Source organism: Xenopus laevis, chromosome 2S (assembly GCF_017654675.1).
Source record: "Xenopus laevis strain J_2021 chromosome 2S, Xenopus_laevis_v10.1, whole genome shotgun sequence".
In the NCBI taxonomy this organism is placed as follows: Eukaryota; Metazoa; Chordata; class Amphibia; order Anura; family Pipidae; genus Xenopus; species Xenopus laevis.
In genome coordinates, this window is record NC_054374.1 from 36,333,195 (window position 1) to 36,405,283 (window position 72,089).

General features: G+C 39.2%; 1 protein-coding gene across 1 annotated transcript; it reads left to right on the forward strand.

The window, feature by feature from the left end:
• The first annotated feature begins 3,382 nt into the window (after positions 1 to 3,382).
• Positions 3,383 to 43,653, forward strand: LOC108709341 (phosphatidylinositol transfer protein alpha isoform). The gene is made up of 12 exons (XM_018249090.2): positions 3,383 to 3,536; positions 7,405 to 7,435; positions 25,993 to 26,138; positions 27,080 to 27,171; positions 30,050 to 30,057; positions 32,203 to 32,277; positions 32,740 to 32,823; positions 33,999 to 34,076; positions 35,873 to 35,983; positions 37,440 to 37,562; positions 40,794 to 40,860; positions 42,723 to 43,653. The coding sequence occupies exons 1-11, from the start codon at positions 3,517 to 3,519 to the stop codon at positions 40,839 to 40,841; spliced, it is 816 nt and encodes a 271-aa protein (XP_018104579.1). The 5' UTR covers positions 3,383 to 3,516; the 3' UTR covers positions 40,842 to 40,860; positions 42,723 to 43,653.
• The last annotated feature ends 28,436 nt before the right edge of the window (positions 43,654 to 72,089 follow it).

Sequence of the window (72,089 nt, forward strand, 5' to 3'; positions counted from 1 at the left end):
AATCAGACATGTCTTTTAGACTGGACTTGCACTGGGCAGAGTATATATTAGCCCTAAAGCACCCCTGTATGTGAAACAGTAACCCAAAGTAACCCCCATAGAAAATAGTTTTGACTGGTCTAGTGCAAGTTACAGTAACAATAACTGAACACTATTGTACTTTTGTAAGTAAACGGGTCAGTTACCAAGTAGGAAGTTATTGCCTCCACTATATATCCCTAGTGCCCCAAATCAAATGCCAGTGTATTTGATGTTACTTTTCATTTAAACAGTAATTGCCACATATAGAAGACAGACAGGGTTGTGTATGTGTGATGGCTAAATAGTGCATTTCTGTGGATTTAAATGATTCCACTTACTTTGCCTAAGAATTGCTTCCTACATATGAGCAGGGCAGATATAGGGGATGGGATGCAGTACAGTTCTGAGGGACCCCACCATTACCAAAATTAGAAATTAAGTATCTTCTAGTAAAGCACAGGGGGCCCAAAATGTTATTCTAATATGGAGCCAAAGTGAAAAAGTGTATTTCTGATGGGGGCCCAACATAACTGCCGTCGACTAAGCCTGCATCTCCCATCCAGGAATAATTTTATCTCCAAAGTCCGTTTTAGAGCAATATTCTCCAAATTAGCTAAATCTTCCAGAGTAGTAACATCCACTAGTCTCAGGGGGGAAATTGTATAAAATTAACTGATTTGGAGGGTGAATTCTATTCAATTATTTTGCACCAATACTTCTATACATAGAAGCATAAATAATTTAAAAAGGTGTAATTTAAAACCAGTTTATGTTTAAATATAGAGATTTTATTTACCCTTAAAAGATTCTAAATCCATTATTAATCAAGTAACACCTGGCTGGCCAGGACCCAAAATTCACTCAGTACAAGGGTCGAATATTGAATTCATGTAAATTTTTTAAAACTCCCATAAACTTGAAATTCGACCAATCGAAATTTATTAATAAAGTCTAATTTTCTCAGCTTGGACTAACTGAATTGACCCTAAAACTCGAATCAAATTCAATATGAATTAGAAAAACTCAATTTGAATTTAAAAACCTCGATCAGAAAGGCTGCAAACATCACCAAATTGATCCCTGGACCTCTCCCATTGACTTATATAGTAATTCGGCAGGTTTTAGGTGGCGAATAGTCGAATCCGAGTTCTTAAAGGGCTAGAATATAAAAATCGCAAAATTCGAATTAAAACTCGAATGGGTTTGGATAATTCACAATTAGAATTTGAGAATTTTGACCAAAAAAACTTTGACCCTTAAAGGAGAACTATACCCCCAAACTAATGAAAACCCCTACCCCTATTGGGTACTAATATGGTTAATATGGTTAATTCAACAAGACACATTTGAAAGATAACACAAATGTTTTATACATTGTATTCTTTTGTATTTTGTATAGAGGCCACTGTTGTGGGGCCTATTTAAGGAAGTGACACAAATGTTTCTGTTAGCCTATGATTAAGGTAGTTGCTCCCGAAACGCGTCAGGTGATGTCAGTCTGTGACCTGTTGCAATAAACCACCTTTTTCTTTTTAATCTGAGTCTCGCCTTGCAATTTTTTGCAAGTCTAATCAAATTAAAACTGAACATATGTTTTGCAGAAGAGAATATTTCTCAGTTACACAACTTGAAATGTCTTCATGCTATTTCCAATTAAATACAGGGTTTAAATAATCTGCAAATCATCCCATATTCCGTTTATTTACATTTCACACAGAATTCCAACTTTTCTCAAAACAGAGTTGTAGCTAGGGATGCACCGAATTTAGGATTCGGTTCGGGATTTGGCCTTTTTCAGCAGGATTTGGTCGTATCCTTCTGCCCAGCAGAACCGAATCCTAATTTGTATATGCAAATTAGGGTTGAGAAGGGAAGTAGCATGATTTTTTGTCACAAAACAAGGAAGTAAAAAATGTGTTTCCCTTCTGACACCTAGGGGCACATTTACTAAGGGTTGAAGTTAAAATTACAATGAAAAAACTTCGAATTTCGAAGTAATTTTTGGCTACTTCGACCATCGAATAGGCCAAAATTCGATTTGAATAGAAAAAACTTCGAAAATTTGATAACCAAAGTACTGTTTCTTTGAAAAACTTCGACTTCGACCAGGGCCAGACCAGCCAGGCACCCCAGGCACTGGCGGCCTGGTCGCCCCCTCCACTGAGTAGGCAGTGTGCTGGCAGTTGCGTCACAGCACACACCACCCTCCCCTAACTTAGGTGCACGCATGCGAAAAAAGAACAGGACTACAGACTGGACAAGGGTAGGCAGCAGTTGAAGGTACGTGCCGGACGCCCCCCCAAGCCTTGCGCCCTAGGCACGTGCCTACTCTGCCTACCCCTAGTTCCGGCCCTGACTTCGACCCTTCGCCACCTTAAACCTGCCGAATTGCTGTTTAGCCTATGGGGGACCTCCTATAACCTATATGAGTCTTTGGCTAAGATTTGAGAAGTTTTTTTCTTGTAAAATCGTTTGAGTCGTTCGAATCGAAGGATTTAATCATAGGATCGATTGATTTTAATTCGATCGAAAACGGCCATATTCCATCGGGAAAAAAAAGGTCAATTATCGTACTGCTAAAATTTGTTGCTCGATTTTCACTTCGAAATTCGACCCTTAATAAACGTGCCCCTTAATTTGCATATGCAAATCAGGGTTCGGTATTAGGCCAAATCTTTCGCGAAGGATTCAGGGGTTGGCTGAATCCTAAATAGTGGATTTGGTGCATCCCAAGTTGTAGTTGAGACAGAATTAATAAATGCATACCTCCCAACTGTCCCTTTTTCGGAGGGACAGTCCCTCTTTTGACAGCTCAACCTGCAGTCCCTCGTTTGTACTGGAAAGTCCCTATTTTCTCTGTACTGAACAGTCAGAAAAAGAAACAAAGTTTCTCACTTAATTGGCTTTTAGCAGAGAGCCCAGAACAGCTAACAGGTTTAAATAAGATACTTTTTGAGACACAAAAAAAAACAGTTTAGATAAGGAGAAATATTTTGAAACTTTGTAAAATGAACATGGTAATTGGGGGGTGTGGCCACAAAAGGGGCGTCTTCACTACGTGCGAAAACAATTTTTGTCCGTCTTTTTACTTCCAAAATGTTGGGAGGTATGTACAAATGGCCTGCTTCATGTTGTCACGTGTATAACTGCTTGTATGTGTATATAGCACAGGAAATATTTACTTCAGACACTTCCCTGTGACACTGCCTCAACCTCTCTCTATCGGGAACACAATTAGGTGACTGAGGGCGCAGTAACATCAAGAAGGAGCACAGCCTTCCCGTCATAATCCAGATGTTTGTGCTAGTGGGCGGGAACTCTCTCAGCAGCCCCACCTGACCTCACCACGCACACTTATTTACGAAACTATAGTGACGTATCCGTTGCCGCAGCAACGCTCCGCCCCCCCCGCGGTGCGGACTAGGAAGTCACCGGTAACCTTCAGTCAGGGCCGGGAGCAGAGCAAGAGAGGAGCTGACGGCGTAAGGAGCGGCCATGGTGCTGATCAAAGAGTTGTAAGAGCCGGGCAGGGGCTGAATGGTTTAGGGCTGCGGGAACTGACTGGGGGAGGAAGGGAGGGCGCTGTGAGGAGGAATGAGATCTGGCAGCTGTTGGGTGGAATGATGTCGGGCAGCCGCTCTGGGTCATTACAGGGGATGTTGCTGAGGAGAGTACGAGCCATATAGTGGATGTGCTGTCATTTAGCAGAATGATCTCGTGCTGTGCAATTGGATCACCGCTCTGTGACTTGAGTGTAGAGTCACAGAGATCCGTGTATCCAGCAGCTGCTCTACAGTGTTTGTTAGCGCTAATATTCTCCGCGATGTGGCAGTGGGGGAATCTCAGGCTCGCGACGCAAGGTAGGCGCAATGTGCGCTTGGGGGCAATAGGGGACCCTGGGCGGCGTGTGGGGCAGGAAAGCAGAACTGGGACCAACAAACGCACCGATTGCCTCTGTCTGGCGCCACTTTCTTAGCTGTGTTTGTCTGATCAGCGCAGGGTGACAGTCGCTTACGACAGCTGCCAAGTCGCAGTGAAATGCTAAACGGCCTTTTACTATGTGTGTGTGTGTGGAGATGATACAGACTCTACATGTTCTTGGGACTCTATTCAGATTCACTAAAGCACAAGTGGCAAATGCTGCTGACAAATCGCCAGCGTTACCACCTGCAGGGACATCGTAGATTTAATCATTTCGGGCGCAGGCGAAAGAGACAGACGCTAGCGCTCATTCGCACTCTATCACCAGGCGACAATTCACTCTGGTGAATGGACGTTACTCCACAAATTCACTTAAATGTGGATTTTACTGAACGTTACCTCTTTCTCCAGACTTGCCTTCCCCAGCTCAGACCAGTCGAAGTGCAATGGAGTGCATAGATCTTCCTCAGTCACTTGTATAATATTTTTAGTGGAAAAAGCATCAAAGTTCAAAAACGCTGGCGTCTTTTCTTTTTAGCCTGCAAAAGTCCTTAAATTTTTTTTTGGGTAACTGGTTTCCCCCATACATATTCTAATCTATGGAACTTAAACTATACAGTGGGCTCATGTGTAGGACATTATAACAACTCTGTCTTCATTAAGGTTCCCTGGACATGTGTAATTAACAAGTGGAAATGTAATATATTAGATGCAACATTTAACATAAAGATGTCCATTCAACTTTAAATTTCCCACCATATGCAAATGAACCTGAACGCAAGACCTCTAGCGAATTTGTGATACGCAGAAATGAACGCTAGCGCATCTTCACTTTGAATTTCTCGCATTGCCGAAGTAACACTAGTGAAAAGTTGCCAGCTTTTGCCATCCTTGACGAAACTCTGCAGTTTAGTGAATTAGCGTTGTCTGAGCGAATTTTAGTGATGGGTGCGAATTGGTCGCTGGTGACTTTTCGCAGTTTAGTAAATCTGCCCCTATAGGTCAGCCATGAGCAGTCTGTGGCCCCCATGATAATGCCAGTGCTTGGGGAATCGACACATACACCCTTGAACCTGAGTGGCATCTGACTACCTGGTGTGGCTACCCTAGGGATCTGCATCACTTAACAATCTCCCAGGCAATTTTGTGCAATAAAAGTTAGTGATCCATCCCTGTCCTGCATGGTAGTTTGCAAAGCAGTCAGTCTGCCAAAGCAGCAAAGTGTTTGGGTAATGTTGTATATAATTATAATTATTTGTCTGTAGTCAGATTTTTATAAAGCATTTTAACAGACTTCTTTATATAATGGTATGTTTGCAGTAATTATTGAATATTTATGTGAAAGTTGAGCTCTTCAGGGTATTGCCACATATTATTAACTGGTCTGCAGCAATTCTTTGAATCTTTTTGTTAAGCCTTTTCTTGAGAAATTGCCACATATCTTTAACCTTAGGGTACTGTTTCTTAACCTTCGTTCCTTTAGATGCTGCTGGACTACAACTCACAACTACAACTCTCTTCAACATATAATCAAGATTAAAGAATGCTACGACTTGTAGTCCAGGAACATCTGGGCACCTTGAGAACAGGGCCTTCTAAAAACTAAATCCTAAATATTGCAACATTGCTCCTGCACATGCCCTGTAGGTACTTTTCTACTTTCCTGTAAAGAATAACTAAATGTAGTATCAACCAGCAGTTCTTAACCACTACTTATCTGCCTGTAAAATGGGACAGTAGGATGCAGAGCATTTGTTTAAGAGTTGATTGTAGTGTGAGCAGCAGATCAGTGTTTGTGATATAAATGAAAGGACTGGATCCTGGTCTGGGTTAAGCCTAGAGTTAGAGGCATTTGCATATCGTGAAGTGGGTGATTGCGTGGGTGATCCACTGGAAAGGGGAGACTGGCAAGTGCTTAGAGTTGGAATGAACCCATGAGCAACAGATGACAAAATTAAATTATGTGCTGTTTGTTCCCTGTAATTTAAGGAACAGTTTGGTTCTACATGTAGAATTTCTCCCCTCGTATGACAGCCTGATGCATTGCTTGCTAATTCATTTATGGTTTTGACAGTAATTGATATTATTGTTTGGCATCACAAAGGGCACTTTGAAAAACACTTTGGCCAACATATTTCCTGTAATTTCTATAGTACAAACACATTTTCTGCAGCACTTTACAAATTATCCATCAACACAGTACATACTAAGGAAAAGTTTATCCCGATCCTGTAACCGATTCGATTTTTGTGTCTATTGTTTGAACAGTCAGGACTAGCAAAACTATCTGCTCATTGGATTTTGTGGGCTATTGTTGCCTATTTTAGGGTATACATCCCCCCCTTTACAACCTGACACCCCATGTCTATGAATTTCATTGCTTGGTAGAAGCAGCTGTTATCTAATTCTTCTGAAATGAAATCTCTCTGGTCACAGATAGCAGAAGCTTATTTCCCGTTGTCCGTATGTGTTCTGGAAGCTTGTCATCTGATGCATGGCTTGTCTTGGGCTAAGAGGGAGTTAGAAGTTTTAAGGTTTACTCTGCTTTATATTTTATTTTCAAAATGGTTAAACGTTCACTATTCTGCCCAAATAGTGCATCATTGCCTAAACTTCATTCTGGCACAAAAACTTTCCCTTATGTTTTTTTATTATGTTAACATACCAACAATGAAATTATCTTCCCATCTTTACAAAAAGTCATAATGTTAGTGCCCCAGTGTACTTCCTGCAGTACTATGATCCAAACCCTCCTACAGCTACATATGCAAATATAAATTGCAGTCCAGTCGCAGGTTCTCTCCTTTGACAAATCAAGAGTCACATTGTGTCTGTAGTTACCTTTTGTGCTTTGAATGAAATTTAATTTGAGAAGAGTACAAAGCACCTGTTCAATACCTGTGCAGATTAGGACAAACACATTGTAGTACCCATAACTGAATGTCATCGTGCCAGGTCTACATTCTAAAAATATGTAAAAAAAAACTCGAATGATAATCGGGAATTACTGCTGTAAACCAGATGGGATGCTAGGTACACACTGGTTATAAAGTCACTTTGACAGAGCAAACATTAGAATAAGGGGCATGCCAAGACAACTGACAATAGATGGCTTGATGAAGATTTGCTTTGGTTATTAATGTAGATTAATGGGTATAATATAAAACCTGATGTATGTGAGGTTGAATGCAAAGTATACTCTTTGAAATGATCATATTACAGGACCATTGTTACTTATGTACCGGGGAGGTCATAGATCCAGTTGCATGCAATGTATCATACATCTCCTCCTAGTGAGTTCTGTTCTAGCAAGGAGATGTAGCATTTTAAAGATAAGTTACAGTTATGTTTTTCATTGAATTCCATTCTAGAACAAGGTTAGAGTGTGTATTAAATTTCATTCATGATGGGTTTATTATTAATTGTCATGTGACTCCTAATTTCCTTTTCCTTCTTTTATAGCCGTGTTATTTTGCCTGTATCTGTGGAGGAGGTAAGATGTTACACTTTCTTTTTCTTTAAAACGTCCCAGATGTCTAAAGGTTTGTGACATGATTCCCTGGCTAGTAATTATTAATAGCTCAGGGTGGAACTTGCACTGCTTGTTCTGGTCTTTATTGTGTGCTAAGTGATTCATTTCTTACATGGCAGACTGAAATCACGCCATGTTATATACCTTGTTCTTCAAGGTGTTGACAATTCAAATGCTGCAACATAAGGAGTGATTTTACCATTCCTTTCAGTGTAGCAATGCTTCTATTAGGCCCTAATGGGACCTCACTTAAAGGAACAGGAACACCAAAAAATGAAAGTGTTTTAAAGGAATGACAATATAACGTGATGTCATGCTACATTGGAAAAACTGGTCTATTTGTTTCAGAAACTCTACTATAGTATATATAAAGAAGTTGCTGTGCAGCCATGGGGGCAGCCATTCATGCACAAGATACACTGTAGATAAGAGATAAGTTCTGAAGAATCTCATTGCATACTACCGAGCTTATCTGTTATCTGCTGTGTAGCCTTTTCTCCCTTTTTCCAGCTTGAATGGCTGCCCTAATGGATACACAGCAGCTTGTTTATTCAAACTATTGTAGTTTTTCTAAAGTAAACACACCAGTTTTATCAGCGCAGGGCAATAGTAAATTACAGTCATTCCTTTCATTTATTGGTGTTACTGTTCCGTTAAGTATAGGATTCACATGTTATTCTGAACTGTATAAAATATAGCTTTTCAGCTACTTAATTATATATATATATATATATATATATATATATATATATATATATATATATATATATATATATATATATATATATATATATATATATATATATATAAAAAGCTTGCACTCACAGGTCTTATCAAATAATATAAAGCACTCTGGCCTTTCTCAAAGTGCAAAAACAAACAAGCACCAACCTTTTAAGCCCCCAGTGGTGGGAAAATAAAATTAGTGATGTCACTGGGGGCTTAAAAGGTTGGTTTGTTTTTGCAGAAAGGCTAGCCGAAACGTTAGTCGTTTTTGTCTTCAAATAAACACCTTTATATTATTTGATAAGACCTGTGAGTGCAATTTTTTTTTGCAAAACACACATGCCTGCCTGGCTCATGAATGGTTTAGGTTTAGCCCTCCAGTACCATACATCCTGAGCTAACATTCTATATTAAGGATTTTCACAATTTTCTATACTCAGAATTCTCACAGCATACCCAGACGGGAAGTAGGGAACTGGTGGGCCAGAGCTCAGACATGCAAACAGCCATACTGGTCAAATCCCCAGACAGCAGATTAAACCACACTTTGTTCCCAGCTAGATCATAGGTCCTCAGATGTGTTCGAACATTAAAATCACAGAGTTTGCTCTGTGACATGTTTTTTTTCTTTGGTATTTAATGTTTAAACAGTGATGTTTAACAGAAGGCGATCATGCAGAGGGCAGGCCTCACAAGATATATATCAAAAGATTGTTTGACATACCATAAGTAAACTCAGAATATCTTCCTAGATTAGCATTGTGCATAAACTTGTAATACTACGTCCAAATTTTTTAATTTTTTTTATCTGCTTGAATAAGGGGTTACACACTAGCAAACAATTCAAGTATTGTCTTACATTTATCTATACAGGTATAGGACGTGTTATCCTTAATGCTCGAAACCTGGGGGTTTTCTGGATAGCGAATCTTTCCGTAATTTGGATCTTAATCATTTTTATAAATTTGGAGTCTATGGGAGACAGCCATTCCATAATTCATAACTTTCTGGATAACGGTTTTTCAGATAACGAATTCTATACCTTTACTTTCTAACTCTGACTGACACTTATTCTGGATGTGTGGTTAAAAACACTGTTTAAAAACACCTCTGTTTAATGATTGTCCAGATTTAACCTGGTCTTATTACTGTGATATATTTAATGAGTATTCGAACCCCTATGTTAAACAGAGCTAATACATGAAATACAGTATATTTCAAAACTATGCCTTTAATAACGCCAGTAATTGAGTTAAAGGGACAGTAGCACTGTGCACTTGCGTTCATAAGGGACATATAATTGAGCATGCATTGACAGTGTACATGCATGCTCCTTTGCAAAATGAGCCAAGCACCGAAGAGTCCCTTTAGGCTGCTCTGATTAAATACAAGTGAATGCATTGTTGGAAGAGAACTTTGGAATTATTGTCAGCCAGGACATAGCAGTAATTCCAGGTGCTCTTAGTGGTTTGTGCCAACAACTGAAAGTGCCTAGCACCAATGGAATCAGGTGGTAAATGAACACAAATTTGCATTCATATCGGTCTATTGTGTGCAAAATGCAATAGTTGCAACATAGCACATTCTGGATCTGGATATCTAAGCTAAAATGCTGTATTGTGGTTTAAAACACATTGTAATTTGCACATTGCACTACAGTTATCATCAATTCTTACCGTCAGGATTATATCATAATTTACACACGGCCCTTCATTTTTGCACGGCCCTAGAAACTCTCTCCAGTTGATGCATAGTGCAGAAACTCTCTGTCTTGCCTTCTGATGTCCGGCCCTATCAGTGGAATTTGAAACTAAAGTCACAGGCATCACTTGACTGTATTTCGGAAGCATGGTGTGCCAGACAAGCATACTTAAAGGGACAATATCATAAGTATATTTGTGCACTGTATTTGAAACTACTATATATTCTATAACTAGGATTTAAGTTTTCTTTATGTTTAGAAGAGAGCATCTTCTAAACAGATCTTCTGACTTCCAGTTGTTTGAGAACTTAAACCTTGTGAAAATGAAAAAGGCAAGTGGTTGAGATATGAAAGCTAAGGCAACAAGAAATAAGAATGAAACTTGCATCTCTAAATTAAATAAGTTCCTTTCAATTTCTGGGGCCCACCAGCCACTTTGGCACAGCTGCTGGGTGACAGTTCGGTTTGGCTCAGTGTGGATCTCAACATGTATGGCCAGTTTAATTGTGATTAAAATTGTTTATCCTCTTATTTCACTTTGCTTTCTTTTGCACAGTTTTATAAAAGTTTCTAATGCTGTCCCTCCAGTCCATCCCAATGACCCTCGTGCCGAATATTTAGCAAAATATCTTCTAGGTATCTATTGGGCAGGTTAGGATTGCATTACACTCTGATGCAGCCTTCTTCTAACAGGTCTGCTTTGCCCCCATTATGATGCAATTGTTTGTTTTGGAGTTAAATGGTCAGACCCTACCAGTTTGGACCTGCCCAAATCTGGTAAAGTTAGCTTAACGTTCCATTAATCGGAAACATTCTTCAAATAAAATGAATTAAAGTAATACAAAAAGAAAAGTGTCTCAAATCACACTTGGTAAAATTTCTCCTAGTCCATTCATTTTATTTTAAAAAATCATATCCTTAATTGTTTAAAAGATAATTAATTCACCATGATTGTATCACAAAAGGCAATTAATTCATAGTATAATACATCAATTCAAACTTTAGGCACAATTCATTTAACAATAAATTGACGAAAAATAGTTTTATATCATTTTATCAACGTTAAGTTCATCTTGTGGCAAAATTAATGCATCAATTCATGTGGCTAAAATGTGTAATCTCATTAATTGTATTCCGTAATTGGATGGTTATTGACTGTTAAAATTGCTGGAGGCTGTTATATCTGCGTTGTATTGTGGTAGTACTTACCAGTTACCCCTTAACGGGCTTAAAATTAGATCCGTCAATCCAAATATCAACTGGTACTTGTGTTTTATAGGTGTCCACAGCCCTCTTTTTAATGTGGTTATAGTAAAGGAGCAGCCCCAATTTTATATGTCATAATTTTTATTCTGCCTTAAAATTATTCACCAAGTATTCCGTAGGCAGTGTTATTTCCAGACCATCACTGCCATAATTCACACCTGTAGGCAGGACCGCCATCAGAAATCGCAGGGCCCCATACGACAAAATTTCCTGGGCCCCCTGGGTTGCGCCCACCGCATGCCCCACCCCACAGGTCCGCCCCCCACCACACAGTAAAAAAACAAAAATATTGGTTGCATAGGGTTCCCACATGTTAATAAAAAATAAAAAGATATTGGTGGTCAGGGCCCCCCATAAAAAAAAAATTTGTGGCCAGGTCCTCCCCATTAGAAAATATTGGTGGCTAGGACCCCCACATGATAAAAAAAAAATTGGTGGCCAAAATTGGTGGCCAGGGCCCCCTCCTCCCCCACATTATAAGAAAATTGGTGGCCAGAGCCCCTTAAACGCCCATGCCTTCCCGAAGTCAGCAGCTCTCAGAAAGATGGGGGGCCCGGCTAATCAAGTAAGTGTGGCGTGGCCAGGCCCCCCTTATTATTATTATTATTAATATGTATTTATATAGCACCAACATATTGCGTAGCTTACCCTCAGGGCCCCCTACAACTCTCCCCCCTGTCCCCCCCTGATGGCGGCCCTGCCTGTAGGGCACTGATAAGAAAAAGCATTTAAAGTGACACTGACACAATTATTTCAAAATATTAATCTACATTAAAAGTTACCTATAGGTCATGTTGATCATGTTAAGCTGATAGTTCTGCTTTTGTAAGTAATTGTTTAAGTTCTTAAACCTGACTGTCCCTTCTCAACTTGTCAGTTTGGCACTGATATGGCAGCCCCCTCATAGGGAAACAATGGGTTAAGAAAGGTAATGTAAAAGCATCAGGCAGACACTGTTATGGCAAAATAATTAATAGCATTCAAAGGAAATGTTATGATAGATATTAAAAAAGTTTATTTTCTGGTGTCAGTATCTCTTTAATGCGACAATTACACTTTTTGAATATGTGCGTTCAATGTTCCGTTTTGTGGGCGTGCAGTAGTCTACCACGCTAAATGATTATGTGCTGTGCAAGGCGTGAGTTTAAATTACCTCCCCATATACATTGCAAATCCTTTGGACGCATTGAGTAACAGTATGTTTTCAATCTGCTATCAGCACAGGAAACACAGATTGCTCTCTTTTCCGCTCAGATAGTTGTTGTGGTCACCATGCGGAAACGACTTCACGCTACTCCTCCAGACACTGTGTGGTTTGGTGGCGGTACATGCCTGTTTGTGGTTCATGCAGATCTTGGATGTTCTGTTACTGGTACAATGTTACTATTCATAGGCCCTATAGAGTAGATAAATAATCTCAGCCTTCTATAAAGGAACAGGTGTTACCTAGACCATTTTACTAAAACTTATCTGGGAGAATAATGTAAGGTAGGTCTATATTGCTGGCTAAATACAAGCAAAGATGCTGAGGTCATTGCCTCTTGCTCCCAGAGTACATAGGAGTTTAAGTTGTCACTTTTGATAGAAACATTTCTCAATCCCTTATTTAAATGAACTAAGAAGCTCATGATGGAAACTGCAAGATCAAGCTGAGGAACAAGCGCATGGTGTTCAGCAGCTGTAGAATTGCAAGGAAAGCTTGTTTGGGAAGTAAAACTGCTTTAATCAGTGGTTAAGCTGTTCACTGAGCTGGTATTAAAATGTTGGGGCGTTGTTGGGTGTGGTTTTTCCCACACAGAAAAAAGGAACAGAGGTTTTTTTTTATTTCCGTATTTATATTTATTATTCATATAGCTGTACACTAAGGGGCACATTTACTAAGGGTCGAATATCGAGGGTTAATTAACCCTCGATATTCGACCAGGAACTAAAATCGTTCGACTTCGAATATCGAAGTCGAGCGATTTAGCGCTAATACTTCGATCGAACGTTCGATCGAACGAATATCCTTCGATCCAAAAAACATAGGCAAGCCTATGGGGACCTTCCCCATAGGCTAACATTGAGTTCGGTAGCTTTTAGCTGCCGAACTAGGGGGTCGAAGTTTTTCTTAAAGAGACAGTACTTCAATTATCGAACGATCGAATAGACGAACGATTTTTAGTTCGAATCGTTCGATTCGAAGTCGTAGACGAAGGTCGAACTAGCCCATTCGATGGTCGAAGTAGCCAAAAAAACACTTCGAAATTCGAAGTTTTTTTTTATTCGAATCCTTCACTCGAGCTTTGTAAATGTGCCTGTCGCTAGTGTTCCCGATTTTGGCAGCACTTTACAGTGTTTCATTCTAAGACACAAACCTCTCTGGGGATCCTGACAAATTGTCCTACATTGCACCCTTCCACGCGAGGATCTAAAGCTCAGTGTTTGCACTCTTGGTTTTACCATTGAACTTTTATTGTACGCCTTGCTTTGTGCCATTGCTAAACAGAGAAACCATTGCACTATATCAAAATGTTACTGCCTCCTTATGTGAAAGGAAGATAATTTGAGTTTAGTCTACTATGAGGAAAGAGTCTGGGTCTGGGTCAGTAATTTACCCATAGTGCAACATGGACATTTATGAAGTTGAGGAAGAAGGTGTTTTGTGTAGTTAAGGGCTGGAGAGAGCTAAACCATTATTTAGTTTCTCCCCTGTTTTTAATTGCAGTTACCAGCACATCTGACTGTGTAAAGGGGATGTAAAGCCAAAAGTGAAATTTTGCCTACTGAGAGAAAATGCAGTCTAATTTCAATTAAATTGCAATTAAACACGCTTCTCCCTTTCTGCACTGCACATTCTGGAAGTGTAGGAGCCATCACCCTATTGCTTTACATGCTTATTGGCAGTACAGTAGTCAGAACAAGCAGTGCAGAGAATATCAAGGGACAGATAGATACTACTTTCAGTAGATTACTCTGATGTGTAATCAAAGGCATATACAGGTCATTTTCACAGGATTACTCTCTATTTGAATTCAGACAGAGGGGAAGGTATTTATGTTTGAAAAGACACCAGCAAATATAGTTCAATAGCAACTTGGTTATACTTTGTATTGCTGTCAATTTTATTTTAATACACACTGCCTTTGTAGATTCTTTTAGGGATTTATCACTCCAGTAAGCTTTGTTCTTGTTAGAAGCCATGACTTTGCTCCTAAAATACAGCTGGCATATTGAACAACTGGAATTTCCAAAATTATGGCAACCTTAATAATATCTTTATGGCTTTAATTTGGCCAGGGACATTTACAAATCTATCTCTATATATGAGTGTGTATTTTTATATCAGTAAGTAGTGCTTTTTCAGCAATATGTACAGTCCAATAACCATTTTATATATCTCCCTAGCATGTTCATAATGCCATTCAGCCTACTTAGCATATTGGTCAGGATCCTTTTCCCTGCACTAAGCTCAACCTTGGCCTGGTAGAGAGTTTTCATGCACAAAGAAAAATTAAATGGTGGGAGATTAATATCACAGCATTTGTAAGTTAAAAACACGACGCAAGCTCATATATTTGTATACAGGTATAATACACAAAAGCCATGAATATCTTGTAAATTATATCCTTATAAACGGTGAGTAGTGATGTCATCAGTTATAAACGGTGAGTAGTGATGTAATTTCTGTCACATGACTCACTAAAATTTGTGTATTATAATTAATAAAGTACCCCCAGTTGTAAAATATGAGGATATTAGAAGTTACCTCGGAGTTCCATGACCTGTATAAAAACACTCGGCCTTCGGCCTCGTGTTTTTATATGGTCATGAAACTCCTCGGTAACTTATAATATCCTTATATTTTACAAGAGGGGGTACTTTATTCACTATATATTACCTTGGGTTTTCTGGAAAAAGGCTATTTCCATAATTTGGATCTCCATGCCTTAAGTCTGCTAAAAAAAACATGTAAACATTAAGCCCAATAGAATTGTCTTGCCTGTATTGCATTAAGGATTAATTATATCTTGGCTGGGAACAAGTACAATGTACTGTTTTATTATTACTGAGAAAAAGGAAATAATTTAAAAAAAATCAGAATTATTTCATTAAAATTGAGCCTGCAGGAGATAGCCTTCCTGTAATTCAGAGCTTTCTGGATAATGAATTCCATACCTGTAATAGGTTTTTGGAGCTCTCTAAGATTTTGTCATTAAAATAGTATCATTGCTAGGAAGAAAATCAAGGTTGCAACTTAAACAAGATCTCTGACACTTTCCTTCCCAGAAAAAGTTATGAGAGTTGGTGTTGGGACTGTGGACAAACAAATGCATTACTTGTAGGCTTTTCCTAATAAATCTGTCATATAATTTAATGAATATCTAAATCAGTGCTGTCTAACTGGCTGCTCATAAGTTGCATCTGTTTCAAGGTCATTTTTTATCATTATTCAAGCATTCCTGCTGCCAGTAACAGTCTAGCAAACAGTTGTTTCCTGCTATACTAGTTCACTGCATCTGTTAGCAAGGCACCATGGATTGCCAGCAGCAAAAAAAAAAATTATGGTTAATGGCAGACTAGTTATATTCTACCCTGGTGTAAAGTTTGTCATTGGCACAGTGATTCACAATTAACTTGTTTGCAAGTAAGTGTTGCCTGGGAAATGTGTATAGCAACATTCAATGCCTTGGCACTAAATGTATTTTTTTCCAAGGCTATCCTATGTGAATATATGTTGTGAGCATGTGGCCTACAACAGTTTTGTATAATATAATCCTTCTGTAAGTGCCTGCATTCTTATATGAGTACACTCAAAACTAAGTCTGCAAGTGATGGCTGTGGAACCTGCATTCCCTACACGTGTTTCTTTATACAGTACATTATGCAGATGATGGTCCAAACATTAAAGATGGCCATACATTGTTTCAATTATGATATTTCCTGCGACTATAGGTTTGTTTTCACTACAAATGTTAAGAGCTAAATAGATCGATATGCAGGTATAAACCTTAGAATTCTACATCTGTCTGACAATTCAGCAGCAACTCTTTGACTGATGTTCAGACACCTTCAAAGGCGACCAATACATTTTTTTCGTCTTGGCCGATCAATGAGACGACCAATAAACAAGGCTTTTGCCAATATCTGTTGTCTCCCACTGTCCACTCACAGATATATGTTTTGTACAATAATATCTGTGTGTCTATGGCCACCGTACATTAAGACCTTTACTCAAGGATGACAAAAGGGGTTTTCACTTGGCAGCCATCTTCCGGGTCTTCGGTAATCTGAGAATGAGACCAGCGGAGCGGCACATGCGCAATTGGAGCAATTTCTCGGTTTGAGACAACTGTGCATGCGCCGAAAATGGATGGAAATTGCGGGAAAAAGACATGAAGACCCAAGAGATGACTGCTGTGAATTTTGATCCCTGAATCTGCACCAAGGGTTAAGTAAAAAGTTAGGGGCATATCCCCATTTTAGCAGCTAGGCTGGGGGAGAAGAGTGGGGGTCTGTGTGGGGTAGGGTTTTTTTAATAAGGGGTTTGTTTCTCTTTGAAGCAATATAGAATCTATGTTCAATCAGCCCCTTTGTGCCACAAATATAAGTGTGTAGGTTCTTATTCCATATGTATTTTGGCTGCTAGAGTCCATAACCTTTGTCTGTAAAAAAAACAACCAGTGGTGTAACATTTATGGACTGCTGACACCCCCCATCCATCCGTTTGAAATCATGGGTTTCCCGCGGGCACACAGAAAAATTGTGGGTGAATGGCCAGTCACCTTTGACCCCCCCCCCACAGGCCCCAATACAGAAAGCAGAACTGGCACCTTAGTGCATACTTTGAAGCAATGTTGCTCTTCAATAGCCTTCATGAGCAACTTGTCTTGCATTTGTTTTTAAAGCATCCAGGGTTTTTTTGTCTAGTCTCATGTAACATCCATAGCAACAAAGGGGACAATGCATTTCTGTGAATAGCAGTGTTATACACACTTCACATCAGAAAGAGAGCTAACATGTTGCCAGAATACAGTGGGATATTTTTCTACAAATTACAAACATATATGTTCTGACCATTGAGAAGTTTTTTTTAATTTGAAATCACTCCGTTTCACCTTCACAGCAGTTAATAGATTAAGATAATTAATTAAAGATAACCATTTAGGATAACGTTGACTAAAGCTGGCCATAGATGTTGGGATCTTTAAAAGATCCGATCCTCATCGTGAGACCACGATTTTCTCTGAACGATCATACGATCGTACGAATTGACCATCAACTAAAAAGACCAATTTGCCAGGAAAATAAAGAGGAGCTGCTTGCTTGGCCCTGCAAACATAGATAGATTGTACTGGGGCCGACAAAGATTTTTTGACCTGGCTGATCAATTTCCTGAGAGATGTCGGCCAAAAAATCGTAAGATATACAATCGTTCGAATCCCATTAACCGCACGATAATTTCGAAGGCTTGGTCGGACTTTTCTAAAATCAGTCGTTCGGCAAGAAGAATCGTCGCATCTATGGGGAGCTTAAACTTCATTTCATTTACCTTTTTCAATAAGTGGCAGCGAGAGTTTGCAAATAATTAATTCATTCTGCCTAATATATTCGTCCACCGGTGTGGGACTGGCACACCGGGATACCTGTAAAACTCCCGGTGGGCCCATGTATCAGTGGGCCTCTTGCTTCTAACAGTTTGGCCTATTTCATGGTCATTCCCTATTTCTTTATGGGAACAAAGAGGTTTAATAATGGAAGAATAGAGTATAGTATGTAGAGAAAAGAGACTAGGAGAATAAAGAGGGTGAGTACAGAGACAAGGTAGATAGTTTGGAAAGTGGGCCCTCAAGCCTAAGGTTTTCTGGTGGGCCCCTGGCATCCCAGTCCAACACTGTTGCCCTCCATTATGGTGCTCATACAAACTTAGCACCTTAAGATTCTCTTGCCTGAAGACGTGGTTGGGACTGGGTGCCATATCATTTTCTGATGCCTATAGATCTATGTAAATCCATGGCAGTACTTTAAGTTGTATCCATTTTATTGTCACTGAGAAACTACTTTGTAGAGTCTTTTCAGTGTCCTTTAAAAATTATTGCTTGGTAAACCCTAGCAAGCAGTCTGCCGTTTTCACATACAGTAAGTCTATACAAGAATGGAATTTTGATTATGGCAGTAAACAGTGTTGTAACGTAAAAGAGTTTTTATTACAGTCACCTGTATATTTTGGTGAATATTTGTAAGTGTAAACTCTAATTGAAGGAAAAACTTATTTTTACTTTATTTATTACTGATAAACTGCCTGTCATACGGAGGGGCAGAATTATATGTGGTGAGCTCTAATCATGATTCCCAAACGTTACACTTTCACCTTGCTCTGTGTCTGTTTGCCTATTTAGAAGCTTGGTGACTGCCATTAAATGACCTGGAATAGCTGCAAACTTAAACTCTCCTACCTTGAATTGCTCGTCTGTCTATTTGTCACTATCCATGCTTATGAGAAAAGCTGCATGTTTGTCTGGGGTGGAACTACTTAGTACTGCAAAATACAGAAAGTATAGATTGTACAAAACTCCTTTTTGCCACTTAATTTGCACTATTTTTAAGGGTCAGTACCACCAGGAATGAATGTTACTTATTCTGACCTTTCAGTAAGTCCTCACCTTTTCCTTTTAATTAATAGTGTTATTGTTTTATTTAAAAAAGTGTTGTTTGTGCGATAGGGCTTGTATATAGAGTTAGTCGTTTATTGTGTTATTTGAACATCAACCGGTCAACTGATGTCTGTCCTGGGATCAGCCAGAATATTGGCCATATTTGAAAATCCCATAACAAGGATTGCTGTGGGTCTATACTACATGGGAGGGTGAATTGAGCAAAAATCTGTTAAATGTTAAATTCTCATGCTGCTGCTGGAACAAGGTGTTGTTTGGAGTGTTTTTCCTCTGGTGAAAATATTACTTGTTTGTCAAGTAGGGCTCTTCTAGGGCAGCACTTATATATAATATTTCTACAGGGCTATAGAATTCACTGTATCAGTCAGTACAAACATCCTCCCCTAGGTCATTTTTTATTCAGAATCTGAATCTAAGCCATTCACAATGGATAGTTATTTACCAACTATATCCTCTTGGTCACATATTAATTAGGGGAAAACTTCACAAGCTCCTCCTATTAATGACATAATTTTAATTGTGATGGACAAATCTAACATGTTTCCCTTGGCAAAAAAATTGCTAAATGGCCAAAATGTGGCCAAATGCATTGTATTCTACAGAATCAGCCTCGCCAGTCCTTTTCCCTTACAGACACAGAACATGTTCCTGTTTATCTAAAGCTGGCCCTGGCCATATCTGCCATTTTCTCAGATTAAAACAACAACATGTCTTCTATCATCTCTACTTGGCAACAGACAGGCAACTGTTTATATACTGTATGTGTTAAAGTGTCACACAGAGAGAGAGGGTTTTTTTTGCAGTAGAGATTAAAATATATGAATTAATAAAGTCTTTTATTTTATAAAACTTTATTATTTCTCTCCATAATATGTTATGCTTTGTGGTTCTGATATATTGGGTACAATTTAGGGACATGGAAACCTGCCTTTATGCAAAAATATTCAAAGGTTGACTACATGCTGTGCTGGATTGATTCAAGTTAGAAAGATCTGGCTGCTGTATGCATTGCCTGTTTATATGGTACATCACTGAAACACAGGATGGCGCTTAAGGGTCAGGGCACACAGGCAGATTCGGGGAGATTAGTCACCCGGCAACAAATCTCCTCCTCTTCGGGGCAACTAATCTCCCCGAACTGCCTTCCCGCTGGCTAAAATGAAAATCAGCACTCGAAGCGATTCCCTTTCCAAAGTCGCCCAAAGTTTCCTCATGTGGCAATTTCTGGCGACTTCAGAAAACAAATTCCTCAGAGTACCATCCTGCCGGCGATTTCGGAGATTAATCCCCCCGAAGAAGAGGAGATTTGTCGTCGTGCGACTAATCTCCCCGAGTCTGCCTGTATGCCCTGACCCTAAATATGTTCTTCTGTATCCAAAAGATTTAGCCTCCAGAAGACGACTTTGTCTACAGGCATTGCATGTGTCATACTGATGAATATGCCTCATTTGAGGTCCATTCAGGCAGCATTCACTTCCAAGGGGAAGCAGTTTTCGATGATTTTATTTCCAATTTTACTGTTTTAGGATTTACTCAGGAAGGAAACAAATTTAAGTGACTTAATTTCAAGTGAACATGTTCTTTCCAGAAAAGGCATTTTCAAGCATTATAGTACACTACTCTGCTCATTATTACCCAAGACATTAAGCTCTGCTTTTTTTTCTTGCTGCTCTTGTTTCTTAAGTTGAGCAGTCTGTATATTTGAGAACAGCTAAAAGGAGCATCATGGCATAGTATATTGCTACAATACAATATTTATGTTATGTGAATGGCAGAAAGATGTGACTTTTATATACTGATGTTGTGGCAGATTATAGACCTTTTGCAGCTGCACTATTTGTTGTGCTCCATGCAAAAAATGCTTTGCAGCTCATATTCAGAATTTGAATTGTACTTGATCTAGCAGGCTGGGGTCTACAGTTAGGGTTGCCACCTGCCCGGTATTTTACCGGCCTGGCTGGTAAAAATGATGGCTGATCCCAATGTTATTTATAAGGAAAAAGATAAATATATAGGAAGGCCGGTATTTTTTTCCAGAAAAGGTGGCAATCATATCTACAGTCAATATCAAAATATTGATAACACATTTATTTACATTTCTTTTTGTTTAATATTTAAGGTAATAGGGGACATTAAGATTGATATCCTTTTAAAACTCTTTTAAAACCTGCTGGTGTAAGGTTAATAATTAGAAATTAATTTTGATGCATACAGCATTACTGCATAGAAGCTACTGTGCCACTATACTTAAAGGCAGTTTTAGGAGTTTTTCCACCAGCTGAAGTATACTAGTAGAGAAACTGCCCGTGTGCCACTAGTCTGTGAATCTTTATATACATATTATTTTAATTATAATTTCTAATGCAATAATAATAATAATGCAATCAACATATAATAACTCATTTACATTATGTTGTATATTATTGTAAACTATATCGAAGCACACAACGGTACCAGTGAAGCGTAGCAGTACATCATATTTATATGCTACCAACCCTAAAGTTTTGTTAGTGCTACTGGTCCTAGTTAATAGATTATTCTATATTATTAACACAATATTTAAATATTTTAAAAACACTTCACTTGGGTATATAATAAAGGCTGAATGCTTCATTCAGACGCTAAATATTAATTAGCTCGGTAGACCACAAGAAGTTCATAACCCAGATACACTGTAATATAGATAAAGTGGTGCTGATATTTTCCATAAATCTTTATGGAATACAACCAATAAATACATTAGAGAAGATAACCCAGACAAGTAAAGATAAGATAAAGGTAATCTGTCTCAGTCTGATACAATTCCAGTAGAGAGCCATGATATTTAGCCCCTTACAGCCAGGGCACAGATTTTGTCGGCTAAGGAATAAACTAGTAATGTTTATCCATTCCTATAACAGGGTTTATAATGAGGTAGACTTTGGGGATAGAGGTGTGTGGGTATGGAAGATCAGATTATCTAGGGTAGAGTGGGAAAAGGATGTTGATTGGATCAGGAGTTGTGGTGAATGGAAAGGTTGGTTAGGTAACGGTGTCTGGGAAAGGAGCTGCAAGAGTTAGTACAAGAAAGGGTCAAGGGCAGTGGTGGGGTTTGTATGTAGATCTGGCAAGGGGCAGTGAGGAAGGAAATGTGAAAGGGGGGGCAAAATGCATACGAGGAAAAAGCTATGGTCAGTGGGTAGTCAGATTGGTAAGTGAGCTGTGAAGGCACTGTGATCAGAGGATGCGGGCTTTATGGACATTGTGACTGAATGTCAAAGCTGAGGGGCACAAGGGATTGGGGGTATGAGCTGTGAAGGTATGGTGATAATAATGAGGAACCCATGGAGAACTCTGTAATTGAGCTGTCAGGGCATGGTGACCAGTGAGCTGATTGAGGGTGCTATACAGAGACTGGAGAAGCTACGTCGGTAAGAATTCCTTGTCATGTCACATAGTAGTCAATTTAGACCCAAACAGAACTGCTGTTGCTATTGGACATGACCTGGGCAGAGCTAATTCCTTTAGTCATTATACACTGTATAAATGGTAATCTAGTGTCCTTGGCAGAGCCTTAAGAATAAGCATTTTAACACGTTTTTTTTTCATATTGTATTTTTTTCCTGCGTTCTTTTGACAGCCAATGTTAAGTCCTTGATCCTTCTTTCAATGCCACCATGTGCTGCAAGTGTTTCTGCGTGTGAGGCACATCAGCAACTTTAGTTTAGTGAAAATAATTTTCTCTTTAATCTAAAAACTCTGGAGATTTTGTGTTGACAAGTGCCTTTTCTGTGATTTTCACTGACACCAACATGGAGAGGGAATATCATTTGGATAGTTTAAAGGTTCCTAAAGCAGCCAAGCAAGTTCTTCATGAGGACTTTCTAAAGGAGCAGTTCATTATAAACATAAAAGCTGGGTAAATGGCTGTGCAAAATAAAAAATGTTTCTAATGTATTTATAAAGGCTGGAGTGACTGGATGTCTAACAGAACACTACTTCCTGCTTTTTAGCTCTCTAACTCTGAGTTAGTCAGCGACTGTAAGGGGGGCGACATGGGACATAAATGTTCAGTGAGTTTGCAATTGATCCTTAGCATTCAGCTCAGATTCAAAAGCATCAGTTATGACCCCCTCCCTCAAGTCACTGATTGGTTACTGCCTGGTAACCAATCAGTGGAAACCAAGAGAGCTGCAAATGAAATAGTGTTCTGACTATTATGTTAGACATCCAGTCACTCCAGCCTTCATACATTACATTTTTGTCAACTATTTTGAAAACATTTTTTATTTTGCAGAGCCTATCTACCCAGTTTTTATTTTTATACTTAACAATTCCTTTAAGACCTTTAATCCTTTATTGGTATAAACACCGGAACCCTCAGGGACAGGAAAAATGTACAGTATAAAGTAGGATGCTCCTCCACAAAAATAAGAGTGCTAAAAATGATATAATATAAACTTTTTGCAGAATTTGATTTAAATGGAAAATCCAGTGTAGTTTTGTGTGTGTATCCCTCTTCTAATTTTTTTAATAGTTTTTGTTTCTTATGTCTCCTCCTTAGTGCACTTTCCCCTACCCACTGTCCCTTTCTTCTGGTTTATTGAAGAGCAGAACAAATCTAATTTTAAAAACACTGTTCAATTTGTACATGTGCCTGTGAAAATTATTTACAGGGGGACTTAAGTACATCAAGTGTAAAACATAAAGTTAGTGTTGAAGTTGTTTGACTCCTACTTGGATTATTGCTACGTTTTCTAAATGGCACAATGCAGAATAATGCTGGCTTTGCTGGCTGATTGTCCACCCATAACAGGATGGGGTCTGTTTCTGCTCCCTTAGTCATGCCAGACAGCTGGATAGTTCTGTAATGTTGACATTTTCTAAATCTGTCAGCTAATGGAATGCCAGAGATCCGACAATGTCCTAGACTTTTCTCGCAATATTATATCTTTTGCCCCAAATCTCTCCATATTTAGAAAAAAAAAAAAAATCAAAATAAGATTAAAGGATCAGAAATAACAGGAAGGATTAGAGTGGTGATGCGAACAATGCTGGCACCCACTGATCCTCTTAAAACGTGCCCTGTGACCTGTATTACTGAGATCTGCAAATGAAGAAGGAGCAGAAACAAAGACATTAAGGACTGTGGCATATGATGCAGACTGGAGTGCAGAGAGATATTACTCACAGTGAACTGCATTATAATCAAAGGGAGCAGAGCGCTTTTGTTTTGCATTTTTTGCTTTCTTCCCTTTTCTCTTTCATTTTAAATTGAAGTTTAAAGCTTCTATCCTTGCCCATATTCACTTGCCTCAGGGGACTGTCAGTAACTGCCACTGACATTGAAGTCAAACTCTGAAACTAAATTACACTGCTTCACTTCAAGAAACCTGCAAGGAATCTGCTGTAGGGTATCTGACAGTTTACATTATTACATCCCATTACAGAAATATTAAGCATTGATAAAGAACTTTTAAAGGGGAACAAAACCTGTTTATGAAACAATTTTCACAATCCTTGGAATGTGACCACAACACAGAATAGAGCAAATTAAACCAGTCCATCATAACCTGCAATTTAGTAGATTATGCAGATTTCTGTTTTGGTCCTGATAAGTAAAACCTCTATAGGATGATCCCACGGATAATACAATTCATAGGTTTGTGCTGCCAACATAAAGCCTCTGACTTTTTAATCTTATTCCTAATTTGCTTGTTATAGGATATGTAATGGTTCCAGAAGAGACATGAAGAGACATGTCATTAAAATATGTCTGCTAGTTCTTGTCTTAGTAATTGCCTTTTTAGTTTGCTCTTAAAGGAGAAACAAACCCTAAAAAAACACTACCCTACAAAGACCCCCCTCCCTCCCCCAGCCTAGCTGCCCCCCTTGGCAAATGCCCCTAACTCTTTATTTACCCCTCTGTGCAGATTCTGTCCAGCAGAGTTCACGGTAGTCATCTTCTTCTCTTCGGTAATCTCCGTAATGAGACCAGCGAAGTGAAAATTGCCGAATCGCCGGTCTCATTACGAAGATCACTGAAGCGGCGAAGATGGTGCCCATGAACTCTGCTGGACAGAATCTACACAGAGAGGTAAGTAAAGAGTTGGGGGCATTTGCCTGGGGGGGCAGCTAGGCTGGGGGGGGAGGAGGGAGGGATGTCTATGTAGGGTAGGGGGTAGGGCTTTTTTTGTTAAGGGTTTGTTTTTCCTTTAAGTCTCATTTTTATATAGGTGGGCCTTAAAGATGCCAGAGCAGAAAGTAAAGGTCCCCATACAAGAGCAGATATAAGCAGTGTATGGGGGCCCTTTGAAGGCCTTCCCTGATTGTTACCTGGCCGAAAGTAGGCTAGATGTCAATCTGGCAGGTTTAAAAATCCCATCGGATCGAGGACTGCATCGGTTCACCCTAGGGCCCACGATGATATCGCCCACCTCAAGGTGAGCATTTCGGGGAGAGATCCACTGGTTTGGTGACCTCACCAAATAAGCGGCTCTCCATATGTATGGCCAGCTTTAATTGTAAATGACACACACGGCTACTAGTAGCAGCTACTTGTCATAGACAGTAGTGATACTTCTCTCTGCTAAGACACTATGTGTGTTTCAGCAGAAGCAATTCTCTCCATTATCTATGATAGGGTATTTTTTTGGAATTTTGTAGCCGCTACTAGTAGCGATGTGTGTCAATGTCCTAAAGGTAAAATGGGAGCTGTACCTTTAGTTGTACAGGACTACTGTACAGATTAAAGCGGTCCTGTAACAAACCTATAAAGACTGAGGTTTTTCTAGAGCTTTACTTATCCTTTAACTCCTTAACCATCATAAATGTAGAGCTGCACATGGTTCTTAGAAGCATTTCCCAATTTCTATGGATACATTTTTGTTAAGTATAAAGATTAAAAATGCTTTCCATTATAATAGTGTGTCAACTGACTTTTCAGCTCAGCATTGTATCCGATGTCAGCAACTCTGTATAGTTTAAATATTCCAGGAGCACAGTTGAAAGGTGTATTCTTTCTGTATGACAGATTGATTCTGCAGTCCTGTATATGTTATCATTTGCTTCTGCCGCAAAGCATTCTAGGGCTACTTTCTCTAATCAATCTTTTGTGACCCTTGGTAGTGCTCCTGGAAGCCTTAAACCATCATTATTTAATGGACACACACTTTTGTGATGTTTTTCAGTACCAAGTGGGGCAATTGTATTCTGTGGCTGAAGCCAGCAAGAATGAAACTGGAGGAGGAGAGGGTGTGGAAGTGCTTGTGAATGAACCCTATGAAAAAGATGGCGAAAAGGGCCAGTACACACACAAAATCTACCACTTGCAGAGGTAAGCTGTCTCCCTTTATTTTTTTTTAAATTTATGTACATTGTCCTATTTATGTTCCCATTTTTATACATACCATGTTACAAAATACATTTTTTTTGGGCTACAGCAGTGATTACATGCACCTGCAAGCCCCTTGAAGTTGGGGTAACTGGTGTGTTTTTCATGGTTCCAAGAAATCCTAGGTTATATTGTTTTACTATACCTGTACCTATTTTGAACTAGGGGTTATCTTGACTAAAGAACTGACCTTCAAAAACAGGGCCTGGTCAAAACATTTTAACTTTAACTGGGGCTTGAACCAAAAACATTTTGGTATGTTTTCTTGGCTTTTACATATATAAAACAATGGCTGCCTGTTCTGATACGTAGCAGTGTTAACTAGGGATGCACCAAATCCACTATTTTGCATTCGGCCCACCCCCCGAATCCTTTCTGAAATATTCAGTCGAATACTGAATCTGAATCCTAATTTGCATATGCAAATTGAGTATGGTAAGGGGAAAACATTTTTTACTTCCTTGTTTTGTGACAAAAAGTCAAGCGATTTACCTCCCCGCCCCTAATTTGCATATGCAAATTTGGAGTTGGTTTGGCTGGGCAGAAGGATTCGGCCGAATCCTGATGAAAAAGGCCGAATCCTGGCTGAATCCCGAACCGAATCCTGGAATTGAAGTTATAAGTAGCTTTCAAAGGCAATATTATGATAGGTGTAAAAAAATGTTTAATTTCTGGTGTCAGTATCTCTTTAAGATCTACTGTTTGATTGCCATGTACCTTTTGGCCTAGCGTATTTAATATAATGAAAGCCAGCATTGAACTGATTCATATGTAAAGCCTCAAGTATTTATGAATGTGTGTAATGCAGTAAAATGATTAGTAGTCTGAGATAGTCCCAGCTAAACTCTCATGCTTATTTGTCCCATGTAATATTTCATTTGCAGCAAAGTACCGGTGTTTGTTAGGATGTTGGCGCCCGAGGGGGCTCTGAATATGCATGAAAAGGCCTGGAATGCCTACCCCTACTGTCGAACCAGTGAGTATTAAGGAGCCTCTATGAAAGGAGAGAGATGAATAGTGCCATTGTTTCATGTAGCACTAACAAAATGATTGTGTACCAGACACAATCCCTTACATGCTGGCAGTCTGACTAGGAACTGTTAACCATAAGAGTGTTCATTAATCTAGTTGTGAGTTTGTTACCTGATCTGATGGGCCTTCTCACTTGCACTGCTCTTTGCTCTAAATAATTTAGGCCTTTTTGACAGGCTTCTCGTTACCTGTGGTAGGAGAAGCTCTAAAGTTCAGAACGTGCAGGTACCAGTTTTCATCCCTTGGCTTCTTTGTATGACAAAAAAGATGCTACTGTTTGAACCGAATAAGGAGCCAGAGCCTTATTCTACGTATTTGGTTTAAAGGTGGTAAAGGGTAATAGAGATCTTGTACTTCAGTCTTCAGTAATGAAAGCAATGTATTAAATTGTCTTAATATTTTTCAAGTATATATTAGTACACATACACTATATGGAAATAGATCCTCTGTTCTCACCCATATCAGTTAACAGGATAATCTGGTCCCTACCAACTAGATAGCTGCTGAAATTCCAGTCGAGAGCTGCTTAAGAAAAAAACAAAATAATTTAAAAAAAACACAAATAAAAAATGAAGACCAATTGCAAATTATTTGAGGTTAACAATTCTTTTTAGTAAACACAGAGATCACCTTGCAGATGTTGGGTCTGGTTGGTGTTTGTTTATAGAGGTGCAGTGGCCACATTCATTTTGTACCTCTCATTATTCCCTTAGTTAAGGGGTGCCTGTACTTTATCATTAGAGCGTCTACTTTAAACAATGTTCTCCCATCAAGATCTGCCGCTTCAAGATCGTTTTCTGGGTTTTGTTGCTGTACTCTGGAAAATGCAACTTTATAATGTTCTACTATGACAAGATCAACAATGGCCATTCCTCAAGTAGTTTTTATTTTCCTGAATGATAGATGGAACTAGGAGGATATTCTAATGCTAGATCTACTTGCTTCAGCTAAGGATCAACAGGTAGTTCGTGATTTACCTATTTTGTACAAAATTTTATTATGATAGGTGCCCTTTAATATAAGGATATGGGATCAGAGGATGTGTTTTAGTTCGAGTTATGAGGTAACACTCTTATTGCAGCCCTGCTTTAAAAATGCTTGGTGACAAATACTACACCACTGAAGAGATTCCACATTGGCACTGCAATCTCAGACAGTTGCTTGAAATGCGGAGAAGTGAGAGCAGATATGATACACTGTTTATGGTCATGCCCACTGATACAAAAATTCTGGGAGGAAATCGCCAGTTACTGGAAAGACTTGTCTGGGAAAACAATGAATATCAACGCTACATGGGCCGTATTTAGTAAACTGTCACACACATCTCTAAACCAGAAAAAGCTTTAGCAGAACGACTAGCAGCATCAGCTAGGAAAGCCATCTTACACACATAGTTATCCCAATCTCCCCCACCTCTATCTCTAGTAAAACAAAAACTATAATACATTTTTCATCTATATTGGGTGGAAACCTTGACAAACAAAGAAAAAAACACAGAAACATTCTTTGATACCTGGCTAACATACATAAACACTCTTCCACCAACTACAACATTGCTAACTATACAAATCTTCCAAAACACCACTTGGCATGAAACAGAACTACTGAGAGGAACCGATCTTGTCCGAGAAGCAGAACAACTATTAATGAGTGCAGAAAATTTCCAACAACAAATCACAACGGAACCCCTGGGGAGTCATTACCTCAAGCCCTTTATTATAATCATGAAACACTGGTAACTTATCCCACTGCCTACAGGAAGCAAACTAATAAAGTGGTTCACATACTCAAAAGATAGAGGTATACCTGATCTGTTCTGATGGTCACCTTGGTAAGATCAAAAATTGTTAATTACCAACTCTGCTTTTGCAACATATAATTTTGTACTTGACACTTAAATTGTTATTGTATTTTACTTTTATTTTACTTTATTATTTGTTATATTTCATTTCACTTGTATAGTGTATAGCACAAGAAAATAAATAAAAACATTTTTTGAAAAACTTGGTGGTAAGCACAGCTTTTGTGTTGCTTTATCTATATACACATGTACATAAATATAGCTTATCGTGGTCATACACAGGCCAATAAAAGTTGCCATCTCGGTTCTTCTGGACCAAATGATCAGACCAGTCCGCTATTTCATAGGCCCACTATTATTCAGCTTTAGGTGGCCATATTGGGGAAACGTCCACTCATTTATCAACCTCACCAAATGAGCGGATCTTCAGGAGTATGGGCATCTTTAGTCTTCAGGCAGGGACTGATGTGAATGATCTATTATTTATTCAGACTATTTTTGCACTATATAAATAAAGTATAAAATAATATCCTACAAGTACCCTTGTCTTAAAAATAATACAGAAAAACAGGCAATTATCTGTCTAATAATCGTTCTCAACTTCAGTTTGAAAACTGTGCACCACTGGCTTTAGTGAATGTTGTTGCTAACCATAGCCAAAAAAACTGATCAAAATAACAAAGCATTATAATGGGTATCAGTTCCCTGTAGTTTAATGTTTTATGCGTATGTCTGCACAATGACCTTCACTGTTGTCCTAAAGACAAGAAGGTTTTGCTTCGAATAATTTATCTTTCCACTACAAGCAAGTAGTGTGAAATGCCATTTGCTGCTGTTTAAAACCTGAGAAAAAATATCACATCTTTAACTTTAATATAAAATACTGCCAAACACACCTAAGTGTAAATCTGCTGAAACTGTTGAACTTGTGCATTTATGTAATGCATTAAGCTGTTTGAATTAATCTTGCCGATATTAATCACATTTTTCTTTCTTTCTCCTTTTCATTATCTGCAATCAGTAATTACAGTAAGTATCTAATGTTTTTATTAATTACAGACGATACATATTAGAGATGTGCTGAACTGATAATTTTGCATTGGACCTAATGCTGAATCCTTCATAAAATATTTGGTTAAATAGCAAACCATTTCTGAAACCTATTTGGCGTATTTTTATATTTAAAAAAAAAAAAAAGCTGCCATATATAGAAACAAAAGTCATCGCCTTCATTTGGTCTGCAGATTACAATCACATGATTAGTAAGGAATTAGAATCAATTTGATGGAAAATTGCTGATGGCATTTGTGTTCAACTTGAACAAAGTGCTGCATTTGGTGCATTTTCAGAACATGCTGTTATTTCCTGAACTGTTGTACATTTCCCCTTTAATCCAAATTAAATAAGGGAAACGTTGTCTCCCCCCTAGGGATGTAGCGAACTGCCGATTTGGTGTTCGCGAACTTCGAACACCCGCTAAAATCGTTCGAAGGATTTTAATCGTTTTTTTTCATTCGAATCGAACGATCGTTCGTTTTTTTTTTCATTCGAATTGAACGATCGAAGCATTCGATCGAATGCTTTTCATTCGATCGAATGCTTACAATCGTTCGAACGAATGGAAATCGTTCGATTTTTAGCTGTCGAAGGAATTCGAATGGTCGAATGGTCGAACGATTTGTATTCGAATCAACGCGAACTCAAAATGTGAACGTCGCGCGACGTTCGCGAACATTCGGCGGACGCGAACGGTCGAAGTTCGCGCGAACAAGTTCGCCGGCGAACAGTTCGCTACATCCCTACTCCCCCCCTCATACTTGCACAAAGTAGAAAGATCTGTAGTCCCAGTGGGAACTTTGCTGAAGGCTGTTTGGTGAATGTAACGATTATTTATAGACTTGTACTCTCTGAGTGCCAGTTAATATAAGTACTGCTGGATTCTTCAAACTGAATATTTCTCCTGAGATCTTGAACCTCCAAATAAAAAGGAACTGAGCTCTTTTAAGAAACCGCAGTTCATCTCCATTAGCTATCATGCTATTCATTTTAACATTAGCGCTCCTGAGGGTTTACTACTAGTTTTTCCATTCAGGGTTTAAAAGCATCATATGCAACAATATTCTGCTATTAAATTTCTTATGAAATGATTTAAGTAATAGCGTTCAGGAAGGTGTATAGGATAGTTTTAACAATTACTGCCATGCCACAGCTACTTATTAGCAATGAGCAATCAATCTCTGCTTGATTAGGAAGTTGAGTTTATTTCTACCGTAAGCTTAGAATTTTACCACCAAAAAGACATTATTTTTATTACATAAATGTACTGCTATGAAAGTGTCCGTATTCCTTTAAAGGGGGCTTGCTGGCAGAGGTCATTGTTCTAGGTCCAACTTTTTTGGTTTCCCCAAAACAGCAATTGACTGCACTGAGGCTTCCATCGGAGGGGGGGGGGGGGCTTTACTACTAAGTTAGCAGGGATCTCCCTCACTGAGTGCACCAATTCTGTACCCATTAGCTTTGCTCCTAGGTGGAAGGCCCTGCGAACAAGTACAATGGGGCCCCAATGATTAAAATGGCCCTCAAACACACCCATTAGGCTGAGGACAGCCGGAGCAGGCTGAGAGAAGCAGATCTACTCCCCAGGCAAAATGACTACATCTCTGGTGTTCTCTGGTTGATCCTCACTCTGCTTGCTTCATGTAGCCAACTCTCCATGTGCCCTTAGCCTTATTAAAAAGAAATGTCCATACTATAACAAATTTCACCCCCTTTGTGATCCACAAATCTCACTTTTACATCTTTTGGGCCACCTCTACTATTGGCCCCTAAATACAGTACCCCTGTGCTCCCCTGATGGACTTTTAACAATGTGATTGTGTGTGCAGTAGGGCGGAGCACAATGTACTCAAATTTATGGATATTGTTAGTGTTTCACAGTAGGAAATTAGTATGTATTGTCATACACCTTCTGAACATGCTTTCTGCCCATGCATTCTCATTGGACAGTTCATAAGGACTGCCATAACATGCAGCCTGCAGCTGTGCTTAGAAACTGGTAGTTCAAAAAAAGTTGGAGAGCTACAGACTGACTTATTGAGCCCTGCCAGGAAAACCCTACATTAAAATCGTAAATGCATTTCACAAATGAATTATGATCCATATATTCTATTGCAGAATGAATACATGAAAGATGACTTTTTGATTAAGATTGAAACATGGCACAAGCCAGATCTAGGAACGCAGGAAAATGTAAGTGTTGGGTCCCTGTTTTTTGGTTTTGTTTTATTTAAATCTTTTTTTTTTTATTGCTTTTAATACAAACCATAACAAGAATAAAAGAAAACAAACAATATAAAGAAAAGAATAGGTGGATATGCGTGGTTGATTGCTCTCTCTTTTTTTTTTTTACACGTTTAAATCAATAAAAGGTACAATGAATAATAGCATTGCAGTGGTATATAACAGTAAAATATTGGTCTAAGTGTGGGGTGTCCTCCAGGCTTAAGGAGTCCAGCCAGCCTTGCCAAACCTGCTCAGATTTATCAGGTATACCCCATTGTATGTATACCAAGCGTGCCAGGGTGAGATGCTCTCCCTGTTTAGAAAAAAAATGCAACAATAAATTGCATTCCAGAACTTCAGAACAGACCTGCAATGCACCGTACCTACTAGGAGAGGGACTGTCTAAAGCTTGTTTTCATTTCTCTCTAGGTGCACAAGCTAGAGCCAGAGGTCTGGAAGAACGTGGAGGTGGTTCATATTGATATTGCTGACCGAAACCAGGTTCTTACTAAGGTTGGTTTAAAGGAATAATGATGTAATGTAGTTTTTAAGAAGGCAATAAAGAATCATTTGTCTTTATCATTTCCATTATATCACTCTGTTCGGAAACAGCAGTGTCTATATTGGCCAACTTCTTAATTAAAGGGCACTACATTTTATTACTTAATTGTACTTAATACATAGAAATGGCAATTCTCTGAATAGACCTTGAAGTTCCATAAGGCCATTCCTCCTCTCATCTCCCTTATTTGGTTTTCCCAGTGATGAATGGATCATGGCGCCGGTTTAGAAACAGATCATGTGCAGCCAGTTCACAGACAACATGTTCCCTGCAACAAAGTACTATGTATTTGAGTTGTTTGTGTCATGTTACTCATTTCTGCTTGCTTTCTGCTCATAATAGATATACTATGTATTATACTAGTACATTAATGGTTGGTAATGTATTTGAATATGGGGGATCATAATCTGTGTGGACTTATTCACGTGGAAGCTGCTTTCCACATCCTCCCCCAATGCTGTCCCCTTGTTACCAGTTTCTTCATGATGGCTGCGATGTTCAAGGCTTGAACGCTACACAAAGAACATACAATTAGTACTACTATGCAATGCTAGTTAACTCTATCAGAGAAAATAGCGATGAGCAAATCTGATGAGCGACAAAATTGCAAAACTCATTGAAGTCAATAGGCAGAAACATTTGTTTACGCACAACAATTTTTTACGCACTCAACAATTTTCTCACTCCAAATGCATCAAAGTCAATGTGTGTTTTTTCTTGTGGTGACAATTTTGTCACTGTGACTTTTTTTGTCTTTGTGAAAATTTTGCTGCAAAAAAATTGACAGTTGCCGCGAATTCATGCTTGGAAAAAAAAATTTGCTCATCACTAGGAGCAACCAGACAGAGGGAAGGGGATGTCCAGTTTGTCTGTACATGCTCTTTCAGTTACCCCTATTGTGCACCCTGCTCTCTTAACTATTATTATTGAGCCTTATAGTGGTCCAAATACTTGACCACTTTACAATTCCTAATATTTTGAATATTCAGATAAAGAGTGACTATAAAGCTCCACATGGGAATTCATAATGTTATTTAATTACCGTTATGTAGAGAAGCATTTCTATGTCTATACATTATACTTTGGTTAATATCAGTTTTGACACAAGTTTTCTGCTTTTTTTCAGGATTATAAACCAGAGGAGGACCCAGCAAAATTTAAGTCTGTCAAGACTGGTCGTGGACCATTATGCCCTGATTGGAAGGTCATTATTTTTATTTTTTTATAAATTTGCTTGCTTTCTCAGATGCCCAAGACACACAAATTATTATTTTTAATACTACTATTTCCTCCAGCAGTTACAGTTAGGTCCATAAATCTTTGGACAGAGACCACTTTTTTCTAATTTCGGTTCCGTACATAATTACCACAATGAATTTTAAATGAAACAACTCCGATGCAGTTGAACTGCAGACTTTCAGCTTTAATTCAGTGGGTTGAACAAAAAGATTGCATAAAATGTGATCAATTAAAGCCTTTTATTAACACAGTCACTTTATTTCAGGGGCTCAAAAGCAAATTAAAAAACTGAAAATAAAATGTTAATTTCTAATACTTGGTTGAAAACACTTTGCTGGCAATGACAGCCTGAAGTCTTGAACTCATGGACATCACCAAATTCTGGGTTTCCTCCCTTTTAATGCTCTGCCAGGCCTTTACTGCAGCGGCTTTCAGTTGCTGTTTGTTTGTGGGCCTTTCTGTCCGAAGTTTAGTCTTCAACAAGTGAAATGCAGCTCAATTGGGTTCTGATGACTGACTGCCATTCAAGACTATTCCACTTCTTTGCTTTTATAAACTCCTGGGTTGCTTTGGCTGTATGTTTTGGGTCATTACGAAACTCTTCCCAATCAATTTGACTGCATTTAGCTGGATTTGAGCAGACAGTGTCTCTGAACACCTCAGAAGTCATTTGGCTGCTTCTGTCCTGTGTCACATCATGGATAAACACTAGTGTCCCAGTGCCACTGGCAGCCATGCATGCCCAAGCCATCACACTGCCTCCGCCATGTTTTATAGAGATGTGGTATGCTTTGGCTCATGAGCTGTTCCACGCCATCTCCATATTTTTTTCTTGCCATCATTCTGGTAAAGGTTGATCTTTATTACATCTGTCCAAAGAATGTTTTTCCAGAACTGTGCTGGCTTTTTTTTAGCCAAGTCCAATCTAGCATTTCTATTCTTGATGCTTATGAGTGACTTGCATCTTGCAGTGCACCCTCTGTATTTACTTTCATGCAGTCTTCTCTTTATGGTAGACTTGGATATCGATACACCTGCCTCCTGGAGAGTGTTGTTCACTTGTTTTGCTGTTCTCTTCACCATGGAAATTATTCTGTGATCATCCACCACTGTTGTCTTCCGTGGACGTCCAGGTCTTTTTGCATTGCTGAGTTCACCAATGCTTTCTTTCTTTCTCGGGATGTACCAAACTGTAGATTTTGCCACTCCTAATATTGTACCAATTTCTCAGATGGGTTTTTTCTGTTTTTGCAGCTTAATTATGGCTTGTTTCACCTGCATGGAGAGCTCCTTTGACCACATGTTGTCTGTTCACAGCAAAATCATCGACATACATGCAGCCCCCTCACATCAACTCCAGGGCTTTTATCTGCTTAATTAATAATAATATAATGAAGGAATTGCCCACACCTGCCCATGAAATAGCATTTGAGTCAATTGTCCAATTGCTTTTGAGCCCCTGAAATGAAGTGATTCGTGTTAAAAAAAAAAAGGCTTTAGTTCCTCACATATTTATGCAATCTTTTTGTTCAACCCACTGAATTAAAGCTGAAAGTCTGCAGTTCAACTGCATCTGAGTCGTTTCATTTAAAATTCATTGTGGTAATGTACAGAACCAAAATTAGAAAAAAAGTTGTCTCTGTCCAAAGATTTATGGACCGAACTGTATCTTTAAAAAGACAGCTTACAGGATTTTTCAAATCCCGAATGTATATTTTCATAATTTGTATTGAGAAACTTCACTGATCTTTTTTCTTATAGAAAACGTTGGGGCAGCAAAAGGACTGTCCTCACATGTGCGCTTACAAGCTGGTCACAGTCAAGTTCAAATGGTGGGGCCTCCAGAACAAAATTGAGAGCTTCATACAAAAGGTTAGTGTGGAACAACAAATTCTTTCTATAACAGGGTTCCTTCTGTAAGGTGGTATTTTAGTCACTATGACTAATTATACTAGAAAATCAAGTAAACCTTAGGCTGGTTATGCTTCCAATAAGGATTAATTATTTTATAAATATAGGATTAAGTATCTTAGTTGGGATCAAGTACAAGGTACTGTTTTATTATTACAGAGAAAAGGGGAATACTTTTTTAAAATGTGGATTATTTGAATAAAATGGATCTATGGGAGATTGCTTTTCTGTAATTCAGAGCTTTCTGGATAATGAGTTTCCGGATAAAGGATCCCATACCTGTAGTAGGATTCCAATGGAAACAGCCGCATAGTCAGAATCAACCAAATCAACTTTGTTTCATTTTCATGGTTCCCTTTGCTAGTCATGGGGTGATTTTAGCTGTGGGCTATTAAAAGGAATCAAATGCTTTTTATAAGTACAGGGTGAGGAGCAGCAGTGAGATAGCCAGTGGACCATAAAAAATTTACATTTTTATTGATTTTCTAAAATAGTACAAATAAACAATGGATAACAGGCAGAGTATGGTCGCGGGTCAGGTGTGGCCAGTGACTGCCAGTTGGACAGCTCTGCACTATGCCATAGTAGCATTTAAATGGTATTTTAACTATTCTAGTGAAATTTAGACAAATGCAAAACAGAATCAAATCTTAATTGGATGCAGGAGATTATTGGACCAAGGTGCATAACTACCAATATGTAAATATAAGTACATAGAGAAAATTGTGTGTATTAGTTTGTAAAAGGAGACATATCCTATTTTAAAGTGTTGGTTACATGTTTATCAGCATGATTTATCAAATATATATTACATTTGGGAGGTTGTTTATCAAAGTTTGCATTTATCTCAATATTTTCTGCTGCAAACTCTGATCAAATCAACTCAGTTTTTTGCGCTTATTACTAAATTTTCCCGAAAATTTGCTTTGCGGGAAATAAAAAAAATAAAAGTTTCAAGTTTTTTTCAGGATTTTTCATCCGATTTTCAGGAGTTTTTCGGAGTTTTCACCTGAAAACTCGGAATTTTGCCCGAAAACTGGAGTATTGCCAAAAACCCAGCAAACATCAAAAAATCATTGGGACTTCTCCCATTGACTTATATGCAACCTCATTCAGACTTTTCCATTCTCTGGGTTTAATAAATTCCGAAAAAATTTTGATTTTTTTTAAGTCCAATTTTATAGAAAATAAAATCACGAATTTTTCATGATTTTTGCATTCGGAGTTTAGTAAATAACCCCCTTGGTGTTTCAATTAAAATATGTCTACATTTTTTAAATTTTGGTGTATTCGTGGACAACCTCCCAAGATAATGCATGCATGCAAATGCTTTAGAATCCCTAGAAGAATAATATAGTATCCGAACTTAAAGTACAGATTATTTTTAACTGGTAGCCTATTTCTTTGTTGCTGTCAGCAAGAGAAGAGGCTGTTTACAAATTTCCATCGTCAGCTTTTCTGTTGGCTGGATAGATGGGTGGAACTAACAATGGATGATATTCGCAGAATGGAAGATGAGACAAAGAAACAGCTTGATGAGGTTGGTGAAATTTCCTGATTTCTCTTCTGTTTTTTCTTTTTCCATGCTGCATTGGGAATATAAAGAAAACAGGTCTTTTAATGTTTGATTTTACTAAAATCCCAGTGTGCATTCCTACTCTTGAGGACTTGTATACAAATGGCAAGGATTTGCACCTAGGTCTGAAATACATTTCTGTATATATATATATATATACAAGGCTCATCATTGAAAAAGGTCCCAACAGGGACCGAAACATTGGATAATGATGCAACAATAAAAGATTATTTGTTTTACATCAAAGGGAGTGCTGGTCTAAAAAACATTGGCGTATACAAGATTTACCATGTACCCCTGCCTTTATTAAGATTGATTTCGGAGTGCAGATACTCATCTGCATGAGCTCCCTCAGGAAATCTTCTCTCCTGTGGGTGATATAGCTCGCAGAATACCTACCCTGCACATTCATTTAACATCTCTGTATGTAAAACACTTTATACATGTGTTGATACCTGGTTATTGGCCAAAAATGTGGAAGGAGGCATTTTACATGCAGTGATTAAAATGAATGTGGAGGGGCAGGTATTTTCAGGGACTTTATCACCTGCAGGAGAGATTTCATGTGGACATAAAGGGGCAGATTCACTAAGGGTCAAATTTCGAAGTAAAAAATACTTCGAAATTCGACCCTCGAATTGAAATCCTTCGACTTCGAATATCGAAGTCGAAGGATTTAGCGCTAATCCTTCGATCGATCGATCGAAGGATTTTTCGTTCGATCGAACGATTAAATCCTTCGAATCGAACGATTCGAAGGATTTGAATCCAACGATCGAACGAAAATCCTTCGATCAAAAAAAGGTTAGCAAGCCTATGGGGACCTTCCCCATAGGCTAACATTGACTTCGGTAGGTTTTACCTGCCGAAGTAGGGGGTCGAAGTTTTTTTTAAAGGGCAAGTACTTTGACTATCGAATGGTCGAATAGTCGAACGATTTTTCGTTCGATTCGTTCGATTTCGTTCGAATTCGAACGAATTTAACCAATTCGATGGTCGAAGTACCAAAAAAATACTTCGAAATTCGAAGTATTTTTCATTCGAATCCTTCACTCGAGCTTAGTGAATCTGCCCCAAAGTGTCTGTTATAACCCTTAGTCCGAAGGCACATTGGGCGCAGAGTCTAAAAATGCAGTGCCCATAGACAGGGCCGAACTGGGAGTAAAAAGCAGCCCACATATAAATTTGCAGCATTGCACCCCTCCCCACAAGTTTAAAAAAAACATTGGTGGTCAGGCCCCCCCCCAATATATTGAGGGAAAATTGGTGGCCAGTGTTCCCCATTAAGGTAACAAAAAATATTAAAGTAACAAAAAAAAAAAACCTTGGTAGTCAGCCCCTCCAAGTTAAAAAAAACAAAAAAACCCAAAACATTGATAGGCAGAGTCCCTTTTATTAAGGTAACAAAAAAAATACATTGGTGGCCTGGTTCCCCTATTAAAGTAAAAAAAAAAAATAGCATTGATAGCCAGCCAGTTAATAAAAATACAAAAACATTGGTGGCCAGGGTTCCCCATTAAAGGGGCTGTGATAGTTCACCAGAAATAAAGACTTTTCCCCTTTACTTTATGTTTTCTATTTGTGACTGTTTTTCTAATATTGAATTGTAAAGATTAACTTTTCACCTTTTAAAGCAGCTCTGGGAGGGGGGTCACCAACTTTAACTGTTCTAAATTGATACATTTAGTTGATACATTTCTTATCGTTGTCCCTGCTGAGCAGAATTTCTGAACTACATTAAAGGCAGCTGTTAGAATTGATACAGTAGTTGCTAATATTCCACAAATATTGCTGAGAAATGAATTGTATCAACTAAATGTAGCAAATTGTAACAGTTCAAGTGCTCCTGGATCACTGAGCTGCCAGACTGAGACACCAAAGACTGGAACTTTAAACTTACATTTTGGGAGAACAGTAAAAAAAATAAAAGTAAATGAAAAAAGTCTGTTTATGGTGAACAATCTGAAAACAACTGAACTGAAAAAAGTGTTTAGAAGGTTGAACTACCCCTGTAAAGTAACAAAAAAATAAATACATTAGTGGCCAGCCCCTCCAAGTTAAAAAAAACATTGGTGGCCAGGACTCTACCCCTATAAAAAAAAACAAAAAATAAAACACCAGGGATTAAAAAAACAAAAAAAAACAACAACTATTTTCTTCGTTCTCAATGGCCCCTGTTGGCTTTTGCTCCACTTCCCTGGCCCAATATTTGAGCATCCCACCAGGCATTTGCACCAATGTCCCGATGGCGAGTCATAGACATAGACTTGTCAAGTAATAGAACTCTGAAACCACATATGGATGCTCTTTTATCCTACTAACGCTAAGGCACTGACACGATCACTTGTGCTGCATTTTCCAGCTACTAAAAAAAGTAGCCTCATGAGACGATAGAATAAGTATGCTGCCATAGCTTTATGGTATATCAATTTGCAAGTTATGAAAAACCTAGGGCATTCTTCCTCTGGTCAGCTGACCACAACACCAATTAAGTCATACCATACTCCTTGGATTGTTTGGTCCTGCCCCCTTCGGACTTTCGGATTTTAAACACAGCTGAAGCCCAGAGAGAGGTTATAAGCAAATCAAGACATGAAATGGATATTAATGCAAAGCTAACACTTATATATGAGTTATTAATACGTTCACAGAGGTTTGGGATAAAAATATATTTATATATTGAATATAAAAATATATTTAAAAAGTAAAAATATATTTTATATATATATATATATATATATATATATATATATATATATATATATATATATATATAAATGTAAAATTATATATAAATTAAATAAATTATATATATATATATATTTATATATATATATATATATATATATATATAAAATTTAAATATTAGGGAATTTAAAAATGATGGTACAGTTGCTTTAAAATAGATGGCCTGACTGGTCTTGGTGCATGGTACACCTGATGTCGGTTACATGCATTGACGGTAAATGACAGGTTTCTTATTTACATAAACCTGCCAACAACAGTTTGCAGGAATCCTGTGCAGACTTTGCGTGTGATTTCTTCTGCAACATGTCCTAAAAATGGTAAATACAGTGCTTGTTGAAAACCACCTGAACCAAGCCTGGAGTAATTTAATTTGAGCCAAACATACACTTGCATGCAATTTTATCTGTAAGATTTTCTGAAACAACAAAATATGTTTTCCACCTGCAGATGCGAGAGAAGGATCCAGTGAAAGGAATGATGGCTGCAGATGATTAATACTGGGGTAGTGAAGTCTGTAAGTACAGCTTAATATTTTTTCACAATATTAATGTTTATTTAATGTTTTGTACAATATTATTACCGTATTTGATTTCATGGAAAAAATATATTCCATTTTAAAAAAACAAAATAAGACCAAAAGAAAACGGTGGACTAGGACTCCCAGACCTCCGAGTATATTCCCAAGCTATAACATTGACCAGGATATTAGATTGGCAACATCATAAAGATAATAAAGACTGGTACAGGTCGAGCAATCTTCAGCTAAACACGGAATACCCTAAGACATTGGGACCAAATAACAAGACAACATGGTGAGATCATAAATTCTGCAGGCCCATCCATGGCAATAACTGGAAACCCCCAGTTTTTACCGGGTATGACAACTGGAGGCTTCCTAAATGGGTTGGAAGGGAAGTGCATAAGAGCCATGAAGTGATAAATGAAGAAGGACTGATAACATATGGGGGCACATTTACTAAGCTCGAGTGAGGGATTCGAATGTAAAAAAACGTTCGATTCTAAGGATTTAATCGTTCGATCGAACAATTTTTCCTTCGATCGTTCGATCAAAGTATTTGCGGTAAATCCTTCGACTTCGATATTAGAAGTCGAAGGATTTTACTTCGATGGTCGAATATCGAGGGTTAATTAACCCTCAATATTCGACCCTTAGTAAATGTGCCCCTAAATGAAATAATTACACTATCAGAGCAGAAACCAAAACACAGTTTCCAGTATGCCCTACTGACACATTGGTACAAAGGAGGGCTAAGAAAAGATAACAAATTCGATAATATCACGCCCTTTGAGAAGCTGATACAAACAAAAATATTGCCAATACACACTGTATCACTAGGAGTTAAAATTATAAATGAAATTAAGTTCAAAAAGCGACCAACATATACTACAAATTGGGAAAAAGAAATTGGACGCGTTTTGGCAGCGATTGGCAGCGATTTGCAGAAAGCTCTCACACGAGATGAGTATAGCAGCAATGCTGGAGAAAAGTGTAACTTTTATATGTTGTAAATTCTTCTGTAAAATGAAAAATAAAGCATATAAAAAAACAAACAAACAAAATAGTTCTCCTTTAAAAAAGAAAACAAAATAGTTCTCTTTTAAAAAGGGATGTAAAAACAAGAACCAATATTGGGAGCTGCTGTGAACAGCTTTTGAATCATTATGGTTACAGGGCTGCTGAACCTCCGTGCCTTTACAGTTGGTTTAGTATATAAAATACATATCTAGCCGTGTGGGGTTTTTTGGGCTTTAGATCTCCTTTAATTGTAGTGATGTTTAAAGGAACAGTTCAGTGTAAAAAATAAAAACTGGGTAAATAGATAGGCTGTGCAAAGTAAAAAAATGTTTTTAATATAGTTTGTTAGCTAAATATTTAATCTGTACAGGCTGGAGTGAGAGGATGTCTAACATAATAGCCAGAACACAACTTCTTGCTTTGCAGCTCTCTAACTCTGAACAGTTATATCCCATGTGGCCCCCCTTGAAGTTACTAACTCAGTGAGTTTGAAATTGATCCTCCGCATTCAGCTCAGATTCAAAAGCATCAAAAAAAGTTATGACCCATGTCTCCCCCCCAAGTCTCTGATTGGTTACCAGGCAGTAACCAATCAGTGGAAACCAAGAGAGCTGAAAAGCAGGAAGTAGTGTTCTGGCTATTATGTTGCACATCCAGTCCTAACTAACTATATTAGAAACATTTTTTATTTTGCACAGCCTATCTATTTACCCAGTTTTTATTTTTACACTGAACAATTCCTTTAACATATACCTACTGCATTTTTATAGCTTGTTGGAAATGCATGTTTATACATTATAAAATATTAACAATGTATATCATTTTGTTTTCTCTTTCAGTTGAAGTTTTGACCAATTGGACAACTCCATGCTCCAGTCCTGATAGATAACTAACTTGTGGATCAAGCCCCATTTCCTCTTTTGGCAGACGATTTTAACCCCTTTGTAGTTAATTCTAGGCACCTCTCAATATCATGAGCCAATAGTGCTGCCATTCTTGGCACTGCGTGAGGAAAGAGCTCACTCCTCAGGTGCATAGTGTATACTTGTATTAATACAGCCCTTTCCTCTTATATTTTCCATTTCTGAAGATTTTCCTTTGGGTTCCTGTTTAATTTGTCACTTTTAGTAGAAACAATGTCTTGTTATATTGTAAAATACTGGTGGTTTGTTTTGTTTTACAACTTTTTTTTTCTTTTTTTTGAACATTGGGATTCATTGCGTTTTTTCTCCTTTGCTTGAGAGAGTGGAGATGTAGAAGATAAACATGTAACCGCTTAAACTTGTTTTATTACTTCCTCTCGGTAAGGTTTCTTTTGCTTATTAAAAGGGCTTGACATTGCCAGAGATCCACTTTGCCTTTCAGAAATGTATAAGATCTTTTAGAATGTTACAGATAATTAACTTCTGCCTGCCTTCTTCAGAGAAAACATTCCTGTGTATATGTATGTATGTATGTATATATATATATATATATATATATATATAAAACAATGCTGGAAAAATATAACTATGCTCCACCAGTCAAGTTATCTGCAATCAAGGGGGAGTGGGGTTGCTCTTTACCTTTAGGAGATTTTGTTGGAAGGATGGAGCATGCCCAGTTGTACCAAACCAGCAGTTGTGCAATAATATTGATCATTGCTACATATGTATATATTCAGCTAACATCAGTCCTTTTCAATACGTTTATTTCATTTTTCATCAAATGCTTGTAACTGTTAGATATTTGATTCAATTAAATCCTTCAAGACAGGACACTTTTTTTAAAGGCTCTGTAAAAGTTAATTTATTTTTTCTTTTTTGGTAATGAAGAACAAATCTTTAAATAGAATATGGATTTTTATTTTAAATTGTGAGATGTTGACGTTCCTTAAAATGTATTCCTAAAAATGGAATAGTCCATGCCATAGTTAAAGTATAAACATCCCCTTGTCTTGTTATGAATTGAGTGTTTGTTACCAAGGCATTGCATATCTTGAGCATTCTAATCAAGAGGTTTCCTTAAATTTCCAAATTTGCAGCTAGTTCGATTCTTTTAAAGATTCCCTAGGTCATGGGGTTGTAAATGTAAGGAGCTCAATCAGATCTACAGGCTTAATTTAAATAAAAGTTTCTAAATCGGTGCAACTATATTTGAATGGCACCCAATATAATTCCATTTAGAGCTGTACATTACTATTATTGTTGGTCTGGAGTACATTTTTCGGACTTGGTTGTCATACTGTGCAGGCTTTTGGATGCAGGCACATAGGTTAAGAACCCCTGCTTTACCCCTGCCTGATAGAGGCAATAGAGATACATCTGCTTTATGACAGACCGAGTCGGCAGCTTATTGGCCCATGTCTAGGACCATCCGACGGGCTTCCCTGATCGATATCTGGGCAAAAGTCAGGCAGATCCTGATCAGGCACGTTAAAAAAATCCTTTTGGATCGCAGCCGCATCTGTGCGTCTATGCAGTTCTGCGAACTGACGGTCGGTTTCGGATTCATTCTGATCCGCCCGATAATGCCCACTTCAATGTGGGCATATCAGGGAGAGATCCGATCATGTGGTGAATCTCTATGTCTATGGCCACCATAACATGTTAGATTGGAGTTCCTTAACCTACAATCTCAGCTACTAGCATCACTTGTATAAAATCCTGATTTAAAAAAATTAATTGGAAATATACAGTGATATGATTTTCCCCATATGTTGTTACAGTTGAGTATATTGGCAGACTATAAATGTAGCTTGACCCCCAGTAGAATGGTTCTCAGCGTCAATTACTAATGAAGGTTTAGGTTTACTTTTAGAATTATTGTGGAAAATAACCAAATCTGTTGGAGCTTCCAGCACCTCATTTATATTAAGACTAGGTTAATATTTGCCCTACCACCCAAGCAGCACAAAAGGTAATTTGTGGTTATTCTTAGAGGGAAGAAATTCCTTTTCTGAAAATCAAATGACGTTGTACGCATTGTCCATTTTTTATAACGTGTAACAGATCTAAAATGATGGTGTCAACACCTTTTTGTTTGAGAAATGCTGAAAATGAATGGGGGTAGCTTTAAAAGAGGTCTATTATAATATATTGTAGGAGAAAATTAAATTATTTAACTTTTACTGATAAAATAAATTCCTAAAAAGGAAAAGGCACAAATGTTAGATTGTTTGTTTTTGTTGCTTTTTTTTTTAACTTAAGCAGTCTTTACTCCTTGATAATTACTGTATGTGATAGTGATTTTGAGGTGCTATAATCCAGGTCTAATGAGGGCATCTTTCAGTCATTGATAGTTCAGTTTTCACTTTGTATTTATATGTAGCACAGGGCTGTCCAACTCCAGGCCTCGGTTTCGGACTAGGACACCAGGGGCCAACACAAAAACTTTATACCAGGGGCCCACTATCAGTGCTATTATTCTTCCTCTTCTCAATTAACCTCTCCTAGTCTCTTTTCTTTACATACTATAATCTATTATTCCATCTATTTAGCCTCTTTGTTCTTATACAAACAGGGAATGGCCATAAAATAGGCCAGATGTTTAGGGTCAGTCCACATCAGCAGATTCAGGGAGATTTAGTCTCCTGATGACTAATTGGCTCTTCCTCTGGGCGACAATCTCCCCGAACTGCCTTTGCGTGCCTATGCACTTCGGGCGACTTCGGGAAAACGAACAGCCGCGTGTGCTTAATCGATGGTGACTTTTCATTATAGCGGACGGGAAAACACGCAAAGGCTGTTCGGGTAGACGCCAGGCGACTAAATCTCCCCAAATCTGCTTGTGTGGACTGACCCTAAGAAGCAGGAGGGCCCTTTTAAACCTGGGACCACTAGGAGTTTTCCTGGTATCCAGGTGGGCCAATCCGAAACTGCCAGGCCTCAGAAGCAATAGTGGCAGAGGCTCACACAGCATTTGTTAGGCTGACACTTGTCAAAATTGCTGCCCAAATTGGATTATTCCCATTGACATTCCCATTGACATTCCCATTGACATTCCCATTGACATGAATGGAGAGCACCTGGGGTACTTGGTAGATTGTCACTTGGAAGCATGCATTGCTGCATAATCACACACGTGGTGGAACCAAATATGCCATGTTATTTTATATATTCAAGGATAGCATTTGGGTGTTTTCATCTCCACTTCAAGTATAGGCAAGCCAAATAATCTATATACCTTGTGGCATTTAAGATTACATGCAAGTCAAAGTATATTTATTGGTGCAAATAACATTGCAGCATTCCGATATCCCTGTAGGCTGGCATCCTCCTTGTATAGCTTGTCCTGCACACAGACACAAAGGTAAGCTCCAATGGATCAGCGGAGCAGCTTGTTAGATTTGTACAATAGTCATTGCACTGGGACAATCAACAGGGCAAAAATTGTAGGGTGTTTGCCCCTACATGTAGTTGGGTTGCTCTGCAGTAATAAAATCATGACAACGTCTGCTCTCATCATTTGACAAAAATAACATTTTTGAAAGCATATTTCCACTGCCAGTTACTGTTTTTATTTTTTTCTGTTTGCTAAACATATTCTTGGTGTGAAGGACTAAAATAACACTTGGTATTGACATTTGCATCTTTCATGTGGATTTCATGCATTCGTTATACTGTAGCACATTATGCCCCGTATTTGCTTCCACTGCTGTTTGGAACTCATGTGCTCGATAATCCTAAGAGGCCATCTTAGTGCAGACACACCAAGCTAAAGAGTACACAATAATTGTCATATACTGCTCATATTAACTGTTAGAATCCATCCAATCTACTACTTTCTTTTCTCTGGTTGTATCTTGTGTAAACGTTAGCTCAAATTCAAACTGATTTTGATTGTTTAATCACATTTTTTTTAAATAAGTACAATTTGTAGAATTGCCTAGATAATGTTTCTTTCATGTGAGTTTGTGCCTTTTTGTCTAATATTCCAATGCAGGTATATTGGAAATAAATATTCTACAAAGACTTCGTATTTGTATCTTATTCATGGATATTGCTTCAAATCGGAAATTCATCGCTTCTAGTGCAGAGAGTGCAATTATGCTATCTGCGCTACCGTCCTGGCCCTCTCCGCCTCCCTTGTGGACACCCAGCTGCCTCAGGCGGTGGAAGGGCCAGGATCGCCCCTGACTGCAGGCTGAGGGCAAACAGATAATGGTGCTGAAGGAGCTCTGACTCCCCTTCCTGCTCACTACTGTTTTCTACTCCCAACACAGCTAAGCTCAGCCCACCAATATTCATAACAGAAGGAGGCAGCCATAAAAGACGATTATTGCAGCTGTGTCACGGATGCCCCTGGAAATGCATCTGGCGCTGCCGCCTGAGGCGAGCACCTCAGCCCGCCTCATTGGCCGAGCGCCCCTGACCTTAGCTAATGTAGCATCACGTGACTGCTTCCTTGGTACTAGACATTTGCTGCATCATACACACATGACACATTCCCTAGCAATTCACTAGGCATGGGCTGTGTGACGGCGGGCTCACACACAAAGCTCCACCCCCCGGAAGGCAGAAAACACACATCCAAAACACAACAGGGAAGAGCAGTGGCGTAACTAGATATTACTGGGCCCCACAGCAAATTATTTTTCAGGCCCCCAAAATGTTTAGAGGTTGACTTGTTTCTCCAATATTTACTGTAATTGTATATGAATTAGGGCCTCATGGGGCCCCTATACCTTCTGGGCCCCCATGCAGCTGCAGGGTCTGCTTCCCCTATAGTTACGCCCCTGGGGAAGAGTAAGTGTGTGAGAAGGTGGAAGAGAAGCTTGTTGGAACCTCCCGGGGGAGGACCTGAAAGGTAATGTCACAACTATTCTTCTTATTTAGCTTTACTGTGTGTCTGAAAGTTGCAAGAGTCTTATCCAGTGATTGAGTTTTAAAGATCAGCTTTTTCTGAGCTGCTGGGCAGCTTCCTGTATGCTGGGAGTAAAGCTGGCCATAGATGCAAAGATCCGATCGTATGAATCATCGTACGATTGGACTTTCCCATCTCCCGACTCGCCACTAACCATTCAGATGAAAGTCTTACCAGTCAGATTAGTAAAAGAACAGATCAGCAATGTTCTGCCCCTGACAGCAATCGTACGATATCTATGTCCAACCAAAGCTAGTGACAGTCTCCCACTGAAAATCGTACGATCGGCAATACACGCAGAGATATTATCGGCAGGCGACAGAAATTTTCTAACCTGTCCGATCGACCAAACGACTGATCTCCGCCGGACGAAAAATGTCGGGACTCTCCACACACGGTTGGAAAATCGTACGAATCGAGGATTCGTACGATCAGATCTTTGCGTCTTTGCCAGCTTTATTCTTTAATAGGTGGAGAGAGGGGTTTCCAAATAATCATGCTAAAGATGCTGACTGACACCAATAGCAATCACAGGCTTAATGGCTTAATGCTTTTTAGCAGCCCTAGATTTCAGCTGGTACAAGTATGGGACCTGTTATCCAGAATGCTCGGGACCTGGGGTTTTCCGGATAACAGATCACTTCATAAATTGGATCTCCATGCCTTATGTCTACTGTTTATATGAAATAAAACCAATAGGTTGACTTCCAATAAGGATTAATTATATCTTAGTTGGGATCAAGTACAAGCTACTGTTTTATTTTTACAGAGAAAAGGGAAATCATTTTTAAAAATTGGGATTATTTGGATAAAATGGAGTCAATGGGAGACAGGATTACGGGCTTTTCTATGTAATTCCTTATAAATAGCGCATCAGTCTAAGGAGGAAGACTATACATCTGTAGTTGTTGTGGAACTATACCTTTCGGAATCCACTTACTGCTTCATGAAAGTGAGAGTTGCATGTGTATTTTATATGTTGGGCACATGTGATGTGGATGTGTCCTATAGCACATATACTTGCTAATAGGCGACCAATATATTATTATGGCTGGGCCACGGTTATAGGTGCATCAGCAGCACTTACAAAGTGTATAATAATGAAAGGCTTAATGAGCTTAAAGTTAAAAAATTTTTTTGGTGTAAATTAGGCCCAAAACCACATAGGCTTTATTTATCAAGACAAGTGCAAAGTGCATGCAACATTGCTTACATTTCATTACTATTCACAAAGGTAATTACTTTAATAAATGTGTATATATATCCGGGGTCCCCAACTTTTTTTTAACTGTGAGCAACATTCACTTGTAAATGCCAAATAAGTGCTGTGATTGACCAATTTTATGTAGACCAATTTTTTATGTACAAGAGGCTCTGCTTGGCAGTACACATAAATTTTAAGCAACAAAAACTTGCCTCCAAGTCAGTAATTCAAAAACAAGCACCTGCTCTGAGGCCAAAGGGAGCTACATCCAAGAACATGGTGAGCAATATGTTGCTTATGAGCCACTGGTTGGGGATCCCTGATTAACCATCAAAGAAAACTCCAAAGATAACGCCAACTCCAACAGGTAACAAAGGAACCCAGGGTAACTTCTAAGCAACATAAGGCCTGTCTCACATTGGCGAATGTTGATGTTCATGTATCTACAATTAGGAGAACATGGAACAGCAATGGTGTGTATGGCAGGGTAGCAAGGAGAAAAATACAGTATTGCTGACTGTCTACAGTTTGCTAAAGATTATGTGAACAAACCAGAAGGATACTGGAAGCATGTGTTGTTGAGCCAAAATAGAACTTTTTTTGGCTTAAATGAGGAGCATTACATTTGGAGAAAGAAAACCCTGCATCCCAACATAAGAACCTTATCCCATCTGTGAAACATGGGGGTGTGAGTGTTCTAGTTTGGGCCTGCTTTGCTGCATCTGGGCCTTGCAGGAATTGCGTGGAACAATACATTTTGAACTGTACCAGGATGAATCGCAAAAGACAAGTGTGTCATGCAGCAAGACCACTATTCTAAACACCCAAGTCGTTCTACCAAACAGTGATTAAAGAAGAACAAAGTGAATGTTCTGGAATGGCCAAGTCAATGCCCTGACATTAATATATAATTAATTAATAATTGATTAAGAGATAGAGAGAGACAAATACAAAAGTTCCTCTGCACTCAACCCATTATCAATATATTTAAGACGTTGAGACATTTTGTCTCTATGTCTGCTACTTCATAATACATTTTACACAAGGGCTGTGTTTTACTGTACCTGCAATTCACAATATGTAGAATTCTAAATAAATCAGATGAAAGTCAGTGTAGGACTGGCCAGAGCGGGGATGACTTTGATGTAGTTGTCCAGCTTAAATATATTGCAATATATGGACAAACAATCCCTGGTTTTGTTTAAAGGGTAAGGCATTTTTAATATATATATAATATATATATTATATATATATATATATAAATATGTCCAAGGAGGGCCGGCACGACTCGTCTATAAGGTATACAGTGCCTGGGTGCAGCGCCAAAAACGGTAGCATATACAAAAAAGAAGGTAAGCACTCACAGGTCTTAAGTTGTTCAAATGGTGAAAATTTATTGAAGAATTTTCTGACGTTTCGGCTAAACCTATAGCCTTTCTCAAAGTAACAAATGTGAATCTGACCAAACAATTTAAACACTCAAATGGCGGGAAGGTGATGTGATGACGTCATCACGTGTCAGGGGGGAGTGAATACATCAAAGCAGTGCGTAGAAAACATATAGTGCTATACAAGGTTGTGTTTATATACAAGAACTGAGCATAACATCTTTTAGTTACACATAACATCATTCGGCAGGCAGTTAGTAACTCTGTAACAACGAAACCACAATGTGATACATCTGTAATGTATTTATAAAACAATACTAAGTATAAACTTTGTTACAATCCAAGGCCTATGCCAATTTAAAGATTACAGTCATTTGTGAGGAAAAGCGCTGAATAGCGCTGTCGCCAGGCTCGCAATACTTAGACATACCATCTAGTTCAATGTGCACAAACCTCGCTCAAGGGCTTATCTGTCAGTGGCGGATCGCTACTCCGGTCCCGCATATAACCGGATGTCGGTTTCTGTAGTCCTCATTCATTATCTATATGGTGTGGGAGATAGTATCGAATCTCCACCAGGCTGTGCGGTGTCCCGATTCAAAGCCGGTCTCACACCGGCCGGTGCGTGTAGCTTGTAGAACCGGATCAGGGGGAGGGACTCTACCGGTCTGTGTGGGCGTGTCCCCGATGCGTGTATGGGAGTGTCGACAATTCGGTTGCCTATAGAAATATTCCGTAGCAACCGTTTACACTCAATATGAAGACTATCACCAACGAATTATGGGCTGTGTAGCTAATGGTGGTTGATAAGGAGAATACTGTACAAACAACTGAGGGCCTCATCAGGGACTCCTCCATTTCAGTAACAGACGACCGCCTAACATTCCTCACTTCCTATTCGCCCAGTACCAGATCTTTTGTCCAGACTGTACGTAACCATTGGACTGTCATACAAAATGACAGAACTTTACCATACTCCTTCAAAATACCACCACGGATTGCGTATAAGAGAGGTCCTAACCTTCGGGACCAATTAGTAAAGACTGATCCCCAACACTGCTACCTGTCCACCGCTACTAAGACATGGCTGACAACAGGCAGGAATGGCTGCTATAAATGCACGGACTGCACAACATGCAGACAACTAATGACTGGTTCCACTTTTACCCACCCACACTCAGGCAAACCCATTCAGATTAAACACCGAGTCACCTGCACATCAAAATTTGTAATCTATATCCTAAAGTGCCCCTGCGGACTTGTATATGTGGGTAAAACCATCACCACATTTAGGGAAAGGATGGCCAACCATCGCTCAGCCATCCGTGCAGCCCTCCTTAAAGGCACAGGCGACACTCCAATCTCTCACCATTTTGCTGAACACCGACACACGCTTGCCTCCCTCAGAAGCATGATAATTGATCACACTCCAATACCAACACGGGGGGGGTGATCGTGAGAGACTTCTTCTACAATCGGAACTCAGGTGGATCCACAGACTGGACACACTGAATCCCAGAGGACTCAATGAACTAATATCTTATGCGGCCTTTTACTAACGGGCCCCCTGGACTCTGTAACATAGCCACTTTGACAAGCGCAGCCTTGGTTGGTCGTTTATAGTCTCTTCTAATTATCTTATTCCACACAGTCTCTATATCCTTTTGTTATCTTGAGCACACAGTGGGTCCTAACCGTCTTATCCACCCACATTCCCAATATGCACAATAATGACCATGAGTCTAACTGGAGGGAGTATGCCCATTACATAATTCTATGGCCCATTTATAAAATGTCTTGTAACACCAACACACAAAGATTTGGACAGGTCTGATGTTGCGTACCCCCAGTGTTATTGGGTGGTCTACTCTAACCTGTACCCAGTGTGTGATCACAGCTCTCTAAATGACCAGCTTGTAATTTTAGCCATTTCCCACTTGAACCCCTTGGGCTGCACACCAGGGAGACAGTACCCTCTTTCAAAGAGTAATGTCTTACCCTGAAATGCGCCTTGGATGGGATGATATTATATTATATGTACATATGCGGCCAGTATCGTTACTATCGTTACTAGGGTAAGACCCCACAAAGTGATTGTATTGGTGCTCCCTCTGTATTTTTCCTTTTCCTTTTCCCGACTGGGGCTGTGTCAGGTGTCATATGCATTCTAAGTTACGAATATGATGTCCGTACAGTATTCTCCTTATCAACCACCATTAGCTACACAGCCCATAATTCGTTGGTGATAGTCTTCATATTGAGTGTAAACGGTTGCTACGGAATATTTCTATAGGCAACCGAATTGTCGACACTCCCATACACGCATCGGGGACACGCCCACACAGACCGGTAGAGTCCCTCCCCCTGATCCGGTTCTACAAGCTACACGCACCGGCCGGTGTGAGACCGGCTTTGAATCGGGACACCGCACAGCCTGGTGGAGATTCGATACTATCTCCCACACCATATAGATAATGAATGAGGACTACAGAAACCGACATCCGGTTATATGCGGGACCGGAGTAGCGATCCGCCACTGACAGATAAGCCCTTGAGCGAGGTTTGTGCACATTGAACTAGATGGTATGTCTAAGTATTGTGAGCCTGGCGACAGCGCTATTCAGCGCTTTTCCTCACAAATGACTGTAATCTTTAAATTGGCATAGGCCTTGGATTGTAACAAAGTTTATACTTAGTATTGTTTTATAAATACATTACAGATGTATCACATTGTGGTTTCGTTGTTACAGAGTTACTAACTGCCTGCCGAATGATGTTATGTGTAACTAAAAGATGTTATGCTCAGTTCTTGTATATAAACACAACCTTGTATAGCACTATATGTTTTCTACGCACTGCTTTGATGTATTCACTCCCCCCTGACACGTGATGACGTCATCACATCACCTTCCCGCCATTTGAGTGTTTAAATTGTTTGGTCAGATTCACATTTGTTACTTTGAGAAAGGCTATAGGTTTAGCCGAAACGTCAGAAAATTCTTCAATAAATTTTCACCATTTGAACAACTTAAGACCTGTGAGTGCTTACCTTCTTTTTTGTATATATATATATATATATATATATATATATATATATATATATATATATACATATATATATATATATTTAAAATGGCCCCATGTCAGATTTCAAAATTGAATATAAAAAAAATCTGTTTGCTCTTTTGAGAAATGGATTTCAGTGCAGAATTCTGCTGGAGCAGCACTATTAACTGAAAAAAACATGTTTTCCGATGACAGGATCCATTTAAGTAGTAGAAATAACAGACTGCCAGAAAGTAGTTCCATCCTAAAGTGCAGGCACAAGTCACATGACTGAGGCAGCTGGGAAACTGACAAAATGTCTAGCACCATGTCAGATTTTAAAATTAAATATAAAAAAATATGTTTGCTCTTTTGAGAATTGGCTTTCAGTGCAGAATTCTGCTGGAGCAGCACTATTAACTGATGCGTTTTGAAAAAATGTTTTCCCATGACAGTGTCACTTTAAACATACAACTTGCACACAGATCCATTTTATGGCACAATGCCTCCCTGATACTGCATAGCTGATGCTGCCCTCCTTGCCCAGTTTTTTTATAGGAATGGGTCAAGGGGGGCCACATTGCTGATGCAGAGAGCACACTCCTGCAATCTGCTACTGCGCATGCACCTAGCTGCATGTCACCGCATACATTAGTTTGCTTACAATAATAGTGTGCATGCAAATCAAGTCGCGCAAGTGTCATCAGTGCAGATGTTTTGGAAGCATATGCAATGTAAAAAAGACTCAGGATCAAGACTGCCCAGAGCAGCAGGGCAGTAACATACTGATATTTGGGTGACATCAGCCAGCTGCAGGACTTGCTTTAGCTGCACGTTTCCTACAGAATGACAGCAGGCATGCAGCAGTAACCCAGTGCTTTAAGTAATAACTAAGCAAGCCTTTAGATTGAGAGATATGTTTTTTAAAGCTTTCGTTGGCAGAACATTAAAATAGAAAAATAAAAGTTTCATTAAACATAATGTACTGTTGCCCCGACTGGTTAAACTGGTGTGCAAATGCTTATGCCCAGTGGTGTAACAAGCAGGTACCGGGCCCTCCCCTGGCAAAAAAAAAAATCTTCAGAGGTGCCCAGCCTTCCACCTGCAACAAAACCCCAAACTGCCCACTGCTTCCTCTATAGTTCCTACTCTATAGTTCTGTCAGCATAGTCAGGGCAGGAGAGAGCAGTGAATAAGGAAGGCAGTCTTTGTTGCAACTGCTTGCTATGCACAATTTTTTAGAATGGAGTGTATTAAAGGAGAATTCAAAAAACTATTTACAAAAAAAGTGTCTGACATAGTGTAGGTTGGGGGTAAACTTACCCAAATCTATGGGGGTCCAGGTGCTCAAGCCCCAGATCTTCAGCTCAGGGAGGCAAACAATTGCAAAATAGAAAAAGGCTGCCACAATCCGTACCACACTGCACAAGTTGATGCAGTAAAAAAGAATTTATTTAGGCAAAAAATAGCAGCAAAGAGCCTTACACGTTTCATGCCTTAGATGCACTTAATCATGGCCTAAGGCTGTTTTTTGCCTAAATAAATACCTTTTTACTGCATCAACTTATGGAGTGTGGTCCGGATAGTGCCAGCCTTTTTCTATTTTGCAAAGGAGAATTCAACCCTTTAGCAAAAGAAACCCTACCCCCCACCCCACGGAGACCACCGTCCCTCCTCCCCCCAGCCTAGCTGCCGCCCCGGGGAAATGCCCCTAACTTTTTACTTACCCCTCAGCACAGATTCAGGCATGGGAGCTCAATGTAGCCATCTTCCGGGTCTTCGGTAAGCTGAGATAGAGACCGGCGAAGCAGTAAATGTGCAATTGGAGTAAAATTACCGGTGTGTGACAACTGCGCATGCGCCGAAATGGACGGAAAAGGAATAGGCCAATTATCAAAACTAGGAATCAAAAGGTTGAATCAAAAAGAATGTTCAGTTTTAATCAGAAGATGATCACCTCACACTGGATTCAGGGGCTTGGCATCTATTTACATGATGTGTGCATGCGTCAGAAGGTGTGCTTGCCCAAACATAAAGAATGTCGCAAATTGACGTGCATGTGCAGATGGGGCTGCCCAGCGTTACCATCGCTAGAGAGCTGCCATGTTTCTAGAGGACTGTCACACAGGGATAATGAAAGGGCATGTAAAGTCTAAAATAGAACAAGGCTAGAAATGCTGTATTTTGTATACTAAATATAAACATGAACTAACTGCACCACAAACCTAATCAAACAAATAATTTATGCTTTCAAAGTTGGCTACAGGGGATCACCATCTTGTAACTTTATTAAACATCTTTGCAAGACTAAGACTGTGCACATGCTCAGTGTGGTCTGGGCTGCTTAGGGATCGTCATAAACAAAGCTGCTTGAGTTCTGCATGGCTGGGAAGTAAGGCGGGGGCTCCCCCTGCTGTTCATAAGTATGATTGTTTCCCTGCTCAGCAGTTAGGGACCATCTGATAATTCCTATCCACAGCAGTAAATGAAGGGAGAATTTCACTGAATACAGTCAGGTTTCTTATAAAAATGGTACAAGTATAAAACGAAAAAGAATTTTACAAGAATTAAAAAAACTGAAAGCAGATATCGCTTTATTACAAGAAACCCACTTAAATATTGATCAAAGCCAGAAGTTATGTTCCTCATGGGTAGGAGAGTCTATTCATTCACCAGCAATCAAAAAAAAGGGAGGAGTCTCAATTTTATTACATAAAAACTTGAATTACCACATGTTAAAGAAGAAAACAGACAACAAGGGTAGATATGCCCATATAGAGATTCTTATTGATAATCTTCCTTGGAATATTTGTTCTTTATACGTTCCTAATGATGATAAAATTGAATTTTATTCGGAAATCACCCAAAATATTTGCTCCCTTAACTCTCACAATTTAGTGGTGGGAGGAGATTTCAACGAATCCCATAGTTGGATATTGGATAAATGTAATATGAATCTAAAGTCAACTCAAAAAAAATCTAAACTTCTATCGGATTTTCTTGATATAACCAATTTAAATGACACCTGGAGAATCTTCAATCCTTCTGAAAGAGACTTTACCTTTTACTCACATTCGCATGGTTCAGCCACAAGGATAGATTATATTCTAACTTCCACGAACCTCTTAAAACATATTCAAGAGGCTAATATAGGAAATTTTTCATATTCAGACCATACTCCAATTAACATTATCCTGACAACTCATTTAGTTCCTAGGTCTTTTATTCCCTGGAATTTTCCTGTTTTTCTAGCTTCAAAACCTGAGTTCCAAAAAATGTTAAAAGATAAATGGAATATCTTCATACAAGACAATATTATCCACAAAGACAATCCAAATCTTCTTTGGGATACTTGGAAAGCCTTTATAAGAGGTGAAATAACTTCTTTTAAATCAGCTTTTATGAAAAACCTCAATTCTAAATTTCTACAACTAAGTAAAAAACAAAAGGATACGTATATATTATTTAAAACAAATCCTACCCTTAAAACCCGCTTTGCTTTTGAAGAAGCTTTAAAAGAGATGAAAGCCTGGCTTAAGATTAGAGATTCTTTACATCAATTTTATTTCAAATCCAAATACTTTAACATGGGAAATAAATCGAACAAATTATTATCAAATCTCACAAAAAATTGTTCCAAATTTCAGAAGATTTCAAGGATTGAAAGAGATTTAGGCAAATTTACTTATAATCCTTCAGAGATAGTAGATTCTTTCAAAAAATTCTATGAACAACTTTATTCTCCATCAACCACAAACAATGACAAGAGAAAGATCTTATTTAGCAAAATTAATCTCCCCCTATTATCTCAACAGGATCTGGAAGAACTCAATGCTCCAATCACTGAAAGAGAAGTAAGAGATATAATCTCATCATTAAAAATGTATAAGGCAGGGGGTCCAGATGGTCTCACAGGCCCATTCTACAAATGTCTAATAGATGAAATCTCTCCATTTCTTACACAACTTTTTAACAACATTATCACCCAGAAACAACCACTACCGTCCAGTCTAACCTCCTATACAAAGGTTATTCTCAAACAAGGTAAAGACCCTACCCAAATTAATTCATACAGACCTATTGCCCTACTCAATCAGGACCTAAAAATTTTAACTAAAATTTTTGCCAATCGTCTCTCAAGGGTTCTCCCAAATCTTATCTCTTCAGAACAGGGGGGTTTTGTCAAAGGAAGATCTGGAACTAAAAATATTAGAACAATTATTAATGCCATATATACTGCTAAATCAAAAAAGATACCAACTACATTAGTAGGTATCGACGCTGAAAAAGCTTTCGATAACATCTGCTGGAATCACTTGAATGACTCTCTTTCTGCATTTGGATTTCAAGGAGCCTTTATGGACCTTATTACAATACTATACACTTCCCCGACTACAAGGATTATTGCAGCAGGTGAAATGTCTGGAACCATCAACTTGAAGAGAGGAACCAGACAAGGATGTCCTCTTTCTCCACTCCTTTTTAATCTCTCCTTGGAACCTCTTATCAGATGTCTGCATAAATCTATTCACTTACCTGGTATAGAAATTAATGGTGTTTCAGTTAAATTAACTGCCTTTGCAGATGATATTTTACTAATTATTAAGGATCCCAATATTAATTTGGAAGAGATTTTTTCCATATTTCATGATTTTACCTCAATATCGGGTTTCAAAATAAATATTAAGAAAACCGAGTTAATGGATATTTATGGTCAAACTTCCTCTACAATCCTGAATAATTTAGGAATAGAGAAAAGACACACTACTATAAAATACTTGGGTCTCTTGTTACCTGTAGACTTACATAGATTATATGCATTAAATATCTCACCAATAATAAAAAAGATCATCCAATTCTGTGACAAATGGATAAATGCCGCTTTAAATCTAAAGGGAAGAATTGCACTTTATAAAATGATAGCATTTCCCAAATGCATATATCCTCTTATTAACCTTCCTCTAATGCTAAAACACAGAGATATTAAGACCTTAGAATCTTCACTCTCAAAGTTCCTATGGAAAAAAAAACCTCCAAAAATAGCCCTCCAGAAACTAAAGAGTTCAAAACAATATGGAGGACTGGGAGTACCGGATTATAGGTCGTTTAATTTATCAGCCATTACTCGATATATTTTAGAATGGATGGGTAATGATGGAAAATACACCAACTTGTCAATAGAACTTTCTACAGATTCTAATGAAGATATCTTAACAACAATGCATAAACCATTTAAGAACCACTCACGAGAATTTAAAGAAAACCCGTTATACAGAGACACTTTTGCCGTTTGGAGAATTATACACAAACTATATAAGTCCAACTATCAACTCACCCCATACTTACCAGTAATAAAAAATCCCAGTTTGCCGAGCTCAGCTTTTCCACCTTTCTCAACTTCCTGGAAAACTAAAGGAATACGTTTTCTACGTGATATTATATCTCCAATTTCAAAGAAATTATTATCTTGGGAAGATATTAAATCCAAATTTCTGATTCCGGATAAGGATAAATTCTACTACATCCAATTGGTTCATTGGTTTAATGATTTGAGACCAAAAGACTCTCTCCATTCTTATAACTCCACCTTATTATCATTTTTCAATAAGTTCTCTTCTTCACCACCAGACAAAAGAGTCAGATCCATTCAGACAAACATATGGAATAATAATACCCTGGGTTCTCACCCTATGGAATCTACAGCTAAAAAATGGTCTAACTTTATGCTTATGGACATCTCTACAGACTCTTTAGTAGATTCTATTAATCATTTTGACAAATTAATTTCCTCGGAAATATGGAGGGAACAAAATTATAAATTAATTCATTTGGCATATAAAGGATTCCATTTCTCCTCAAAAAATTCCAATTATCTCAACTCATGTCCAAAATGCGACTCTCCCTCTCCAAGCACATTTCATTTAATTTGGAATTGCCCATTAATAGAAAGTTATTGGAAGGAGATAAAGGAATTTTTAAGCAATAAATTAAATTCTCAGATACTACTTTCCTCAAAAAACGCTCTACTAGGCGATGTAAATGACATGGATTATAACACTTTAAAAAAGAATACTAAAGATTGGAGCATCTCAAATATATCTTCATTTATCAAACTAACTTTGGCTGCAGCTCGTAGAATTATCTTCAAATATTGGATTAAGTCTACTTCTCCTTCTGTAAAGGAGGTCTTATCAGAACTACGAAGTCTGTACATTAATGAAGCTATAAACCTCAGTTTAGATAACAAGAAGACTCAACAAACAATAACCTCCAAATGGAAAATTTATTTACATGGCTTAGACAAGGAAGAAAGAGAGAAAATTAATAAATTCCTTTATGGTTCCATGGATGAATAAATAAATTCTTTACTACATAGCCTTAATAACTTGACTTTATACTGGAAAAATTTACTTTTATTTTCTATAGAACTATGAAATTACATTTTAAAGTCAATCCTTATATTCTAGATACAATTTCATGAAGACAATATTTCATTAGTTTTTTGTATTTTTTTATTTATATTTTAAATACTTAACTCTGGACGTACAGAAAATCTATACTTTATACTTTATACTATATTGTTTTATTTTACTCTGGCAGGTTTGCTACCTTTAATGTAATTATTGTTAATGTTATTGTGGTTATCCATATTATTACATTTATCAATTGTACTTATTTCATTATCTATGAATAAAAAGAATTTAAAAAAAAAAAAAAAAAAAAAAAATGGTACAAGTATATTGGAGATAGGTTTCTTTTTCATTAAAGAAAGAAAAAATGGGATTTTATTTTTTTGCCTTTACATGCCCCTTAAAGGGAAAGATGACTGGGGAACTCTTTAAATGTAGGTATGTTAAATGTTTAGTAGTCCAAAATATATGAGTATATATACAGCGCCAACCCTTACATGTAAATGTATGCTATTAAGACCCTTTAGTCACAGCCTGCAAGAATGTGGTTTTTGGATTTAGTCAGAATGAAATACAGTTGTGTGCCTTGATCAGAAAGACAAATGATTTTACTATAAAACAGTTTCACGCAAAATGGTGTTTATTCTGATAAAGAGAAATATTTCTTCACATTTTTAAAGATGTCAACATTTTGTGTGAAACAGTTTTATAGTAAAATTTGGTTTTCTGATCATGGCAGACAAAATGGCTTCGCTAAGAAGTCGGCAAAACAAGTGTTGGTGGGTGTGGTTTATTATAATTGAGGGTGTGGCTTATAGTAAGGGCCATGGCTTTGTTGTTCAGCGCACATATCATCCCTCCACATTTTGACTCCAAATTTAAATACTGCGTAAGGAATACATTTAACAAGCTTTCGTGAAGCATAGTAATAATTCTTACCCTGCTAGTATAAACCGGGCCAGGCAAATATTGCTTGAAAATGCTTGTGTTTTGTTGCCTGTGTGATTGAGAAACACAACATATTTGACAAATCTGTTTGCCGTTACTTGTATGGATAGTCGTAGCAAATCAGCAAATAATTTGTCATTTATGCCAGGATGCTATAATACATTAATTCCATTGACCGTAAGATTTGAGACCATGCTATTCTGGATTACCAGAATGGGATTTATTTTTTCTGTTGTGGTCAAACGAATATTTGATCAGCCAAAGAGAAATTGATTTTAGCTGATGCTTCTAATGGGCCCTCCTGTATGACATTGCACTAATTGATTGAAGGAAAATTACTGCAGCACAAGTTGATGGAATCTGCGAAAACACAGCAGCTGTGACTTTTCTTCACTTCCTCGTCTGCCCATGTACAAAGCCCTGGCCAACATGGTGTATCAGCAGATGAAAATGTCAAACCTGCCTGATCTATGAAACCAGTATCCGTGTTACATAGATATCGATTGGACTTATCCAGACAGCAGACACATTTGAAAATCAAGGCAGATAAATAGTTGGTAATTTTCCCACAGATGCTGCTGAGAAATGTATCAACTAATTGTCAGGGAGCCGGGAGGTCCCTCCAGGGAGGTAGTCAGGATCGAGGAGGAAGCCCTCTTGAGGGAGCAAGGTCGCGGTGTCCAAAGGGTTAATCAAAAGAGTAGTCGGGATCCAGGCAAGAGTTCACAGGCAGGCAGATATCAGCAAAGTCCAAAGTCCAGGCAAAGGGTCAGGATATAAATCAGGAACAAGATTTAGCAAATAAGCTCACAGGAAACCCAGGATACACTTAGGGAAAGTATTCCTATACTTGGGCGCCATTCTGGCGTCTAGATGGCTTTTTTATTTTGAATTTGGCGCCATTGTGACGTCATTGACGTCCTTGCGCCGACGTCGGCGTGCTGACGTCATCGCGCCGGCGCCGCTACCCACGTGGCGGCCATGGGCGCCGCCATTTTGGGAGCGACGCTGGCAGGGGAGGACGCGCCGCCCGGAGCTCCAGGACCTGCTCCAGGCGGCGATCGTGACACTAATGTAGCAAATTGCAACAGTTCCGAGTCTGCATCTGAATTACTGAGCTGCCAGACTGAAACACCAGAGACACGAACATTTAACTTTAGACTTCCATTTTGGAAAAATGATCAAAAATAACGCACGAAAAGCAATTGAAAAATAAAGTCTTTATTGCTGATGAACAATATGAAAACTAGTAAACTGAAAAAAGTGTTTGTAAAATGAACATACCCTTTAGGGTCAGGGCACACGCTCAGATTCGGGGAGATTAGTCGCCCGGCTACAAATCTCCTCTTCTTTGGGGCGACTAATCTCCCAGAACTGCCTCCCGCCGGCGGTTTACATTCTAGCTGACGGGAGGCAGTTCGGGGAGATTAGTCGCCCCGAAGAAGAGAAGATTTGTCGCCGGAACAACTAATCTCCCCAAATCTGAGCATGTTCCCTGACCCTTAAATACAAGGTTCCAATTGCACCTTGTGCTTAAATGGAGGGGGGGTGCAGTGTGTGGTCTGGGCAGCACTGGACTGAAATATATCCCTACATATTTGTGTGGGGAAATAATGTGTCTTATGGGTGTTTTGCAAGTTTTCTTTTGCTAGGATTTTCATTTAACCTAATTAGATACAAATATAAGTCTTGCAGGGATTTACTGTGATCACTACCATTTTCCTTGTGTAACCGACGAACTTTCAGCTATAAGCCACTTACATCCATCCCAGATGCTTTATAGGAGGAGAGCTGAAATCTTCACTACAAAATAAATCTTAGTGTGAAATTGTAATCTTGTGTTCCCCTCTGTAATCTTCCTACCATAAAGAGCTCTTGTTAAACCACTGGTGCCTGGCATTCATTATTACAAGTGGAATGTATGAGAAGCATTAGGGTCTCTGCTTTAATACATGGCACACACGAGTCTGATGTGCTGAAATGCTTCATATTCTTAAGCAGAATTATTTTTTTTCTACAAGTCCTACATAAAACAGAAAGGATGTGCATTCTATGTAAACTCTTTTAGGCTTATACAGTTTATACTGTGGATATTGCTAGTGAATATATATGTGCATTTGTGACAAGGGATGTGTTGTCATTGAGTGCATGGAATCACCTGCAGTATACATTATTTTGACATTACAGTGTTAAAGGAGAACTAAACCCTAAAAATAAATATGGCTAAAACTGCCTTATTTTATATACTGGACTTATTGCACCAGCCTAAAGTTTCAGTTTATCAATAGCAGCAATGATCCAGGACATCAGACTTGTCACAGGGGGTCACCATCTTGGAAAGTGTCTGTGACACTCACATGCTCAGTGGGCTCTGAGCAGCTGTTGAGAAGCTGAGCTTAGGGGTCGTCACTAATTATCCAGCAGAAAATTAGTTTGTTTGTAATATAATCTGATGCTACAGGGCTGATTATGAAATTCTCATGTTAGTTGCACTGGTTTCTCTGCTGCCATGTAATAATTATCTGTATTAATTACTAATCAGCCTTATATTGTGACATTTCTATTCTATGTGTACTGTATATTGTGAGTGGGTCCCTAAGCTCAGTAAGTGACAGCAGCACAGAGCATGTGCAGTGAATCAGCAGAAAAGAAGATGAGGAGCTACTGGGGCATCTTTGGAGACACTGATCTTTACTGCTAAAGGGCTGTGGTTGCCTTGGGCTGGTACAGAAGCACAAAGCATAATGTACAACATTTCTAGCTACTTCTTTAGTTAGGCTTTAGTTCTCCTTTAAAGGGCTAATGGATGGGAATATCGTAGAATATTTGTGTGAATTAGCAAGTGAGCAGATCTGACTAGTTTATATGACTTAGAAGAGAACTAAAGTTAATAAGCTGTGTCCTGGCTCTTTCCTACACATCTTTAGTGCATTTAGACCTTAACCAGACTTCTAGAGCAGGAATGCAACATTTACTGTACCTGAAGGATTATACTAAATAAACCTTCTCTGAAACTGACCCCTCTCTTCTGACTTCCCCTTATGCATGTGCAGAACACATTAATCAGAAGTCACACTCATCTATAAGTCACCTATAAAAGAGGCCTGGGTGACATCAAGCACGTGCATATGAGAAACGTTAAAGGGGTTATAAATAAAACATGGAAAGCATGGAAAAAGGTTTTATTCCTGATGAACAATCTGAAAAACAACTGAACGGAAAAACATGTTTGCAAGGTGAACAATCCCTTTGAAGCATATGATTTTTAGAGCAGTATATTTTATAGGATTATTTTATTGGTTACCTGTTGTTATAAAGCTGCTGTACCTTTAAAGCAGCCTTATGAGCAGAGTTCATAATTATCTTATAAGAGGGGGCACATTTACTAAGCTCGAGTGAAGGATTTCGAAGTATTTTTTTGGGTACTTTGACCATCGAATAGGCTACTACGACCTTCGACTTTGACTTTGATTCAAACAATTCGAAATAAAAATCGTTCGACTATTCGACCATTCGATAGTCGAAGTACTGTCTCTTTAAAAAAAAACACTTACTTCGGCAGTTTAAACCTACCGAGGTACAATGTTAGCCTATGGGGACCTTCCCCATCACTTTTCTAAGCTTTTTTTGATCTAAGAAAAATCTTTCGATCGATCGCTTAAAATCGTTTGAAACGTTCGATTTGATTTTATTTATTCGATTGTTCAATCGTAGGATTTGCTCTAAAATCCTTCGAATTCGATATTCGAATTCGAAGGATTTTACTTTGAGGGTCGAATTTGAGGGTTTATTAACCCTCGATATTCGACCCTTAGTAAATGCGCCCCTATGTGTCATATCATTGGTTTTATCTGTGAACATTGGAAGGTAAACTAACCATTAGATTTTTCCTATTAATTGATTCAGTTTGTTTCTTTCAAATAGTGCCCCAGAAATATTTTTTAAAAAAATGTAAAACTTTTTCTACAATAAAAACAGTAGAACCCCCATTTTACATTTTTTCAGGGGACCTGGAAAAAAATATGTAAATCCGGGAAAATGTAAAATCAGGGACATTCGTTAAAGTAACTTTTTCTTCAAGTGCTGAAAGGATATAAGCACAGGAGTCATTTTTACTTTGAAATACAATATTTACTGCATTAATAGCAAGGGTTAAGCATTGCAGCTTTAACTTTACATTATGGGGGCATGTGCAAGACCTCTCTGTCTGTCACATACACAACCTAAAGCAATTGGTACAGGACTGTATGATGAGGGGCAGACTCATTGGAATTGACTATTTACAGGCGGAACCAAGGCAAAATATACATCTGGTTAGTATTTTAAACCTCTTTATTTCACAAATAATAACATTCAGAGAGGACAAATGGCAATTTTTAGGAATATCTGGACACAATTTTATGTAAATTCTGGGAAAACATTTCTTATAATCAGGGAAACACCAACTGAAGTGAATTATAAATTGGTGGGACGACAGATTTAAAAAAAATGTAAAATGCAGGAAAACTTAAAATCAGGGTACTTAAAACCGAAGTTTCACTGTATAACATTTCCACTCTCTCATCTTTCCTACTAAATTAGTAACATTTTAAGCATGGAGTCTTCAAAGCAGCATCTCCTGCCTCTCTCGAGCATTCTCCCTAAACATTTACTAACCGACTGTCACGGTCGGCACCCAACACCAGAACAAACACCAGGCACCCTGGTCTCGGCTCGTGCTTCACCAGTAGTGTGACTGCCTTTGGGCCTTGGGAGGAGCCCTCGGCTTACTTGGATGCCACCTGGACTTAAACAAGAGGTGCAAGATGAGGGTTCTGGATAGGCAGAGGGGCACGACAGTAAAGCAAACTCTTTGGACAGAAGATCGCAGTACAAGGCGTTTAGGCAAAAGAGTAGTCAGATCAGGCCGGGTCGAGGCAGGCAGAGAATAAACGTTATCAGACAGGCAAGGGTCAAACCAGGGAGTCAATCAGAGGGTTAATCAGAGGCGGTAGTCAGTAATCAGGCAAGGGTCAGAATAGTCAAATAGCCAGGCAGGGGTCAAAAACAGGAATCAAACAGGTTCAGAATATAGCACAAAGCTCAGAAGCACCAGGAACAAAATCCTATCACGGGCAATGAGAAAAATCCAAACTGTGCCTTTAATACTTTTAAATTTTGCGCCACTGCGCTCTGACGTCACACGCCAGCACGCATGCGCACATAAATCAGGAAGAGACGCGCCGCGCGCGCCCTAACTATTCCCCATTTGCGGCCCAGAGGAGCAACGTGGCGGGCGTCCCCGCCGAGGGGGCTGCAGGCGTCCCTGCAGACCCCCTCCCACTAGACCACCAGTTAAGGTTGTTACATTACCCCCCCCTCGAGGGGGGGCCACAGGACCCCCAGGTCTCCCAGGAAATTTTAGATGGAATTTCTTCCTAAGTTTGTCAGCCTTGATGTCCCCTACTGAGACCCAAGAGTTCTCCTCAGGGCCATAGCCCTTCCACTTAATAAGGTATTGTAGCTGACCTCGTACGAGGCGGGAATGGAGGAACTCTTGGATCTCAAACTCAGGCTGACCTTTCGACCAACACTGGGGGAGGTACAGACGAAGAACGAATAACAGGAGCAGGTTTCAGGAGGGATACATGAAATGAATTGGAAATCTTAAAATTAACAGGTAATTGCAGGCGGACAGAAGATGGGTTAATGATTTCAGAAATGGGATAGGGACCGATAAACCTGGGTCCCAGTTTGAGAGAGGGCACCTTTAACTTGATATTTTTTGTAGACAACCAGACCTGATCCCCCACTTTATACTGGGGTGCCTCTCTACGTGATCTGTCAGCAGCCTTTTTTTGAGCGGAAGTAGCTGCTGACAGGGATTCATGCAGTTGTGACCAAACCTTAGAAAATTGTTCGATAGAAGAATTGGCAGAAGGTACAGGGGAACCAGACCCAGAAAAGGAAAAAGCTTTGGGGTGCAGACCATTTACAATAAAGAAAGGAGATTCTCCAGAGGAAGAATGGGTAGCATTATTGTATGCAAATTCTGCCCAAGGTAACAGTTCCGCCCACGCGGATTGGTTGTCAGATACATAACACCTGAGGTACTGTTCTAGGGACTGGTTTACCCTCTCAGTTTGACCGTTGGTTTGGGGGTGATAAGCAGAGGAAAGGGATAACTCAATCCCAACCAATGAACAGAATGCACGCCAAAACTTAGAAACAAATTGAACCCCCCTGTCGGAAACAATATTTTCAGGAAAACCATGAAACTTAAAAATGTGGGTAACAAATAGGTCAGCCAAAGTCTTAGCAGAAGGGAGGTGTGGAAGGGGAACAAAATGGCTCATCTTGCTAAACCTATCCACCACCACCCAGATCACCGTTTTCCCCTGAGAAGGGGGTAAATCAACAATGAAGTCCATTGACAAATGGGACCAAGGTTTTACTGGAATGGGTAAGGGGATTAACAGACCCTGGGAAGAATTTCGAGAAGACTTTGATCTTTGGCAGACTGGGCAGGAATTAACGTAGGCTTTAGCATCCAGTTTGAATGAAGGCCACCAAACATGACGGGATAACAGGGACACTGTCTTAAAAATGCCCGGATGCCCTGCCATTTTAGAATCGTGAACCTCCTTCAATACTTGTTCCCTTAACTCCTGTGGAACGAACAGCCTCCCAGAGGGAGTATCCACTGGAGCAGATGATTGTACAGGGGACAATAAAGAGGAAAGGTCAGATTCAAGTGCAGCTACAATTACCTCCCTGGGGATGATGGGGATGATGGGGATGCACTCGCTAGACTCAGAGGGATCGGACTCGAAGCTTCTAGAGAGTGCATCCGCTTTGGTATTCTTGGAACCAGGCCTAAACGTTAAAGAAAAATTGAACCTGGTAAAAAACAGTGCCCATCTAGCCTGCCTAGGACTTAGTCGCTTGGCCGACTCAATGTACAGAAGGTTCTTATGATCAGTATAAACCGTGATCATGTGTTTTGCTCCCTCCAGCAGATGCCGTCATTCCTCAAAGGCCCATTTAACAGCCAACAATTCTCTATTCGCAATATCATAGTTGATCTCAGCAGGGGAAAATTTCTTAGAGAAGAATGCGCAGGGATGCACCTTGTTGGTTGTTGGATGCCTTTGAGAAAGGACTGCCCCTGCCCCAACTTCAGAAGCATCTACCTCTACTATAAAAGGAAGTGCAGTGTCAGGGTGTCGAAGAATGGGGGCAGAACTGAATTCCTTCTTGAGGAAGTCAAAAGCTTGTACCGCTTCAGGAGGCCAGATGCTGGAGTCAGCACCCTTCTTAGTCAAATCAGTAATGGGGGCCACAATTAAGGAAAAATTTTTAATAAACGGACGATAGTAATTTGCAAACCCCAGGAACCTTTGGGTAGCACGTAATGATTGGGGTTGGGTCCAATCCAGTACAGCTCTCACCTTGCCTGGATCCATTTCAAGACCCTTGCTGGAAATATTAAACCCTAGAAACTGAACGGAAGTAACCTCAAAGATACACTTTTCCAGTTTGGCATAAAGATTATTCTCCCTGAGTCTGCACAAGACTTGATGAACATGATTTCTATGTTCACCCAAATTAGAGGAGAAAATCAAGATATCGTCAAGATAGACCACTATGAATATCCCCAGCAGGTCCCGAAAGATGTCGTTGACAAATTCTTGGAACACGGCGGGTGCGTTACAGAGACCAAAGGGCATTACAAGATATTCGTAGTGGCCGTCCCTGGTGTTAAATGCAGTTTTCCACTCATCCCCCTCCCTAATACGTATGAGATTATAGGCGCCCCTAAGATCTAGCTTAGAATAGATCTTAGCACCCTTAACCTGGTCAAACAATTCAGAAATTAACGGGAGGGGATAGCTGTTTTTTATGGTGATCTTATTGAGACCCCTATAATCTATACAGGGGCGTAGACCACCATCTTTCTTTCCAACAAAGAAAAAGCCCGCCCCCACAGGGGAACTAGAAGGCCTAATGAACCCTCTTTCAAGGTTGTCCTTAATATACTCTTTCATTGCCTGGGCCTCCGGCAAGGAAAGAGGGTATGTTCTACCCCGAGGGGGAATAGACCCAGGAATTAGATCTATAGAGCAATCATACTGCCTGTGAGGAGGTAGGGTTTCTGCAGCTTTCTTAGAAAACACGTCAGCAAATTCAGCATATGCTGCAGGTAAACCTTCTAAAGAAGTGGTTGCCACCACCTGAGGAATACATGAACCACCACACTTAAGACCCCATTGCAGAATCTTCCCCGATACCCAGTCAATATGAGGATTATGGGTCTGAAGCCAAGGTAACCCCAAAATAAGAGGAGAAGACGCACCCTCAATGATAAAAAGGGCTAACCTCTCACTGTGATGATTATCAGAGCACATGGAAAGGGACACAGATTTTTTAGTTACCAGGCCTGACCCTAAGGGTTTCTTATCAACTGCCAAAATTCTCATAGGAGGAATTAGGGGGATTAAGGGAATACCAAATTTTGCCGCAAAGGTGGCATCCAGAAAATTTCCCTCCGCCCCTGAATCCACAAAAGCGGACACCCTGACAGAACCCGTAGGCCAGGTGAGTTTAACAGGTATCAAAATCCTAGAGGTAGACTGGGGAGAGGAAACTTCTGCACCCAAATGGAGCTCCCCTTCTCCATTTAGGCTTGGAAGTTTCCCGGCCTCTTAGGACATAAATTCAGGAAATGACCCTTTTCCCCACAGTAAATGCAAAGACCAAGGGAACGCCTGCGGGCTTTTTCCTCAGGGGTTAGATGGGATATACCCAATTGCATGGGTTCCTCCTGAGGTTGAACCATGGAAGGGTTAGGGGACTTAACATTGGACACCATATTAGAAAAGTTATACTTAACATTGGTAAACCCAGAATGCATAGGAGAACCCCTTTCACCCCTTCTTTCCCTCTGCCTCCTATCTACCTGGATGGCAAGTGACATGAGATCATCCAGGTTGGAAGATAAAGGGTAATTTACCAAGCTATCTTTGACAGAATCAGACAGCCCAATACGGAACTGGCTACGAAGCGCCATGTCGTTCCACCCAGTCTCCACTGCCCACCGGCGGAACTCGGTGTAATACACCTCCACATCCCGTTTCCCCTGGCGCAATTTACGAATCGCGGAGTCGGCAGAAGATGCACGATCCGGGTCATCATAAAGTACAGCCATGGTTTTAAAAAATGAATCAAGGGAAAAACGGGCAGGATCTGAGAGGGGTAATCTGAGAGCCCAAACTTGGGGATCACCCTGTAATAGGGTTATTACGAACCTCACTTTTTCCTCGCCAGTAGTGAATGAATGGGGGAAAAAGCTGAGGTATAATTTACATGCCTCTTGGAACACAAAAAATTTTGACCTGTCCCCATTGAATTTATCAGGAAACACAATTTTGGGTTCATGGGTTTTGGATACATTACCCAACAGAGCAGGAGAACCCACAGGAGTGGCCACAGGAGGGGTGACTACTGGAGCTGGAGACTGAACAGAAGCATCCAGTCGACGGGTCAAATTGTGGAAACCTTGCATCAGGTAATCTTGCCTCTGCTCATGTTCTTCCAGGCGCTGTAACAGAGTGGTAAGTAGCGCTTCAGTGGTGGAAGGAGCAGCGGCAGCTCGACCTTCTTCGTCCATCTTGGCCCGTGATAATGTCACGGTTGGCACCCAACACCAGAACAAACACCAGGCACCCTGGTCTCGGCTCGTGCTTCACCAGTAGTGTGACCGCCTTTGGGCCTCGGGAGGAGCCCTCGGCTTACTTGGATGCCACCTGGACTTAAACGAGAGGTGCAAGATGAGAGTTCTGGATAGGCAGAGGGGCACGACTGTAAAGCAAAGTCTTTGGACAGAAGATCGCAGTACAAGGCGTTTAGGCAAAAGAGTAGTCAGATCAGGCCGGGTCGAGGCAGGCAGAGAATAAACGTTATCAGACAGGCAAGGGTCAAACCAGGGAGTCAATCAGAGGGTTAATCAGAGGCGGTAGTCAGTAATCAGGCAAGGGTCAGAATCCAGAAGTCAGAATAGTCAAATAGCCAGGCAGGGGTCAAAAACAGGAATCAAACAGGTTCAGAATATAGCACAAAGCTCAGAAGCACCAGGAACAAAATCCTATCACGGGCAATGAGAAAAATCCAAACTGTGCCTTTAATACTTTTAAATTTCGCGCCACTGCGCGCTGACGTCACACGCCAGCGCGCATGCACACATAGATCAGGAAGAGACGCGCCGCGCGCGCCCTAACTATTCCCCATTTGCGGCCCAGAGGAGCAACGTGGCGGGCGTCCCCGCCGAGGGGGCTGCAGGCGTCCCTGCAGACCCCCTCCCACTAGACCACCAGGTAAGGTTGTTACACCGACATTCCGTATAACTTATCTTTTACATCAAATAAAATGTAGAGAGGGCATATGTTATTCAGTAAGGTCAAGTGGGGTATGTGATGAGAAGAGAGGAAAAGGATGAAGGGAAAGGGGTACCACTGCAATTCAAGGGAGGGAACAATGAGGGCAGATCAAGGGAAAGAAAAGGTATAAACAGTGGCAAAAATAGATATTACTGGGCCCCACAGCAAATTCTTTTTTAGGTCCCAAAATGTCTAGAGCTTGACTTGTTTTACCAGTATTTATTGAAATTCTATATGAATTAGGGCCTCATGTGGCCCCTATACCTCCTGGGCTCCCTGCAGCCGCAGGGTCTGCTTCCTATGTAGTTGGATATAAGCCATCAAATAAAACCATGCACCTGACTAGTTACTATTGCAAGGCCGTTGTTATGGCAAAAACAAAAGTAAAACAATCTCATTAATTGCATATAGTCTTAGAAATAGTTTAAGGGTACACACTGATTGACGTTGTTGGCCAGCTAACATGGCACTGTGTTGAGCGTTCACTAAAAATGACTTGATTTTGCAGTCAAAATCTATTTTGTATTGTAAGGATTTTCATCGGGGGGTATGTTGGACTTCTCCCAATGACTTACTGTATATCCACCCTCGACAGGTCTCAGATGCCGGATTTTCATATTCACACTTTTCCATCCTCTGGGTTTTAATAAATTCAGAAAAATTCGTGATTTTTTAAAAGTCTGATTTTATAACAAAAAAAATCGTGATTTTTTCATTCAGAGTTTAGTAAATAACCCCCTAAGTGTCCCTTGGTGTTACAAAATGCATAAGGCTTTTAGTTTTTTATACATAATGTAAAATAAAATCTTAAAAAGTTGTACTGGGATTGTTCTAGTTCCTCCTGACTCGTGTGAACTGGCTACAGGCTTTAGCAGTTCTCATGCATGAACAGTGGAAGTCTATGGGTCTATTGATAATTATTTTTCCCTACTTTTAATAAGCGTATTAACTG

Excerpts from the sequence above, each read along its gene's own strand:
- LOC108709341 (XM_018249090.2), top strand. The coding sequence starts at position 3,517 with ATGGTGCTGATCAAAGAGTT. Across the intron at positions 3,537-7,404 it reads ATGGTGCTGATCAAAGAGTT|CCGTGTTATTTTGCCTGTAT; the intron begins GTAAGAGCCGGG and ends CTTCTTTTATAG. Across the intron at positions 37,563-40,793 it reads CAAAGAAACAGCTTGATGAG|ATGCGAGAGAAGGATCCAGT; the intron begins GTTGGTGAAATT and ends TTCCACCTGCAG.